The following is a 72,089-nucleotide window of genomic DNA, read 5'->3' on the forward strand; positions in this document are numbered from 1 at the left end:
ATCAGGTCCTCCTTCAATCTTCTTTTTTCAAGACTAATCATGCCCAGTTTTTTGGTCCTTTCTTCAGAGGAAGGTTTTCTAAACCTTTTATCATCTTTGTTGCTCTCCTTTGGAGTCGCTCCAATTGGTCCACATATTTCTTTACATTTGGCACCCAGAACTAGACACAGTACTCCTCTTGAGGCCTCACCAGTGCCAAGATGATCCTCTTAATACACCCCAGAATTACATAAGCCTTTTTCACAACAGTATCACATTGGGGGTCATATTCAGATTGAGTTCCACTATAACCCCCATATGCTTTTCAGCAGCTTTATTGCCTACTCCGCCTGTTTCACATTTTGTACTTCTGTGTCTGATTTGCCCTTCCTACGTGTAGACCTTTGCACTGGTATTTATTGGATTTCATCTTCTTGATTTCAGACAAATTGGAGAATTTGTCAAGATTTTGCATTCTAAGCCTGTCCTCCGAAGTGCCAGCAACCCTTCCCAGCTTGGTGAAGTCTGCCAAGTTTATAAGCACTCTCCACTCCATGATCCAAGTCATTAATGAAAATATTGACTAGTACTGGACCCAGGACAGACCCCTGTGGGACCCCAGTCGATACATCCTCCCATTTCACAGTGAACCATTGATAACTACTTCTTGAGTACAGTCTTCCACCCCACCTTATAGTAATTTCATCTAGACCACATTTCCTTAGTTTGTCTATGACAATGTCATATGGGACAGCATCAAAAGCCTTCCTAAAAATCAAGATATATCACATCTGCAGCTTTTACCCACCTACTAAGCCAGTTATCCTAGCAAGGAGGAAATTACCAGTAGGTTGTTTGGCATGATTTGTTCTTGGCAAATACATGTTGGCTATTCTTATTACTCTCTTATCCTGTAGGTGCTTTGTAAGGATGAGGGACTCACTGGTGCGGCACCTCTTGCTGGTCATTCAGGGAACTAGTGTTTCCAGCTCCAGAGCGCCCTCTACAGGTCGGTGTCCCGCTTGCCACTGGGCAAGAGTCCCTCCTGGACCCCTGTGCCCCTTTCAGGCTGCAGTGTTGCACCCTAGTAGTACCCCCACAAATCTGGGTCTCCCCTCCCTGGGGAACCCCCACCCTCTATCCCCACCTCCCCTCAGACTATGGCTACTGCCAGTCTCAACTTTGCTGTAGTGAATGGGGGCTGACTCAGTGTAAATGCCACTCATCACTGGCAAGGGGGGTTTGGATCTGCTGCCTCTGTCTACCCTTGGGTTGCCCCTCTTCAACCCCAGTATCCTTTCCTTGGCCTTTACCAAGGCCTGTAGCCTGTAGGGTTTCCAGGCCTGAGCTCCCCAGCTCCTCTAGCCTTCCCCCAGCCCTGCATCAGTCTCTGTATCCTACTTAGCACCTAGCAGCCAGGCCCATCTCTCACCACATCTAGAAAGAAACTGACCCTTTGCTCCTGGCCCACTGCCCTCTTATAAGGGCCAGCTGGGCCCTGATTGGGGCATGGTCACATCTGTGGCTGGTTCCCCAATCAGCCGAGGCTTGCAGCTCTTCCTAGCCGCAGTCCTCACACAGCCTCAGCACTGTCCCAGGGCAGGAGTGGGTGACCACCCTGCTACATGCTTACAAATTGAATGTTTCATAATTTGTTCCAGTATATTTCTGGGTATTAAATTTAGGCTGACAGTCTATAATTCCCCAGGTTCTCTTTGTTACCCTCTTCAAAGACAGGTACTATGTTTGCCCTTCTCTGGTTCTCTGGGACCTCACCTATCCTGCATGAGTTCTCAACAGTCATTGCTAACAGTTCTGAGATTGCTTCAGCTAGTTCCTTAAGGTACCCCAGAATGAATTTCATCAGGTCCTGCCAACCCAAATACATCTAACTTATCTAAATATTACTTAAATGGTTCTTTCCCTATCTTGGCTTGTGTTCCTTTCCCCTTGTTGTTAATACTAATTGTGGTAAGTAACACAATTACTTGTGTTAATTGTGTTAAGTAGTTAATTGTGCTAAGTGATAAGCCTTTTTAGTGAAGACTGAGGCAAACTAGGTATTGAACATCTCAGCCTTCTTGATCTCATCCATGCTTAGCTCTTCTTCCCTGCTAAGTAGTGGACCTACATTTTCCTTCATCTTCCTCTTAATGTGTTTATGTAACCTCTTCTTATTGCCTTTTATGACCCTTGCTAGGTGTAACTCATTTTGTGCCTTAGTTGTCTGATTTTTGTCCCTACGTGCTTATGTTGTTCTTTTTAACTCATTGTTAGCAATTTGGCCACATTTCAACTTTTTTAAGGATTCCTTTTTGATTTTCAGGTCACTAAAGAGCTCCTGCTGGAGCTATATTGGGAGAGTTTGCTGTTGAGACTTCCATTTTGTCTCTTTGAGAAACTGCTAGCTCTCCTGAACTCCTTTTTTCCTTAGATGTTCCTCTCATGGCACCCTACCTACCAGTTCTCTGAATTTATCAAAGTCTGGTTTTTTTTAAGTCTTTCATCCTTATTCTGCTGCTCTCACTCCTTTCTTTCCTTAGAATCAGGGAATCTATCATGTCATGGTCATTTTCACTCAAATTGCCTTCCACCTTCAGATTCACAACCTATTTCTCCCCATTAGAATCAAGTCTAGAATGCCTGTTCTCCTACTCCCCCAAGGAGAAGGTTCTGAAGGAGCTGTAAAAGAGGCTGCAACTTTGTGCACTCAAGACAGATATGCACCAGGGTCTCCCTGATGCTTCAGAAGGGGCAGGTGTCGGGGACAAGTGTCAGCTGTGCCCAGTACACACCCATGCTCATGGCTCCATGAAGGAGCCACCAGTTAATATCCCCGGTGGACCGTGGAACCACTGTAGAATACAGGTTGGCCCACCGGAGCTCCTCACCCTCCACAGGTGGTAGGAGGTCCCACTGCTTCGTGTCAGGGCGGGACATGAGGGTGAGGAAATGGAATGTGTGGAGCACGAGCATGTACAGTTCCTTCGGCGCAGTTCAGAAGTGAACCAGCTGCAAGTCACACAGCCGGCTCAGAGTATGCAGAGGAGGCTAACGGGGCAGGGTTCCCACTGTGTAGGGAATTAACAGGTCAGCCTGCACTCTGATCATTCTGATACATATTAGTTCCTTCACCCTGCTCCCACAGAAAACTGATAGGAATAATTAAAGTCAGTTAGCTAATCTGGCTTGTGGACGAAGTGACCTAATGAGTCAGTCAGCCCATCAGTTTAAGTCAGATAAGTAGGGCCCTACCAAATTCACAGCCGTGAAAAATGCATCACGGACTGTGAAATCTGGTCTCCCTCGTGAAATCTGGTCTTTTTTGTACTTTTACCCTATACTATGCAGATTTCACCAATGTTCCTCAAACTGAGGGTCTCAACCCAAAAGGAGATCATGGGGGGGGGGACACAAGGTTATTGTAGGGGGGTCATGGTATTGCCATCTTTACTTCTGCACTGCCTTCAGAGCTGGGTGGCCAGAGAGTGGTGGCTGGTGGCCAGAGAGCGGTGGCTGCTGTCTGTGTGCCTGGCTTTAAAGGCAGCGCCCTGCCAGCAGCAGCAATACCATCCCATGCCACCCTTACTTCTGTGCTGCTACCTTCAGAGATGGGTGGCCAGAGGATGGCAGCTGCTGGGCTGGAGAGGACTCAGCTCTGCAGGCAGCAGTGCAGAAGTGAGGCTGGCAGTACTATACCATGCCATCCTCACTTCTGCGCTGCTGCTGGCAGTGGTACTGCCTTCAGAGCTGGGCTCTTGGCCAGCAGCCACCGCTCTCCAGCCACTCCTCTGAAGGCAGTGCCGCCACCAGCAGCAGTACGGCAACCCCCCCCTGCAATAACCTTGTGACCCCCCCAACTCCTTTTTGGGTCAGGACCCTTACAATTACAACACTGTGAAATTTCAGATTAAATAGCTGAAATCATGAAATTTATGATTTTTTAAATCCTATGACCATGAAATTGACCAAAATGGACAGCGAATTTGGTAGGGCCCTACTGATAAAGAGGAACAGGAAGGATGTGCTAGGGGGAGGGCAACAGGGCTAGCTGAGCCCAATCTCATAGATATCTCAGGCAAAAGAGATCTTGGCCCCTCTCAGGTCCTGAGGAGACAGCCTAAGCCATAAGGAATATTGTGTAAACGGTACAGTTGTGTGGGCCTGCGAGGGTGTTGGTGGTGGGAACTCAAATAAATGGCCCATTGGATACACAGCCAGGGGAGTCTGAGATAGTGCCTGTGGTGCAAAGAGGCAGGAATGGAGCCCACCCTGTTACAGGCCTAGATACTCGATCCTCACCTCTGGCTGAACCGAGCAGGGGGCAGAACCCAAGCATGGCAGTGGGTGCAAAGGCAGCTGAATATCTGTTTTGTACTTTTTCAGACCCATCAGTCTGTAATGTTCTAATTCTAGCTGCATTGGGCTTTGGCATCTGCACTGGGTTTTGGCACCCAAGCTGAAAATAAATTGAGCAGAAGGTGCAGCATCCCACGAGCCCACAATATTCCCAGGAGAAATTTGGGGAGTGTCCCACAGCAGGGAAAGTGCAGCGAAAGATTATAGAGCATGTAAAGTCTGTTTTCCAACATAGCTAAGGCTGAAGTCTTGTTTTCTGTATAAATGTTGGGTACTTGTTAGCTGCACCACACCTTTGCCTAAGGTACCACTGGAGCAATTATATTTTTTGCATCTTCTTGTAACTCTCAAGGCTGACTCAGCGCTCCCTGCACATGCAATGCACTTTCATTCCTTAGGTTCACTTAGTGAAACCAGGCTCCAAAGAAAGAATGCAGCCCTCCCCATATAGCAAGCCAGTCCAAGGTCTAGTCATCAGCAATGTACTGCATGATAAGTGTGCAGCAATAAACAGCACAATAAGAGATAAGCTAAAGCAGGAATCACATTTTTATTTGCAGGTGCTTCTGTACATCTGCTGTAAAAGATAGAATTCTGCTATGAATTTCAGTAGTTTAAATCCAAAGTAACAACTGATTTCAGCTGATCTCCATTTACACTGGTGTGAGTGAAATCAGAATTTGGCCCTTATTCCCAAATTTACATCAGCATAATTGACAGCAGAATTTGTATTTTCCCCAGTAACCTGTAACGATCAAACAAAGTAAAAATTAAATTTGGCATCCAGGTGGGTTTTGATAACATTCCTAGGCACTGGATCTGATTCTTTACCATCTTGCAGTCAGTCACACCTATACCATGTGAGTTTAAATTGCAACCATTTTGACTGGATAGTGTCTTACACCCAATGAGGTAAAGGTATAAATGAGCATACAAAGAGCAAGGCAGTGGAGAATCAGGCTCAGTGATTCTAGTCTTTCTTACTTATGAAAATTTGCACCTGTGTAGTCTTTTATGCCAGAATCATGGGGATTGATTTTTTTTTCCATGTAAAAAGAATGACAACTTTGATTGAGAGCTAGGAGATTGCAGGAATGGACAAAATGATTTCTATGCATAGAAGTAGTTCCACTGAAGTCAATGGAACTATGCCAATTTATACCAGCTGAGGATCTGACCCATTATCTGAATTTTCTATATACATGGATTTGCAATAAGTATTTATCCTATGTAACTAAAACAATCCACACACTATCAAGGGGAAAAATGAAAACCTGAAGGTTTTGTATTACACAGTGGGGCATGTTTCATGTAAAATGGTTAACAATAACAACTAGCCAAACTGGTGTATTACATTGTAGCCATTTCTGATTTGTCCAACATTCTCAATGTGAGCAAAAGTTTTAACTCAGCATTTATCTGGAATATAGAATCAGCTTTTGTTCAGCACTGCTAGGAAGCCATAGCCTGTAATCAATAAAGAAAATAGCACTCACGCTTTTATAACATGCTAAATTTATCGTGATAAATAATATTATCTGCTCTTATCACATTCATCTAAAAACAAAATAGGTGCTAAGTCAGCAAGTAGTAAGCAAAACAGGAAAGTAGTTAATTAAAACCCAGATTGTGTAATAATAGCTTCATATTATAACACACTTTTCTGCTTGAAGGATCCCATCCTGCTCTGCTTTCTCAAGGTTTTGCACAGTAATCAGTTCTGCACTTGTTGGCCAGAGGAATGTAAACCTAATGTTCTAGGTTATTGCAGGAGGAGAGGAGACAGCAAGGAATCCAATTTACAGATTCAATATTAATCATAAAACTAAGAAACATAATGCTCACACTGGAGGAAATTGTGCCATGGCCTCAGTACAATGCAGAGATGGGGAGAGGAGTTACAGGGCACTGAAAATGTAGCATGTTTTACAAACCAGTGTCCAGAGGCAGATTTAAGCTGAGTGAGGGGTGATGTCTCCCAGGGGGAGGGAGGAGGCACTCCTAAATACTGAGGAGGGAGACAAGGGCCAGTGGTGTGGCCGAAGAGAGGATGAAGATCTTCTCTGCCTCATACCTCTGAGTTTAAAACACTGTGGCTCTTCTTTCTCCTGGAATCAGCTTTGTGGCATGGGGGCACCCTCAGAGGCAGCCTGGAGTGGATACTGCTGAGTTTCTCGCCAAGTGGTGGAATCATCACCTCTGTGCAAGGTGGTGGGGGACAGACAGCAGCAGGAGCTCTCTCCACCCTGCATGCAGCGGTGCAAGGTGACATCTCTCCCATCAGTGGGCAGCACTTCACAACTGATAGTTTAAAAAAAAAAAAAAGAGTTACAAGGCTGAGGAAAAGCTCTGAAAAAACCACAGACTCTGCAACTGTCCACGAGCCCCTGACGTACCTACATCCCTGCCCATCACACAGGGCTCTCTGGAAGGCCATTCAATAGAGCTATGAGGTCTCAGGTTCAGTGTGTGGCTTCCTCCCCATCACCTCCCCCTCGTTGTGTGCATGAATGATTGTCATGAGTGGAGGGTGCAATCCCATTGGAGGGTAAAGGGGGTGTGTGGAAGATCCTTCCACAGATCCTTCTGTGAGCATGAAGCTGCTGCTACCCCACACTCTGAAGAACTGGAGCATGAGTAGGAAACATACTAGTATTGCAACTGCTCTGTGGTGTGTTGGAAGCCCATGTCCTGCGGGGCCTTATGCAGCTGCAGACTTGGAAGCCACTCTTTGGACTGGTCATTGCTAGACTGGAGCTTGCAACACAAGCAGCTGGACACTTCCTCTGCCTAGGGGATGAGTAAGGGACACCTCCACAGCACAACCAACCTGACAGAGAATCTTGCACTCTTTATAAAGTCTCAGTAGCTCAGATGAGGCAGTAGGAAGCCAGGGTTTCATTCCACTTCTCTTTCTCTGCTGCAGACACAAAACATTCATCTGCTGTATGGTGTACTACGGTCTCACAAAGGAAACAGCTTCTTTAAAAAACTCCCTATGCCTATGGCAATTCTGTGAAATACCAAACAGACTAGAAAATAATATTAACCCTACTCCACTGCAAACATTGCACAGATTTAGCCAACATTTCCTGCCATTTCCTTTTCTCCTTGTAATATAGGCCATAACACTGGGGGCAGTGGGTAATCCATTTGGTCACGACCTACCAGGACTGGATTTGAACCATAATCTAGTGTCAAAAGTTCTTCTATTATGAAGCCCCTGAACACTGGAGTTTGAATCCTGTCAGCAAACACAGCGTCTTGGGGCGCATGCACCTGCTACAGGCCTTGGGATCCTTAAACCAGGGTGCTGTACTCGCAGGGCTCCTGACTAGGAGCAAACATGCAACCTACAAGAAGCCAGATATAAGGATTCCTGCCTCATAGGCAGGGGCAGCAGAAAGGAGAAAACCAGGCATGGGGAAGCACAACTAGTGTGGGTCTCTCTACAGTAGCTGGGAAAGGGCCCCTGGGGTGTGTGAACATGAGCATTTGGGCTTTGTTTGGACTGCCCCCCCGGTGAATCTGCCCACCGGCTTACAAGTCCCCATACTCACTCATCTTCCAGAGGGAAAAGTTTGGAGCCACAGGACCCAGCTTTTAAAAGTTGTGTCTAAAGAGAACATCTAAACCCCACATCTGGATGCTCCAATCAGCACGGAGGCCTGTAAAATGCCTGATCCAGGTGCCTCTGTGCTGATCTGAATATCCTAATGTGGGGCTGGGACATCCATGTTTAAACACTAACCTCGGAATATGTGCCCTGCACGTGGGGCAGTAGCACAGCTGTCTGACTGAAAAAGAAGACACGGAAGTTTGCAGGGGGGAGGTTTCACTAGGGTGTACTTGATAAAAGCAGAAGTGGCTTATTACAAGGAGAAGTAAAATGTCACACGGATTAAACAAATTCACATTGGCTTCCTGTTTAAAACTCCTCTATGCCAGCATCTGTAACGATACCGAATAGACCTGCCTACCTTCGCAGTGGGCCTGATCCTGTGAGATGCGGAGCACTGACTGGATAGAGCTGGGTACCCTCAACTCCCATTGAAGTCAATATTATTATTAATATTATTTGTGTTACTGTAGCACCTAGGAGTCCCAGTCAGGGAACAAAACCCCACTGTGCTGGGCACGGTACAAACAAAACAAAAGACAGTCCCTGCCCCAGAGAGTTTACAATCTAAGTATAAGACAAGAGACAACAGATGGGGGGATACAAGGACTAGGGACTGAGGATGCCCTACCCCCGTCCCTACAGGAGACACACAGCACCTAGGTAGATGCTCTCAGCACCTGATTCAGTAATCCATTCCTAGTTAGCAATAGAAGTAAGTGCTTATAGCTTTTCTGAGTTAGGGCATCGGCATCTTGCAGGACCAGCCTCTTTATGACAAACGTTACAGCAGAATGAGGAATTTTTGAAGGATGAGTAAGGAATTAGTAAAAGAGTAGATTTTAGCCTGAAACACAGGCCCATATCAGCCCCTGTATGAGGCAAAGTATTGAATAGAACTGGATGGAACAGAGAATTTTCATTTCATGGGACGTTTCGGGCTCACAATGTTTCATTTTGTTCCAGTGCCGAACGAGACATTAACATTCCACAATTTCCTGTCTTGGCATCTGCCAGCCAGGCAGCTGGGGAGATGGGCAGCTGGGGAGATGATCAGCCTGCGCACCAGTCAGGCAGCAGGGGAGCTGGTATGCTGTGCCTGGGGAGATAAGCAGCCAGGCAGCCAGCCCATCCACCCAGTGAGCAGCTGGGGAGTTGGGGATCCAGTCAGCTGGCAAACCAGCTGCAAAGCCTGCCTGCCTGGTTTCTGTCAAAAGAGTGGATGTGTAAGGAGACTGTTGGCCCCTTACTAAAACTCAGTGGGGGTTTTTTTGGTTGGCTAGCTCCCAGTACCAAGAGGAATGGGAAGGGTCGATGAGAAATCAGGACCCTGAGACTGACAGTCCCGAGGAACAATGGGGAAAGGCCAATGCTCTAGGTCAGCCTGATTGACAGGGCAGGCAGGCTAATGAGGGAGTAAGGACTCAGCGGGGTGGGGGATTGAGCACGTGGCCACCACCAGAGCTAGTGTCCAATCCGCAAGATCTCTGCATCACAGCCCGGGCCTGGGCAGGAGGCCTGGGATGTGTGATGAACAGACTGTGAACTGCCCTTACATTGCAGAGGCGCTGGTTGTGATGTCCCTGTGCCACGGAGCGCGGTTATGTGTTTTCCTTTAGCCTTTCCCATTTTTTCCTTATTTTTTTAATTGATTGCTGTTTAATAAATTGTATTTGCTTTGAACTGTATGTAATGATCAGTGAGTCAGGAAAGCATCCAGTGCAGAGAGAGCACCCTAGAGTAGGGACACCTAGACCCTGCCTTAAGTGACCACAGCAAGGTTGGGGTCGAGCCCCCCAGGAATCCTGTGCCCAGCCTTGTTGGGGTTACAAGGAAGGGGAGTCCTCGAGGGCAGGGAGGCCTCTGGGTAAAGGAAGTGGGAGTGAGGACTCAGATCTTTTCGCTAGCCCATTTCACCAGGGTAGTGCAGAAGCCAGGAAAGTTCCCCACAATAGCGAGACCATTCCCGCACTTACAGATGCAATGGCCATGTTCCTGCTGAGTGTTTTGAATCCATCGAATCAGCATTTTCTGATGGAAAATGATTCTACTGGAGATTTTTCAACCAGCTCTAGTATGGACGGCATCAAAGGAGGAGGAGCAAGTGAGACACAGGCCACCCCACTGTAAACAGCTACAGTGGAAATGCTTCCCATAAAAGGCTTGTGAACCACAACTGGAGCTTTGCTCCCGCAGCAGCAAGCCAGCACAGGTCAGAAGTGAGTGGGACGAAGACCTTTGGGAACCACTCCTAGCTCACAGAAACTTGACATTTAGCCAGCCTGGGTGGCTGCAGTAGAAGCTGCAATCAGTGAAAGACAGCTAAACTAAACGGACTGGCTTTCCTCTCAAGATGATCCCATATAAGGCACACCAGCAGACTTATTTGTATATGAAACTTTAGGGCAAAAATGTGTCCTTTGTTATGTGGGGAAAGAGTCGTGGTGCAAACCAGCACAGGGTCCCTGAGCTACCATGCTGGTACAGGACAGAGCAGCTCAGGGGCGGGGTCTATGTAGCACATTTTTTTACTGCTCTACTAAAAGGAGCAGCACATAGGGAAAGGTAGGGGAGGAAGCTGCATATTTTTGCACTGAGCATTCTGCTCTTTTAGCTCATCTATCAGAGCTGGAAGTGGGAATGGCAGCTTGTGTAGATATACCCAGGCTAGCTGTACTCCAGCTAGCTTGCTAAAAATAGAGATGAGGATGCCGTGGTGTGGTCTTCAGCACAGACTGTACATACCCTGCTGGGTACGTACTCACTTGTGCAGCGAGTGCTGAAGCCCACACCACCAAATCCTCACTTCCAGTCTTAGCAAGCTGGTTAGAGTACAGCTAGCACTGGTATGTCTTCACAAGCTGCAAATCCCACTCCTGGCTGCAGTGTAGACCTTCCCATACCCACAAGTCAAAATTGCTAAAGGTGGCTGCCAAGGCCCATCCACAAAAATATCTCAGGACACAACATTTCATATTGGAAGTGAATTTTACCAGTTGATGCGCAAGCAAACAAAACAATTCCCCTCTCCCCCAAGAACCCCTCAAAAAACAACCCTCCAAAATCCTTGTGAAAGTAGAATGAATTATATTGTAAAAATAAGAATGGATTAAAGAAATGTTGTATGTACCTTTAAGCAGAAATAAATGTTGAAATACAGGTGTCAGGAAAAGGAACATTAAGGCATAACCAATGAGCTCACTTAAGCTAATGGTGAAACATTAACCGGAGATTGGGAGAAGTTAGTAAGGAAATTAACTATGCATGTCTAGCCCAGGTAAACTTGTCAGATTCTGCTTCCTTTGTTATCTTGTTAAGTTCCCGCCCTTTTATCTGTATAACTAAGATAGTTTGTGTCTTGCATGGTGCTCACATTATCTGGGTGTTATTAGCAGAGCGCTGTGCTAATAAAACAGAGTGCTCTGACAAACTGTGAGTCCTGAGTCTAACTTTGACATCCTGAATCCTCCAAAGTTTGTGTTTCATGAAATTTTGAAGTTGTAAAAGCACGTGGACAATAACCTTAACTTCCCCACTTTTCAGTGTGGAGTTAGTTGTTTTAATCAAGAGCAGAATTTGTCCCTATATATGTATGTTATTTCATAGTCTCATATATATATATATTTATTTATTGTGAGTTATACCATCCTAACTCTAAACTTAGTGGAAATTTTGTACTGAGCTTGTGCAAAAATCAATTGCTCAGTGGCTTCTAATTTTATATTACTTTATTATTTATTTCTTATGGTACGTGGTGCGAACAAGACCATTGATAATTCCTGACTTGGAAAGTTCAGACAATTTTGAATTGTTTGCTTGAAAATCTAAACACCTTTTTACAGCAGAAAATGTTTGTTTTTCCCTCTCTCCCATGCTGCAACTCAAAAATATAGAATGAATGAATTTTGCTCAAAAATCACATTTTACTTTTGAGCTGAGGCCAAACATGAAAGAATAATACTGTAATTTTTCAGAAAGCTCCAAGCACCAGAAAACAGGACATAAGACAAGTATCAATGTAGCCTCCACAGCTTCTGCTTATCAGCAAAGGCCTCAGTAAAAGCTGTGTGAAACCAATGACTTTGAATCAAACTCTGGAGACTTTATGGTGATTTGCTGTTCTACCTGAAAAGAAATCTGAGCAACCTTGAATCTCTTTATGGGCTACAAAAGTCCTTGTTCTGGGATACCTCTTCCAACTTTTTCCTATACTATGAAACTGATTTGTTCACCCTGCTTCTAATTTCTCAGCAGCGGCCACTAGCACCCCAGCCAGAAAGAAAGATCCCTTCATCTCACGCAGTAAGACTCCGTTTGTGTTAATCGGCAGATTCCAGGCTTGCTGTGCATTCTTGCTGTGCCTAGGATCCAGACTTTGACAGCCTCAGACCGTGCTGTGCACAAAAACGCAAGGTGCACAGAGGCATTTTCCGATAGCATTTTTTAAACCACATCTGACAGGACAAGTTACCTTATCCAAGCCCACCAAAGGCTTTTCTTGGCTAAAGCACAGCCACTCCCCCAGTTTCATGCCATGTGGCAACATGTTGTGCAATAGTGGTGCCATAAACACAGCGCAGAAGCAAAGCAAATGCAAAGATGTAATATCTGAGCAGGGGTGGCTCCAGGCCCCAGCACACCAAGCGCGTGCTTGGGGCGGCATGCCACGGGGGACGCTCTGCCAGTCGCCAGGAGGGCGGCAGGTGGCTCCGGTGGACCTCTCGCAGGCGTGCCTGCGGAGGGTCCGCTGGTCCCGCAGCTCCGGTGGAGCATCTGCAGGCACGTCTGCGGGAGGTCCACCAGAGCTGTGGGACCGGCGACCGGCAGAGCATCCCCCGCGGCGTGCTGCTGTGCTTGGGGCGGCGAAATGGTTAGAGCCGCCCCTGCATCTGAGGAAAACTAAGAGAACAGCCAAAACAAAAGGCCCTGTTGTTCTCTGGGCTTCGTGAGAATTAGAAGAACCCAGTGCAGGCTCAGAACATTTCAGCCAGCGGAGCCCGTCTGGATGCTGAGCTGCTGTGCCAGAGAGAATTCTAATTTGTGTGTAACAGAATGTGCCTACATCGGGCCAAATCCCCAGCTGGCATAAATCGCAGCAGCCCCCCTGAACTCAGTGCAGTTATGCCAATTTTAATAGACATTAAAGTCAGAAGGGACCATTATGATTTACATTGTAAATGATGACTTACACCAACTGAGGACCCGGTCCTTCAGTACATTTTAGGGCACCTAATATTTTACTTTCATCATTTCTATCAAGGTGTTACTTTGCACTGGGCATAAAAAACTTTATCCCCCCTATAACGATGTCAGGTTCGGGGTGTGACAAGATTTGGATGGAACCTTAAACGCCAATCAAAGTGAGCTCATCAACACACACACACACACAGACAGCTTTGAAGTATTCCCCTTTCCCTCAGCCACCCAAACTATGCTCCCTCTTTCTTCCTTACCCTTGTGTCTCCCTGCCTCTCCCTACCCCAGTCCCTGTCCTACATTCATTGGTGGTTCTGTGTTTGGCAGAGACCTTGGAAAGAAGTCACCACTCTCTGCTGCTGTTCTGGGTAGATGTGCTGGTCCCGGGGTCACCATGAGAGCTGAGGGAAGGGACAGGCACAGGCAATGAGCTGGCAATTTTTGAAGGCACCTTCCTGTGCTTTGCTGCATCTGTGGCATCAGTCCAGCTGTGGGAACTCCCAGTCAGTGCAGAGGAGGGGCTGTTCCTGGACCTTCTCCTGAGTCCTGGTTCTTGCAGGGCCCATGAACTCGTGGGCCCCTCCAGCCTGGCACATGCTGCGAAGGCAGGAGTTATGCCAGGGTTTGCAGTGATCTCCAGATATTTTACAGACAGTAATTAATGAGGCCTCCCAATACCCTTGTGGGACAGGTGCATATTCAGGCCAGGAGTAACCACTGTGCACTCAGTGCAGTTGAACAGGACCCTGATGTCAGGGGGGGCCCTGACCACTGGGGGAAACACCAAACACACAAACACAAACAACCAACACAGGACCAAGAAGGAGGCAGGGTGAGGGGTCACCTGAATGATGTGGCAAGAGCCAACAGGCTGAAGCTGGGAACCGGGCCAGCCTTGTGAGACAAGCCACTGCAGGCAGGCTCACTTTCCAACAGCCTCCCACTCTGGGGGCAGGACCTGCCCTCCCAGCCCCTATGGCCAGGGATAGTGGAGGGCCCTCAATTATCATAGTGCACAGGGCCCCAAAATTCTTTAATCCAGCCTTGTGCATATTATCAACCCCGTTTTACCAATAAGAAAAGAGAGGCAAAATGGAAGTTAAATGACTTGCCCAAGCTCAATGGCAGAATCAGTGGCAGAGCCTTACATGGCAATCAGACTTCCCCTGCTTTAAGATCTAGATCAAGCTTCTTCTCATATGATCATGCTTTCCAATCTCTTGCTCCTTGGACTGGCTGGTTTTTTTCCTCCCAGACCTGCAGCCAAACTGAATATTCCGTTCTCCAGACAGATCTACTCGTAAGGACATTATTGGAGTTTCAAAGGCCCTCCCCTTCCTGAAGAAAATAAAGAATCAAAGATATGAGTAAAATTCAACTCCCACGATGCGTCCAACTCCGCTGAAGTCAGTGGAGAAGCACCCACTTACACAGAGGCTGAATCTGACCTTCTGCATTTGTTGGGAATGCAACAAGTTAATTTGGAGCCAGGCAAAGCGGGGCGATAGCCTTTTCTCTGTCTGGCAGTGGCAGCAGCGAAATGAGTCTGGATCTGAATGGAGCAGCCAACCTGGACTTCATGCTCCCAACAAACCATTCACACTGGAAACAGTGAGGAGAGGAGGAGGCAGCGGGAGGACAGTGCATGGGGGGTGCAGTGAAGAAAGAAAATAACTCCCCCTGTTACCTGGAGAAAGACACGCAAGGGTTGGTGCTCCACTTCTCTGGCTCATCCTTCCCCGGCCTCGTCTTAGTACATCAAACTCAGGATGACACAGCAAGAGTAAATGAAAGCAGAGGTGGCCTTAGGCAGTGCATAGGTACATGTGGGAAATCTGCGAGCAGCAGGGATTTCCTCCATTGAGAAGAAGCCAGGTGTAAATCAGTGTGACTCCATCAACTATGATTTACACCACCGGAGAAACTGGCAGCCTGTTTGCCCTGCAGAAATGTCACAGTTTTGTCTTTTAGATTCAATGAATGGAGCAGACAATATTGGGGGGGCTGGGCTTATTTTTTAATAGCCCTGGCTATCCAAAAATCTGGCACGTCTAACAGTAAGCCGTTCCCAGGCTCTGAGGTGCCACAGCTCCCCCCGCCCTTTCCCCTCTCTCCTGCTGTAAAAAGGTAATGCTATTGCAATTTCCAAGTCAGGCAGCGAGGCAAAATACAGTGCCCTGCGTTTCAACAAGCCTGCCTCCAAGTCTTGCTCAAAATGCTACACTCTGGGAGCAGGATTCTTCCTCCCATTCCCCCCCACCCTCCAGCCTGTCAGTCCCGTGCAAGACAACTGCCGACCTGCATCAATAACAGGAATGCAAAAGTGCTTCTCTAGCTATGATGGATTAAATTCACTAGGCTGATGAAAGAGCCCAGAGGCACGCGCATGCACTCACGCACACGCACACAGAGCATTCTGCCAAATTATGCAAAGCATTTATCTCAATTTTTTTTATTTTGCTAATCAGCTCTCAGTCTGATTAACAACAGTGTGACGCTCACTGGGGAATTTTTTTAACTGACTTTTGCTGCTCTGAACGAATATTTTGGTTCTCTTCCAGCCAGGCAGCAGCCCCATCCAAAAGGGTGGTTGGGATGGGGATGAGAGGAGAAAGAAACTTGAGGGGGATTCTGGTAGCAAAGAAACCTGCTGCTCATCTGTGCCTCTCAGTTTTACATCTGCAGTAAATCCCACTCCATTTCTTTGCTGGGTTGGCTTGCACACAGGGATCAGAGGCCAAAAATAATTTGTAAGAAATATCTTAATTGCTGGCATTTCTTTTGTTCTTTCTCTAATTGTAGCTCCGAGTCCAAGGATGTGGTGCATTAGAAGCAGGAGCCTAACATTATTCATAACAGATTTCCTAAAAGTGGTCAATTCCTGATCCCTTTTAGATTTCTTTCATTGGTGTTATTGTTATTACTAATAATTTTAAACAGTATCCAAAATATGCATAGGTGCTTCACAGAAGAAAGAAGACAAGATGGATAGATGGATTAGCAGGGTTCTGGCTATTTCTGGTGATTGAAGACTCCTGGCAGTTTTCATAAGGCTCTGGGGTGCCCCAGCCAAATTCCATTTTAAGTAAATGCATTTGGTTTTCCTAGATCCTTCCAGCCGTGGAACATGGTATTCTTTCACTTCCTGTCCAAAAACATGTAGCATTGCTGTGTGCTTTTAAACATTTGGCGCATGTCAGCCCAGTGATGGACTAAATGATTCATATACATTATGCAGGTGCACTCAGGACTCCATAGTTAAGGTTGCCTTGGCTCTCAATTTTTAAAGCAGGGTTTAATTTCCTGGAAATTCATATATGCAAATGAGGGCCTGCCAAAGCTGAACTATTCCAAAACCTTTCACCAAATTCCTCAACCGTTTTTGTTTTTCAAACAATTGAAAATCCCTCTGAGTTGCAATGACCAGGCTCATGCTTCCTGGCAGCCCTGGAAGTGGGAAGGTTCCTACACGTAACACCTTTGTCGATCTTCAGAACAATGTCAACACAGGGGTTGTTTTTACAGGGTCTGAAACAAAAATCCCCCTAAAGGTGGTAATTCACCATGACTGGTTTGAGCTTTGCCAGGGAAGCCAACAGAGAATGTGTCTCCACTAGGCGCTTCCCAGCAGAGAAGAAAAGTGCTGGAGCTGGTGAGGGGTGAAGCCCAGAAAGGGGAGGCTGCAGGTGGCTCAGGTGAGAAGGCTCAGGAGCAGCTCAGCACTTCCCTGCCTTCTCCATCCCCAACCATCCTACTATGGCTCACAAGCCCAGAGCCTGCACTGTGAAACAAAGGGGCTGCCCTGCAGCAGGCACTCCTGCAGCGCCTAGCAGATCCTGGCACCTGGTGCACCAGCCACCAGGCCAATGTCCCAGGCTGCAGCCCAGTATTGCTAGTCCCCTGTGATAAAAAATCATGAGCCAGAGCCGCCAAAATAATGGAATTCACTTAAAAATCCTGAGATTTTGTAAAAACTAATATATTTGGGGGACTTTATCTTCTGGTTTTTGAGCCTTCAGGGTGCACTCAGGACACGTTTTCAAGCTTTTTTCCAGCAACCATTTTTAATTAATGTTGAGACTAGCACGTAATCCCATGAATCCAGGAGCTGGGCTTTAAGAAAAATAACCAGTACCGTGAGCCTTGTGATGAAATCGCAAGGGCTGGTGACACTGGCAGGCCCCATGTGTGGGCTGATTCTTGGGTTGGTTGGTATGTGACAAGATGAGGACCTATTAGGCTGAGAAGGCTTGTGAACCAAGAAAAGCCTGAATGTCAGTGTTGCTTTAACTGGAAGTTTCCCTGATGTGCCATGATTTTGTTGGTAGGAAATGTATTTGCATAACCTTAAATCTAAGTTGACAAAGTCAGCTCTCTCTATGTCTACACACACACACGCACACATACACAGTGCCAAATTCTACACTAATGTACATCCCACAAAATTACACATAGGGAGTAAACTAGTGCAGCATTTGATCAGTCTACTTTGTAAATCAGAAGCACTTTTGGAGCCATTTGATGTATATAAATGTCAACTCAGGTTTGTACATTTTTTGCATAGCACTTTTCTTTTTGCTGGTGTACTCATTCATTTTGCATGGCAAACAGCTATGGGCTGTATTACCCATTACAGCAGCATTTCATCGTTTTAAATTATTCCATTTTCTATTATATGAGCATGAACAAAACAGTTATTTTTGTTTGGTTGCATGTTTTCACTCAAAAATACCAAATCAATCAAATAAAAACGGTCAAACTGTCAAAACTCTCAGATTTAATTTTAGGGGAAGAAGCAAGGGGAGTCAAGTTCTGTCAAGGATAATTTTCTTATCCTAAGAAACAAATGGCCTGAGGGGTCATAGTGCACAGCAAGCCATGGTGGGACTTTACAGCACGCTAACTGGTTGTTTTGACCCTACTGCAGCACATTAAAAGTTCCTTGATGTGCTTTGATCTACTGCTGTTTGAAGTGGGAGTCAGTCACAGCACACTGCAGAACTTTCGTGCACAGTAGTAGGCCCCACACGGTATGCAGCACGCTAGTGCACTGTGGATTCACACTCTGGCTTGCTGTGCACTGACTCGCCATGTCCACAAGCCCTAATTCTCCACTTGCTTAGACCGATTTTTATACCAGTCCAACTATCTTGATTTAACTGGAGTTACTCTAGATTCACACCAGAATACAGGAGATCAGAATGAAGCCAAAAGGGTGCAACCTTTAAAGTACTGATGTATCCTGACTGACAGGGTTGTGAATTATAAATCAAAAGGGCATTTGAATTTGCAAAACCTCACTGTCAGCTTTTACTTTTGTAAAACACAAAACCAGGAGTTATTCTAATGTCGGCTTTGAAATTGTGACCAACAGGAATAAGGGGCCAGAGCTGGTGTAAATCAGCTCCATGCATGAGTTTATACCAGCAGAGGATCTGTTCCCAAATTGGAGTGATTTACATTTTCTAAATTTACATTTTCCAATTTCTCCTGCTCATGCGGGACTCTCTTATTGAAATAATAATTTCCTTTTCCCTTTTAAATGAATCTTGCCCTGCATTAAAGACTACCAAGGGAATCAAAACACATAGAAACAAACATGCAAATCTCAGTATTAACATTGCAAAATTCATACAAGAGCTACACAGTAAACCAGCATCAATATGGCAAGAATACATATAGGACCATTCACAAAACCCAGCACCAGTTGCAAAAATGTGCGTAAAAACATGCAAAACACCATGGTGAACATTGCAAAGTTACACTCGAGAGCCTGTAATAAAAGTCATATGCAGTAAGTGCCATTAAGAAGTCAAACAAAAATAGTGGTATTGAGGCATATACATGCATTAGCTGGCATGTGATCTTATCACTACGATCCTTCTACTCTCCCATTCCCAGTCTTTCAGTTGTTTATTACTCCCATTTTTGTCACATCCAAATTTAGGCCCCAGTCCTACAAAGGGATCCATCTGCACTTCAGTTGGACTCTCTGTGGGTGCAAAGATCCACCCATGCAGGCCTCGTTGGAAGACTGGGGCCTTAGTCCCTTTCAATTGCCTGACCTCCCTGTACCAAAGAGGATGACAAAAGGGAGATAAATGACTACCCAGCACCCCCCTGAACACATCAACAGAATCATGTGTTAAGACCACCTCTCTGTAGCTGTTGGTTCAACTTGGATAAATGGTTCTAGTGTTGATTCATTTTGAATAGCGATAACACCTCCAGTTGGGCAACTCTTATTCATATCTGAATAGCCCCATTAACAGGCCTGCTCGCTCAAGTCAGCGGGCATCAGTATGAGGAACTGTGGAAGAATCAGGCTGGATACAATCGGGCAGTTTTTCAGCTGGTGAAAATCAGCTGATTTCAGTGGAGCTTTGTCAGTTTCCATCAGCCAAGGATCTGGCCCCAATCCCTTGTCATTTTGTTGGGCATATGCCAATAAGCATCAACCTGTGGAACTCCTTGCCAGAGGATGTTGTGAAGGCCAAGACTATAACAGAGTTCAAAAATGAATTAGATAAACTCATGGAGGATAGGTCCCTCAATGGCTATTAGCCAGGGTGGACAGAGATGGTGTCCCTAGCCTCTGTTTGCCAGAAGCTGGGAATGGGCAACAGGGGATGGATCACTTGATGATTACCTGTTCTGTTCATTCCCTCTGGGGCACATGGCATTGGCCACTGTCAGAGAACAGGATACTGGGCTAGATGGATCTTTGGTCTGACCCAGTATGGCCGTTCTGAAGAGATTTGCCCTATTATTCCAGTATAAACTTTTGTGCTCCCAGAGAGGTGCATTCTTACGACAGGTTGGCTCCCTTAAAGCTGGGGGTGTGCTGTACATGTGTTCTTTTCCTCATGTTTAATTCCGCTTGCCGGCCAGTGCATTCTGAATGCTTTTTTACAGCACGCTGTATGCAATTAGGAACAGTCCCACAGGGCAGAGGGGCAGGCTGCATTCTGAGCTATTCCTCTGTTGTTGAAAACAAACAACAGCCTTTGAGACTGTTTCCATGCCGTAATAATTTTAGCATTTCACTCTCGCACAGCAGGCACTCCGGGGGGAGGGAATGCATTGAGAGGTGCAGCCGTGGCAACCTCAGGAGTTTTTTCTATGCACAAGACAATTAATTAATTTCCTTTTTTTAAAATAATGTAAAACGTAGTTCAAGGTATTACACTTCCATAATGCAGTCTTTATTATAAATGAGCCTCTCCTTTTCAGACAGGGCTGTAATTAGATTGCCTGTGGTGATGATGGATGGCCAGAATGGATTCATTTCTGGGGAAGTGTGCAAGAACAATCCATGTACAGACAGAGTTGCAGGCAGTAGCCACCTGAGAGATCTAACTACCACTGTTCTCACTATAACAAGAGGGAGAGAAACTCTGTCTAGCTTTGGGAAGGAGGAAAACAACAGCAGAAAGCAACTCGGCTGTAGCCGACTGTTGTATCAAACAGCCAGGAAAACAGAAGGGACATATTTGGCCTGATTCGTTTTTCACCAACTGGTATAATGCCATTTACAATGCTAACATACAACCGTCAGAGCTCTAAGAAAGGCCCAGACAGAGTTAAAACACTAAGAGTGAAATTCAGCCCTGTGCTGAGAGCCAGCACAAGACCAATAAACCACTTATGACCTATTTCCAGGGCCTAAATCAAGTGGCCCTTTGTGCTGATCACGCTCACTTGCACCAGTGTAAATCGAGAGTAACAACAATGAAGTCAGTGGAGTTTCACTAGTGTAAAACCAGGGTAAGATCAGAGATATGCCATAAAGACATTGAATTTGATAGCTAACTGATCCTTTTTTATCATGTCTAATGGCCCTGCCTACTCTCATAGGAAAGGGTCTCCTTGTCAGGTCCTCCTCAGGGGACAGCGACTGTCTTTTCTGCCCCACCCAGGGATACTGTGACTCACTTGTCTTTCCTATTCCCTTTCACCTTGCTTATCCACCTCAAACATGGCTCTGAACTGAGCTCTAGTCTGAGTCTCTATCACAGTTCTGTAGAGCAGACAGACATAGACAAATCAAATAGAATTGAGTTTAGAACACACTGTAAGTGCCTATTGTGACCTTGCACTCCATGATGTTTTATGCTTATGGGTGTGAATATAAGGTAACTGGAATAGGCTTTATTCAAAAGGTATCATTACAAAGCTTATAATCTACTGAGTGTGGTCATCCTATTTGTATGAATGTATCATTCTTGTATCTGAAACTAGGAATATGAAGCATAACTCTGAGGTCCTATTGTAATTAGGCAAAGTGTGGGTCATTAATGGTGGCTTAGAATCTTGATGGCTCCCATTGACTAGGACAATTGGTTGTGAATGGATTTATTTACCTGCAAGCCTTCCTGCGTAAGTGAAGTGGGTAATGAAGAATGAGGTCTTACAGTGACATGTGACCATGTCACATGATACGGAATCCATCTTAAACCTGGTGCTTTTCCATTTAGAAGGGGGGTGGGGACCCAGAGAGACAAAGGATTCCCGCCTTGTGCCAAAGCTATAAAAGGGGGTGGAGCTGGAAAAAGGGGTCATAAGAATACTCCTGCTTTACACCTAAGATGCCTGCTGAAACTATCAAGGACTGTACCAGGGGAAAGGATTGGGCCCAGATTAGGAAGGAGTCTAGTCTGTGAAAGACGCTTATTGGAACATCTCTGAGGTTGAGATTTTACCTGTAAACAGTTTCTTAATGTATTAGGCTTAAACTTGTGTGGCTTTGCTTTATTTTGCTTGGTAACTTACTTTGTTCTGTCTGTTATTACTTGAAACCACTTAAATCCTACTTTTCATACTTAATAAAATCACTTTTGTTTATTAATTAACCCAGAGTAAGTGATTAATACCTGGGGGAGCAAACAGCTGTGCATATCTCTCTATCAGTGTTATGGAGAGTGGACAATTTATGAGTTTACCCTGTAAAAGATTTATACAGAGTAAAACGGATTTATTTGGGGTTTGGATCCCATTGGGAATTGGATGTCTGGATGCTGGGGATAGGTGACCTCCTGAGAAGTTTTTGGTTAAAGTCTGCAGCTTTGGGGGTGTGGACCAGATTTGGGTCTTTGTTGCAGCAGGCAAGCATGTCCGGCTCAACAAGGCAGGGTTCTGGAGTCCCAGGCTGGCAGGAAAAATGGGTTCAGAGGTAACTCAGCATGTCAGGTGACAATCCCAAGGGAGTCTCTGTGACCCAACCCGTCACACCTATAAATAAATATAATTACCTTTTTCAGATCTGTTGTAGGTAGCCCAGCTTAGTGCTGTGACGTTGGCAGAGCCAATAAAATACCCATAAGTCCTTCGTTGAGTCACAAAAACTAAGGCGCTGCTGTGCCCAAGATCACTCAAAATGGTATGGGCTGTTGGGGAAGGAAGACGAGTGGACCACACATAATGGAAAGCAAGGGCCATGTTGACTTTGCCTGACCAATAACCATTTACACCTGCTGAGAATCTGGCCCAACATGTTTACATTGTGGAAACAAAGTGATAGATTTCTCCTCCTCCCACCATTTATTTCCTTTTGATATCTGGCCACTGGGGTAACCCTCTTCCATTCATACACTAATTGAAAGGAGACAAATTCTGGGCTGCCACTGCTTTACGTTGGCAGGCTTCCCAGAGGCTGAAAGTCTAGGCACATATAACCCCGGGGTAGCTGTGCGTTCCATGTCCTTTTCTGTACCTGATCCACACAGGATGTGTCTGTCACAGGCCCAGTTGCAAAGCTGCCTCTTTAGCTCAAGCTGGGCTTTCAGCTATGGAGGTCCCCCATTCAATTCCTGGTGTCGGCTAAGACTGCGGCCATCTCACAGCCAGACATGTGCACCAATGTAGGCCGCAGGGAAATTTTTCAAGTGTGACTGAGGAGCCCAAGCCCCATTATTCAAAAGAAACTTAGGCATTTCAGAGCCAAACTCCTCTTGACTTTCAGTGACACTTAGGCTCCTCGTTCATTTGGGTACTTTTGAAACTGTTACTCCATGTCGGCAGTACGGCGTTTTACAAAATACTCCCACTGGTGCAATTCTTGGTCTTAGCACCGGTGGGAGCTGGGTGCGTAGACAAGGTTATGTTGGCTTCTGGTGTTTTTACCACAGTGTTAATTAAACCTGCTCTCCGTTAGCCTAGGGCTCCTACTGGTGCTATCACTGGTTCAGCAGGACTTGTAGCAACACCAGTGGGAATTTGAGAGTAAACAAAGCTACAGAGCAGCCAAAGAAGCTCACGTGGGTGCATACAAATGCACACAGAGCCAGGGACAGCCTACAGAAAGGCTGGCTTAGCTCAGCTCTATGTATGAGGCAGGGGAAGGGAAAGCTGTGTAGGGCAGGGAGGAGGAGGAGGAGGAGGAGGGAAGGGGAGGGGCTGAGAGCAGACTGGAGCTCAGTGCCGCTAGGCTGATTAGCATTTTCTATTGCAGCTTTTTCTGCTCCCAGCACAGCAGGCACTGGAAGCAGAAGAAAGGAAGATTAAAAGCGTGGCTTCACAACCTGGCTTCATGCTGCTTCCCGCCGCATGAGGAAGCTCAGTGTCTGAATCAGCACAGTGAGCATAACAGTTAGCTGGGAATTTAAGCACCCCTGTGTTTTTATTCCCCCCTCCCTTGCTTTTGTTTTTGCAGAGAAGGCAAAGGGGGAGGGAGAGTGGAATTCTTTGGAATTATTGGCCAGCATCCTCCCCAGAGAAAGTAACCCTCTCAGCCATGTTTAATGCACACTACTCCCACACATGTTTATTCCACAAAAACAACAACAATCCAGTCGCTCATCAATGCAGGGACATTTAATGTCATTGCATCTGAGCCCTAAATAAGCAAATCTCCAGCAGAAAGGGAATATAATGGCTGTGGAAGCACAGGCCATCAGAGGTACGCTCCCACAATGGCTGACAAGTGGCTGGGTTTGAGCAGTCTGCAAAGGGGAATGGAGCCAGTTAAGAGCTATCCACGAAGCAGCAGTCATTCGACTGATAATGAGCTGGAGCCTGCTCATCTCTGCTGGAGCAAATGGGAGCTTTAAAAACTGCACATAATTTTATTTTCCTGATGTACAGTAAATAATATGTCAAAGGCAGGACCTGCTTGATCCAAGCATTAGAATATCAGGGTTGGAAGGGACCTCAGGAGGTCATCTAGTCCAACCCCCTGCTTGAAGCAGAACCAATCCCCAGACAGATCTTTACCCCAGTTCCCTAAATGGTCCCCTCAATGATTGAACTCACAACCTTGGGTTTAGCAGGCCAATGCTCAAACCATTGAGCTATCCCTCTCCCCCCATTCAATGCCTCCTAATCACCCAGACATGCTCCTGTGAGGTTTGTTTTTTAATTCATACACCTATTACTCTGGAGAGAGACACTCTCTTATGGTCTAACACCAGCCAGGACTAGATTTTAAACTCAGTGTTTATTTGGACGCAGCAGGTGATCTGAAGAGCAGCAGCACAAATTCCAATCTCATTTATTCTGGCTTCAGTCAACAGTCACCCCAGATTTACACTGGTGTAAAAGAAACCTTGGCCTATTGTATTTGTCAAGATTATTTGCTTTAGATGCTGCATTTTGTTTCTGCACTCCTGGTGATGAGCTTTTTTTGCTACAATCCCATCACATGACCAGTTATCGTTGGGTAACCCAGCGGCGAATGTGTTACCAGTCTGATCTGCAGAGGATAGGCGTTGTTACTAAACCCAGCCAGACAGCTTGGAGCGTTAGTTCACACTGCAGCAGCTTGTGCTTTTCGCTCTGGAGATCTTTGGTTCAGTCCCCATAGCGTCAGCCAGGTTGGTGGCCATGACATGTAGACAATTGAGAATGACTGGTAATGAAAATCCGTCATCTAGAAAGCGAACGCTGCACTACAAATCAACGAGTGTTCAGATGAAAGCGACATTTCTGTGAAGGAACAGTGACTTAAAATAAAAGTTATACAAATGACAGCACAGATCACACCAAAAAGTAGAGATGTTGTAGACTGATGTTGTCCATTACAGAAATAAAGGTAAGGAAAACCAAATGGACAAGATCAGTCTATAATCTGATAGGTCGAAGCAGTAATTCTGAGTAGGAGTATATTCACAGAAGACAGAATGACTCAAATGAAGGCTGCCTCAGCGCAGGTACAGACATCTGCTCTATAGGCTGTCTACCCAACCCTAGTAAAAGTAGGTATGCACAGAAGACCAAACAACAGCTTGCTAAGGAAATATTCCCTCTTGCTCCCCAGGAGGAGTGGAGTGATCCCTGATCCCTAAGGGGTAACACCAACCTTGGACATTGATACACGTCCTGATCCATTTAGATTAAACATTTTTATGGGGCTCCCTCTTGCTCTTTGGCCCACAAAGCAAATGAACAAACTTTCAGCAATCCAAAACTCTCAAGATTGATGAATGTAAATGTGACTGGCCTCCCTGATATCGAAGGTGTCTTTCGTCCCCATTAGAGGGTGAGAGGAATAGGGAAGAGATTTCCATCAATCTTCAGAAGGAAATCGTATGAGGCATGTTTTTATCCTCATGAAACAATAGGAATGGAAGGGCTGTGAGCCACAGCTGCCAGTTAAAGTTGATAACAGAATTTAATTAGTTTGTAACAAAATTTTAGTGCTGAGACAGCTTGTTTACATATATTTAATGCTGTTGCTTCCTAAACGTATCTATGAAAGAGTGCTGCATGACTGCATCAGCCGCATTACAGATTGGTTTATGCAGCTTCCAAGTGCTTCTCCATTATTTCAGTCAGTATATTGGCTTCCATTCTTTGACTGCACTAAAGGCCAAGGTTCCATTCCATAACTCTATCCCTACTTATGTCTCTGCCTTTCACCTGCTGATGGTAACGCTTGGACCACACCCTTGTCTCCTTTGCCCATTCTAGGGTCCATGCCTTCATGCTGGCCATTCCATATACCGGCAACAGTTTGCACTTGAATGTATGCTAAGCCCCTTCCTTTGCCTACTTCACTAACACTCTAAAAAACAACTTCTTGGGTAAAGCATTTCGATTCTAAGGCCCAGTGGTGTGGGGTACTCAGAGGTCCCTGGGAGCCAATGAAAATTGAGCGTGCTTGGTGCCTCATGGGAACAGGCCTGTAATACACTCCCATCATTCTGGATTTACTTTTTTTTGGTGCCGGGGGAGGGGAGGGGGAGAAGGGGCATACTATAGGGGACCTACCACACCTTTAGAATGCAAAGGGCATAGGAGTCAGTTTGGCATATTGCACGTGTTGTACAGTGCCATATTCTGTCACGCATGGAGCTAGCGTGATGACACAGCAGAGTCTGGCATCGTGCTTCCCACCTGGCACATGGAAGTGTTTACAAACCCAAGCATTCCAGCATAAGATGAGAAACTAAAGCAAGCAAGGGCCAAATTCGGTGGCAACATAAATGGGCATAGAAGTTACATATCATGTGTAGCGGTGTCAAAGAAATGCTGTAAATGGTAAAGTGGTTCAGTTGCATCCCTTGGCATTCACTGGGGGTGCCAAACAAGAGGAATTTACATGTCAAGAGAGCCGGCAAAGAGCAGCTCCATGATTCAAGGAAAAGAATATGAGCCAGTTATCACTAAAGTGCTCCCACAGGAGACCTGGGGCCACTAGCTGATGGCTTGAGCCATCTACACTAAAAGTTCACTGTAGGAGAAGAAGTTGCTGTAGCACTTTTGGAACCCATATAAAAATACAGCAGAATTCCACACCGATGGCTTTATACACTCTATTAGCAGTACACTATAGTGTTGTGTATAGTATATCCTATATACATTACACAATACGGCAACAGTGTATGTTTTCTTAATAGGGGAGGGCACTGTTTATGGAAAAGATGTTAAAGAAACAAACAAATATGCCATAAACAACCAGAGGACATGGCCTGTTTTCAATGTAGAAGCTCAACACACACACACACACACACACACACACACACACACACACACTGTATAATATTCTTTGGAGAATCCTACACTTAGGGATGCTGGAACAATTTGTATAGTGGGGGTGCTGAGAGTCATTGAACCAAACTGTAAACCTCATATATAATGGAAACCACTTCAAGTCACCCCCAGCACCCCTAGTTCTAGCACCTATGCCTACACTTCAAAAAGTTCATCTGTAATATCACTGGCCCAAACTTGAACAAATTATATAAAAAAATAATCAATTTGTTGTGAGTACATCTAGTTCTTCAGTCAATCACTGAGGTAATTGAATTAGGATTAGTAAAAGCCCTTGTTACAGAAATAGGCACTGGCATGGAATAGGGATTCAAGCCTTCTGACGACTGACATATACATGTTTATCATGTTTACAGCCAGTGTTCAACTTAGATTGAGTAAGAGGTATTACATAAGGTTTAGCTACTGCCTACATGGACCTTTAATGATAATCTACAGACTCATTCCAAAATAACTACCACATAAAGAGATCCTGAGGCTTACCTACTTCTCTGTGATGCCCTCAGGACTGAGTAACAATGGAGGAACAGGGCTAGACCATAATGTAAAAACACAGACTATAAATTTGGCTGGAAATTTTGGAGCATTAGCAGCTGATTTTGTTAGTCCAAAAAAATTAAGAAAATTGTTCCAAACACCACGAAAGAAATATGATCCCTTTATAAATATTGCATTGAGTCTAAAAGAAAGGCATTTAAGAATAACCCACCTTTTCAGAAGTAATAAAAGCACCTTTGCAAACTACCATGCAACTTTTTCATGTCATCAGCAGACACCTTGTGATTAGCAATGCCACAGAATCACCCCTCAGATCCTTTTCAAGTGACAGGGCTCTGGAACAATTGGACTCTATCAAACAGTCAAGGTTTTGTGCATTGTATTGTCTTCTGGGAAAATAAATAATTATTTCCCGCAAGTATATGGTGATGAATTAATGATGCACTGGAGTAGTGCAGGAATTACATAATAACGCTCCCCAGCATTACCTGTTATGAGTAGGAAAAGACACTATATAAAAACAAAAAGCAGAACTGATGTGTCTGTCAAGTTCCAGCCTGTTGCTGGACTATAGGGAAAGACTTTAATAGCATGCTGGCCATAATTACCACTTTTAAGACTGACTTTTTGTGAATTACCGGATGCTCCTTCCTACCCCCTGGGACTCTCACATGTATGTGCTACCTTTTGAAAATGAGGCCTCTTCTTCTTAGGGGAAAGGAAAGGCGAATACTCTTCCTACAGTCCTACTTTGTCCGTAAGGGCCTCAACCAGGCATGACACATTCATGGCAACTAACAAGGTTTGTAAATATACCATGTCTCGGAAGTCACTGGTGGCAGATGGTTTTTTATCCATCACTGCACACAAGTCTTGCAAGCACAAACACCCTTTCAGCACAGTAGCAAAGAAAAACAAAATTCGGTACTGTCTCACCAGAACTGCAGAGAGCAAAGATGCTGCACTGATTTGAATGCTCAAAGAAGCTGGTTTCTTTTAGAATATAAAACATTGCCATGTAAGTGCTAAAACCAGGCTTTTGATCATCCAGAGCAGAGACTCTGTCAGTTGTTCTGAGACAAAATATTTATAATGTTTAAAATTGTTACAATCTGGTCTAAAAATGCCTTCTGGGTTTTAAAGGCTGCATGTTCAATAAGGCTATGGGCGAGTAATTTGGTCAATTATAATGAATACAAATGTATGCAATTGCATGCAACTAAAATCTCCAACATAAAACAATAATAGATAAAATAGTAATAATATTTAGCACTTACAGATGCAAATTCAGCCCTGGCATAACTCACATTGAGCTGGGTTCTGAGATCATTTACACTTGATCCTGCAGGCAGGGCCAGCTCCAGGCACCAGGGCAAGAAGCAGGTGCTTGGGAGGGCCAATGGAAAAGGGGGGCACGGCCCGGTCTTTGGCAGCAATTCAGCAGCGGGGTCCTTCAGTCCCTCTCAGAGGGAAAGCCAGCCGCTGAATTGCCGCCGAAGAATGAAGCAGCACAGTAGAGCTGCTGCCGATCACGGCTTTATCTTTTTTTTTCCCCTTCGCCGCTTGAGGTGGCAAAAAAAGCTGGAGCCGGCCCTGCCTGCAGGGTGCTGGGCACCTTCAACTCATCATTTAGTAAGATTAGGCCCTTACATTGGAATAGACCCAGAATAACTTTCAGGAGGTTACTCTGGATTAACAGTTGGGTAAACAGGAATCTAGCCTGGTGTGAGTTGAACTGCTTATACTGGGGCTGAACATGGCCCAATGTATATACCACCCAGAGAGCTGTACACTCATTAATAAATTTAACTGAATGACTCAGATGAAATCAGAATGACATGGATCTTCCTGAACTCTTGTTCTGATCACATCACCCCCTTCTTGGGCTCCCCATTGCGCACATGTTTCGTCTCTTCACCTTTAAGGCCTTTCATGATTTAACCCCTCCCCACCCTACATATTAAATCTAAGTCATCTTGTGCTTTGACCCTTGCCTTCACTCTGTCAGCAATGCCCATTGTGGTAAAGTACCACCTTCTTCTCAGCAGGCTCAGTCCTTTTTAGCCTTGGAGACACAGGCTTGGGCAAAGCAAAGCCTTCTAGGTAGTGTTGAGATGAGTTCCTGTCTGCATCCTGTAAAACTTGCCCATACCGGTATTGCCCTGGCCTCTTCTTTTGTCATTCAGTGTTGAACGCATTCTAAACCAAGATGCATTTCCTCACCTTTTGGGGGCGAAGCCAGACTTTAAGGCACCTGCTCCCCTACATGGTGTTAACTTCGCTTGTGCCAATCAGAAACGAACACAAACAGGTTTTGGGCCCCGTCCCCTATGACACTTCTATGATGTCATAGTGGGTACTTTATGGCCTGCCTGCCATGTGCAGGCAGGGAGAGGAGAAAGAAAAACGAATCCTGTGTATACCCGTGTATCCTGTGTATACCCGTGTATCCTGTGTATGCCCATAACCGAGCCTGATCACCTCGAAGCATCTCTCTCAGCTCACGTGTTTCAAACAGAGCTTCTACGTTTGCCGGTCGTTATGCGTTGGTTTGTATTTGTAAGTATCAGTTATTACTAAATGCTGCACCTTTGTTTATAAATATTGTTAGTAGATATTTTAGTCATTGTGTGTTTTAAGTTTCATTAACTCTATTAGCTAATCATACACTGCTCCCTTACCCCTTGTAATTATCCCCAATAAAACTTTTAAATTGATTAAGTTTAGTGTGTGTGTGTGTCTGCAGTTTGCATCGTGACCCACACTCTCCTTGCATCCCTTACCAATATAGTCTGTTGCCACGTGCAGCCTGGTAAATAACAGGCCTGCATTTTCTTTCGCCCCTGCGAGTCCGTGGCAATCTACAGGTAGCTGATCCCTCCCTCAGTCAGTCCCTTGTGCTGGTTTTCTCCCCTTCTGGGGACAGAGTGCAGCCTTCCTTGCTGGAAGGGTTCAGAGCCTTGCTGCACCTAACTTGCGAGCAGCTTCCCTGCTACTCTCGCTCTCCACACCGAGGTGGATTTAAAAAGGTCTCAAGCAGTTAGAACCAGCTGAACCTAATTAGTTCCCTGGTAACTCCTTTTCCAGCTGAACCTTATTTCCCCCTGGCTATCTTTCCTGGGTGCATTGGGAATGGCCTTTTAACCCCCTGGGACTAATTACTACCCCCACACCCTTTGTAGCCATTTGTCCTGGGTTTGCCACACCATCTTTATCATCTATGAGTCCATTTCTCCCACAAGCACTGTCACACTTTCTCCTAGGCTGCCCTAAGAGTGTGGAGAAAACTCCCCACTGAAATCTATAAAATCCTCCTTCAAGTCCTTTCTTGGTGCCACCAGAGTACTCCCAGCTGACAGCAGATATGCAGCTCGTGAGCCAAGACTACAACTTGCTGGGCACCCACATACTCATTTTACTGCTACCTCATCCTGTTACCCTAGCTCCCCCCGTCTGTCTACTTCATTCAACTGTTGCATCTTGTCATGGTTCTAGCCTGAGCGCTCTCTGGGTCAGGGACTGACTTTATTACTCATATATACAGTGCCTAGCACAATGGGGCTCTGACCCTTCCACAGATGCTCCATATCCCTATCAGCACTGGAAGGGACATTGCCCAGCGGCCACACTTCCAGAGTCACAAAGAGTTGTGATTATTTTGTTCGCCTCCTTGTGTTATTTTGACAGAGGGCATCAGGGAGTGGTTTCAGTCATCAGTCATTGCCCGACTCAAATGGCATTTGCCCATACAGATTCTCCTTCGAAGACTGCCATTTGCACAGGGGCTTATATTCCTGCCTACTCACGCCCCCATTTTTAGAGGTGCCAAGTGAGTCATGCAATGCAGAGTACATAGGTTTGTGCCCTCTTTACAGATTCTTTGTGACTATAAATCCTGAGTGAGTGGGTGGGTGGATGGGTGGTGGGACATAACCTGTACAGTTAAATGCTGAGCTCTGGATACAAGGAAAGCATTCAGTGCTTCCGATACCTTGCCCTTCCATTTCTTAGCTTTACATTTCCAGCAACCATTTTGAAATTTAAAATAACATTTCTTGTAGGGCCTATGAGAAATATCATGCACACTTTTTATCTTAGCCCTGCATAAAAATGACAACCAAAGAAGTGTTCTAAATGACCATTCAAATAGAAAAAAAAATCGGTGTTGGTGGAATGAGGAATGTTATGATTAGGCTTCTCAGGGTGTCATTTTAAAAAAAAATACCTAAAACAAATTAAAACTATATAAAAAGTGTCCTGTTATATTAAAATATTAACAAACATGGACATTTGGAGCCAGATCCTTAGCTGGCATAAATCAGCTTCACTCAACTGAAGTCAATGGAACTATGCCAATTTATACCAGCTGAGGATCAGGCCCTTTGACTGCATTTCAATTTGAGCTGATGAATTTCCATGCATAATATTCTTGAGCCCGTTGAACAAGCTGTGCTGGTTTCAGAACAGCAATGACCTGAAGCAGCACTCGAGTGGGGATGTGGTCAGGGGTCCCTTGTCAAAATTCTGCCACCAGACTGGGCAGCTGGGACTCATGAGAAAAAAATACTGCCTAGAATTTATACAGCACTTTCCATGTTTGAAGCATTGTGAATGGATTAACTAAGGCCATGTCTGCAGTACCACTTACGTCGGCAAAACTTATGTTGCTCAGGGGGGTGTTTTTTTCAGACCCCTGAGTGACGTAAGTTTTGCCAACATAAGTGGTAAAATGCACAGCGCTGTCGACAGGAGAGCTCCTCCCGTCAGCATAGAGCGGCTACACGAACGATCTGACAGCGGCGCAGCTGCATCAGTAGTACAGCTGTGCCTCTGTACGATTGCTAGCGTAGACATGGCCTAACTAACCAATGCAACAGCCCTGAGAGACAAGTTGTACTGTCTCGATCTCACAACTGGGGAAACTGCAATTTGCGTGGAGTCACACAATGAGTCATTGGCACAGGCAAAACTAGAACTCAGGCCTGTCTCATTCCCCACCCCTTGTATGTTCTTCCAGCCCTTATTGCCTCCCAAAAGAGAGTAGCAAGAACAAATGTTTTGCCTTGGAAATAGGCCAGATTGGCCCAAACACAAGATATTAAAAAAACAAACCCAAAACACCAAGGAAGGCTAAACTCAGCATCCCTACAAGGCCTTCACGTACACACGTATTTCAAATTACACAATTTGAATGCTGTGCAGTACTATCGATATACTCAGTATATTGTCCAAAGGACACAGTTTAATATGTTTGCCTCTCTCCTTGATTATCAGTATGAAAAAGCATTTCTGTATCAGTGGGAAAAATAAATAGTCCCCCAGCCCTTCTCTCTGCAGCACATGCTGGGACTCTGTGTTTATGCATCTATAGGGGAAAAATGTGGGGGGAGCCCACTTGTTAAAATTTTGGCAGCCCCTTGCAGTTGCATATTGCGGTGATTTGGGCTCTATTGTGATGTAGAAGCAGAAGGGAAAGGAGGCTACTCAAAAAAAAAAATCCATCATCAGATATTTCTATGCATAAAGACAGACGGTCAAAATGTAGGAAAGACAACAAGTACCCTGAAATAAAGAACCACGATGGAGATAAATAATCATGGGGCTCATTCAACAAGAGCCTGCTGTTCAGAAAGCCACTGAAACAGCTGCAGCTCACCCGTCGTTCTACTTCTGATCCGTGAGCATTAGCAGCCTTTTTGTGAGCCCCTTGTTCATTATATTAATCATTCCAAAACAGACTCCACAGACTTAACACCATGCATGAAATGTGGTGACTTCTCCCCATCCCAAATCTTTCTTTCACTCTCCTTTTTAATCTTTTCTTTTCCTTTCTGACTCAATTTTTCTTTCCTCCAGAGGCCTAGGCTGATGTGTACATCTGCCTTATCAGACCTACACAGCCATTTTTTTTTAATATAATCACCAGGCGGTGGGTATACAGTTTATGAAGTCAAATCTTCTGACTTTTAGGCAACCGTGGAAACCTTGAGCCATGAAGGTAGGTACTCAGCTGTTACCAACTGAGCTTTATTTTTGTGCTGTAAAATGTCTTCTGGATCCAGCAAGCTTTTGACATCGAAAGTACATTAAGAAAAACTCTCTTCTTCTTCAGTTCTTCTGTGGTAAACTCTAGCAGAAGATTCACCAACAGCACATCACTGTAATTCAAGAGGGCAGAGAAGGCAGCTGGGCTTGGCTAGCAGAGTGAAGGAGCATCTGCTTTCCCATCCAGGAACAGATGAGGCATTTGGGGTTTTCCAAAGGATGACACAGACAAGAAGAGCTGGGATCCAAAATGGTTTCTGCTTGGTGCAGCCCACTTCCTCAAGACCTTGGGTCCATGCTCAGATGAAGACAATTTGGGGCCCTAGATGCACCACAACCTGCCTGCCCTCCCCCCGACACATGCACCGCAGTTGTGCTCCATCTCTCATGCTATGGTCTCATCCCCACCCAGTGGTGGTAGGCGACTCCAGGAGCCACAGCAGTGTCCTCCCTTCACTTGGGAGCAGCAGGGGTGGCAGCCAGCATCTCCCATCCTGAACAGGCAGGGTGGTAGCAAAGAGACTTCAATGCTTAGCCCAGCAGCTGGGTGTATCTGGTTGGGAGGGTGTGCTGGGCCCATGGCACTCTCCCTTCCCATCCACACAGAGTTCACTGCGGGGGTGATGTTGGAGAAGCCCCTCCAGAGCAGTCGGTCTTGACCTTACCACCCCATTCTAATGTATGGGGCCGTTCCCTGTCTCCGATCTATTGTTTCAGGCCACCAGCAGACTCAAGCAGGTGTCATTGCATCAGTTGTACTCAGCTCATGTTTTCAAGCTTTTCTTTGCAGCCATCTGAGCTAGAATTGTCCATTAAAAAGAAAGTAAGCTGCAATTCTCATGTAATCACTTAACCCCAGGATCTAGGGCCCTAGGCATGGTCCCAGGGTGGTTCAGTCTTGCTTGGCTCTGATCCGAGCACCAGGTCACAAAATCTTACCTCCATAACTAGTCTCTCAATATCTTCCTGAATCCATTTCCCCTTCTGTGTCCTTCTGTACTCATGAGGGGTAGGTCCACCCCTGTGCAGAACACCTGCACCAGGCTGTCCACATAGCCTGTGTCCTTAAGGCCAAATCCAGATTCAGACCTTACTTCTGCCTGAGGATCTTCTATCATGATCCCCTGAACCTGTGGAGGATTCCTCTGAAGCTAATGGGACTTTACACAGGTGCAGGGGTCAGTGCTAGTAGATCCTGACACAGGTTCCAAACTTTAGGTTGTAAGCGTGGGGCAAGGAGTCTCTTTGACAATATGACTGTACAGTGCATAGCGCGATGGGGCCCGATATTGCTTGGGGCCACACAGTATAAATAACAGACAAAAATCACATGAATAAGGAACCAAGCACCGTGCACACCAAGGACAGGAAAAAGGAATTTTCTCCCCTCCTCTTGCCCTTCTTTAGGCAACAGCAGTGGCAGACCCGCGCTAGAGATAGCGCAGGCGCTGACTTTCCAATGTGCTGGGGAGTGCTCAACCCTTGACTCTGCCCCAGACCCCGCCCCCACTCCACCCCTTCCTTCAAGGCCCCATCTCGCCTCTTCCTGCCCCCACTCCACACCGCCTCACCTCTTCCCACCCTCTCTCCTCCCCCTCCCTCCCAAAGCCTCCTGCATGCCGTGAAACAGCTGATCGCGGTGAGCAGGAGGTGCAGGGAGGGACGGGGAGGTGCTGATCAGCAGGGCCTGCCAGCAGCAGCAAATACTACAGGGCAGGAGGGGAGCTGCTGAGCACCCACCATTTTTTCCCCATGGGTGCTCCAGAGTATCTCCGGAGTCGGTCCCTATGCCCGACAGGGTACTTCAGGGTGACGGCTCAGTTAGCTCTCTGTTGCTCCAATGCAACCCTGCTGTGGAACCAAAGGACCCTCTTCTTATCTCCCAATCCCACAACTGCGCTGTCTCTGCTAGTGTAGACAGAACATAATGGTTTTCAGGCAAGGGGCATCTAAGGGGTGTGCACTGCTTGTACAGCTTCCCCAATGCAGCCCGCTCATACCTCACCCCCTTGTGCAATACAGCCACACTGGTTCCCCTGCCACAGGGATCCCTATGGTGTGGAACAGGGGCATAGATTTGCCCTTTGATTCTGGGCTTAATTTGAGCATTCAGGTGGGTCACTGCTTTGGGGTTAGTTTCACCCAAGAGGTACATTTTTTGCCATGTTCTTGGTTAACATCACTCAGCCTCCTGGAGGGTATTTTTGGCAGCATTGGTTTTGAATGCACGATGCTTCAATGCTAATTGCTTTCCTGTGGGACTTCTCCAATTTTACAGTTCTGGTAAGAAGTCGATGCATTCAGCAATGCACATCTCACCACACAGCCTATCCACAGCACTCGCACAGGAGCCTGATGGGGAACGGCGGGAGGTGAGGTAGCTGGCAGCTCAGAGTATATCATGAGGGATTTTAAAGTTGATTGTTTTAGACCCTGTGAGATATACAACAGACAATCTTTTGGAAAATGGATGCCATATAATTAATTATCACCCCCCAAAAAAGATCTCCTTCCCTAACCTCCGATTGGCTAGTTCCAGGCTCTCAGTGGAATTCCATGGCAACAGAAGAGCAAATAAGCAGTATAAGCCAGTTAAATTCAATTCATTTTTTTATTTTTCAACTCTGGCATTTAATACAAAAATCCCTCCAAAATTTATTCTCAGCTGACTGGAAAAAACAAAAAACAAACGTACAACCCCTACCCTCACTAGCCTGATTGAGCAGCTTGGCCAAATATCAGAGATGGCTGGAGCGTCCCGGCGACATCATCACCGGTGCCAGAAACAAGCGCTCTGCTCCACCGCAGAAACCTGGACAGAGTCTGAATTCCAGCAGTACTGGTGGCTGCCGCTATAATGAGTTATCATTAAGGAGGAGCCGTAAATCCCATTGGGATCCTGCCATTTCCAGCTCAAGCGAGACAAACTGCATGTTGTCTGGGTTAACCCATAAAGGTGCAGTATGTTACATACGTTTTCTGTTCTCAAGAGACTGTCATTAGACTTCCCGTGTTCAGCGTTTGAAACCCTACCATAGGCATTTCTGTAGATGATTTTCCAGTTGCTTTACCCCTACCCAGGAGGGAAAGAAATCACCATTCATCAAATGCAAATATTTTCAAGAGGAGCAATGCTCTCAGGTCAGTGCTGTACAGCTAGGAAAGGCAAGCCATATCTCTACAAAAGGGCTAGTCTCTGAAGAGTGTGGGAATAAATGTTCATTTCACAGGAACATAGAAATCACTCCATGCTGGAGAGCAAACACGTTCAACCTCTCTTCACACAGCAAGCACAACACATCGGAGCAAAATTCTGCCACAATTTTAAACAAGGGGATCCTGAAAGATTTTGCCCTGTACCCATGTGACAAACTGTGTGTACACAATGAAAATCCGGCCGCTGCGGTCGCCGCTGAAGAAAATGCCGCCCCCCAAAGCCTAGCGCCCTAGTCGCCTAATAGGTTGCACCAGCCCTGGGTATATCCTATCCTGGGATTTCTTTGTTTTGTTAAACGTCTGCTGTTTGGTGCAATCTTACATTCTCTAAAGCAAGCAATGTGCTCTTTGGAAGTAGGGATGTAATACCATTTAAAAAATTAACTGTTTAAATGATTAAAAATATGTTGTTTAAACAGTTAACCAATTAAGCGGCTGGGGCTGATCCCACTGGTCAGCACTGCTGGGACTGGGGCCAATCCACAAGTGTGGCCGGGGCCGGGGTTGCTCCGGCTGGGGTCACTCTGGCTGTGCGGCACTGCTCCAGCTGGCCTGGGGCTGCAGGAGTCGGTGGGCTGGCCAGCCCAAGGTTAATGGTTAATGTGGTTAACTATTGCTTAACGATTAACCGGTTAACCTTTTACATCCCTATTTGGAAGCATGTTTAATTGTCCCTGGGAATCAGCTGTGACAGGGATTATTTAGCAGCAGCCAGAGAGGTTCTGAATTCAACCAGTGGCAAGGAGGTTACCCCAGCCCTCCTTTGAGCACCTCACTGGTACAATGGTGACCTCAGAGAGTTTGCAATGCTATGGCTCCAGCTATCAGCTGGTAATCACCCAGCATCTGGCTGGGACCCTGGTTCTCAGCTTCTTCTATTCTTTGACCCCTCATTACAACACAAAAGAAGAATTTCAAGGCATCTCCCCTCCCCTCTAACCCAAAAAAGGGAGGATGGTTGCAATTCTCTGTGAGTCATAACCTTACTCTATGTCTACCCGGCACTTTTGTTGGTAACACTTTTGTCAGTCAGGGAAGTGAAAAAAACCACCCTCTTGACCCACAAAAGTTTTACCGACAAAAAGTGCGGGTGCGGACAGTGCTATGCTGGCAGGAGATGCTCTCCCACTGACAAAGCTACTGCCACTCGTTGGGGGTGGTTTTATTTTGTTGGACAGAGAGCTTTGTGCCGCTGCAAGGTGAGCAGTGGAGACATAGACATAGCTTGGAGCGCTGCACTTCTCACCTCAGTTTTCAGAATTGTTTAGAAACAAACATTTAAAAACCATGAGGCAAGTATGCCCAGCAGAAGAGACGAGCTTCTCTCTGTGAAATGCTGCTGCGACAGGCCGTTTAAGAGGAGGAATGGTGCTGGAGTGCAGCAGCATTAGAAATCCAACAGACAACATATGAAACAGCAGTACCAGCCTGTGATGCCTAATGATCCCTGGGTCACTGCCACTGTCCAATCCATTTCCCCAATGAGACTACAGAACACTTCATTGGACTGTGTAAAAATTTCTATTTAATCCGGGTGAAAAAGACTGGCAGGGCTGTGCAGAATCATTTAACAACCCCGCCGCCCCCATTACAGAGCCAGCAAGCAGCCAGAGAAGAAAGCTACCAAACCACTTCCTTCCCCCAAGTCTTTTTGCTGTGCAGATCATGACGACCAGTAATCATGCCCTGAACTTCCTTGCCTCATGTGGACACAAAAAACTATTTTGATGCTCTCCCCACATTTTAAAGTGACTGGATGTGCTGCTGACTGGGGCCAGACTGAGAGCACTGGCAACCGCCGCCCTGTGTGCAACTGCGGCTGAGGCAGGTGAGTGCTGCCAATGTGCTTCAGCTGTGACGTGGAAGGAGAGCTGAGAAGGTAGCCTTGCCATGTCCAGTTAGTCCTGTGTCTTTCTGCTGAGCCTGGAAACAGGGCTGTCCTATGTCTTTGGACACACTAGGGGCTAAAATTAACCTGTGGACTTTGGAATGTTTGTTGTTTCACAGTCAAATGTGATGGGGAAATATTTCCACAGAGAAAGAATGTGTGTGAAAGGTCACTCACTCTCAGAACTCCATGAACTTTCAAAAATCAATCCCTTTTCCTACCTGTCTGAGGTGTAAGCTAGACCCTGCCAGATCCCCAGAGGATGATGTGTGTACTCAGCCAGAACTCATATGATAGCCAGGGCTGCTAGCATTGCCTGTGTTTAAAATTGCAAGACACTTCCCATTATACGACCGTGGTGCTGATTGTTTCTAACTTTGCCAGACTGAATCCATTTGCATTGAAGTTTTCCACAAGTCTGTCTCAGGCTGATTTTTTAAAAAAATGTCAATCAAAATAGGTCAGCTGTTTCTGAGACCAAGGACAGGGGGAAAATACGTTGTTTCACCCACGTTAAAAATTCTGGCAACCTTTTCTTTGAACAGCTCTACCGCTCTCATGTTTTGGAGCAGCAAGTTGCAATTTGGCAGGTGCGTCGCTTTTATATCAGGGATGTGCCTTTTTCTGTCCCTGTGAAAATCTGTCCAAGTTATAAGCTTTTGAAAAGTCACAATTTGCACATAGTTCAGCAGAGACCTTGATTTTAGTAGCTAAAATCTCCCAAGATTCCCTCCTGGCTGAGTACACTCGAGCCTCTGACAGTTCCTAGTGCAGACCAACATCACCACAGAGTGATTGAGCCTATTCCAGCCCAGAGCTACAGGGGTGAAGCAAGAGTTCCCTGCAATGGCCACTCCCAACTGATCCCAGCTCAAGTGGGACCAGGCATTGGGACTGAGAGCAGGGAGCCTGTCTCTCCTGTACTCTCATTGGTTACATCTACACTTCAATTAAAAGCTCTGGCTGGCCTGTGCCAGCCAACTTGGGCTTGTGGGGCTCAAGCTACGAGGCTGTTAAATTGCGGTGTTGATATTTGGGCTTAGGTGGTGCCTGAGCTCTAGGACCCTGCGAGGTTGGTAGGTCTCAGAGTTCGGGCTGCAGCGGGAGTCTAAATGTCTACACTGCAATTAACCAGCCCCTTAGACTGACCCCCAGGAGCCCGAGTCAGCGGCTTGGGCCAGCCCAGGTGGGTCTTTACAGTGTAAACATAGCCATTGACCACCACCCCCTGCTCTCACACAGGCAGTGGAGGAGGAAACCACCTCATCTGAATGCAGAGGGGACAAAATCCAGACCAGTGGGAGGGAAAGGAGTAGACTGGGGCAAGGAGTCTGGTGTGAGGAGACTGGAAAGGAGGGGTCAGAAACTAGGACTGGACAGGACAAGGGAAGGCTGGGGCTGATTGGACAGAGAGGCTGGGACTGGGAGCCAGTGAGAGAAACTGGATTGAATGAGGAGCTGGAGGAGGGTGGAAGACTGGGACTGGCTGGAGAAGCAGACTGGGATGAGGAACCAGTGGAGGGAAAAGGGGTAGCGGACTGGGGTGACAGATCTTACAAGGTGCTGCTGGGATACAAGGAAAGAGCTGGGACTGGCTGAGCAGAGACACTGGGACAGGGAGCCATGGAGGAGCTCGAGAGGAGACTCGGACCCCATAACCTGACCGGGGTGTTGTGAAGTTAAATTCATTACTGTTTGTGAAGTGCTCAGATACTATAGTGACGAGAACCACAGAAAGGCCCAGGAGAAAGTTAATAATTCTGTCTTCACAGCAGGAGTTGAATAGAGTCCAATAAATAGGGTTTGTGGCCACCCATTGAACAATGAGGATAAGAAAATGGCAAAATTGCTCCTTAAGTGAGCACTGTCCATTCTGTGGACTGAATGAAGCACGTGTCCTGTGGAATAAATAGTATGTGATCATGTAATTAGAGACGACGTCATAATGCATATGCACAATGCAGCTGAATTAATGTCATCCAGAAAGCCTGTGGCAAATCAAGGGACAGAACCCAGATCAACTGACTCCCGCTATGACTGTAATTTTTGCTAACATAGTGTTGCTTCCCACTCCCACAGTGTCTGAAACCTCAGAATGGTAGAATCCACTTCATCTGCACTCAGATCAACATCATACCCACTTAACTGGGGCAACTGCCAGGAAACAGATGCAGAGCAGTGCGTTTCAACACCTAAAGACATGGACTCCATGAACGCCTACTCTGTTTGGCAGACATTTCCACTGTTGTTTGCAAGACTAGTTACAGTAGTTAGTAAGTATTAACTGGGGGTTGCTATTACTAAGAGTAGTCACATGAATTATGCAAATTATCATGATCTGGTCATAAAAGAGAGAAAGGAAAAAAAGTCATAATTTAAAGTACCGGTACAAATATGCCAGAAGTCACAAGTTACATTAATTAATCAAAAGAGCCTGTATTTTCAGCAACGTATTTAAAATATTTTAATAATGACTGAAAGCTATTTAAACTCCTATCCCAGGTCCAGCTCAGCCCCATAGCAGCAACGGTGCAGGATGGCGAGAAAGATACTGTTACCACTTCCTCAGAGCTGCTTTCCTGACTCAGCTTCTGCAAAGATCTTAGCAGCAGCACTGTGCAGAAGCCTAAAATCAGCTATATAAGCTCCAGGACTTTTCCCGGAAGCCAGAGAATCCATGAAACTATATCTCCAACCCCCACGACAAACTAACCTTGACAACAGAGCTTGCTCAATTCTGTTTGTCTAGGTACACATATAGCCCTCATCACCAGAGTATCAGAGCCAGGGGCGGCTCCAGGCCCCAGCACGCCAAGCGCGTGCTTGGGGCGGCATGCCGCGGGGGGCACTGTGCCGGTCACCGGGAGGGCGGCAGGCGGCTTCGGTGAACCTTCCACAGGCGTGTCTGTGGAGGGTCCGCTGGTCCCGTGGCTCCAGTGGAGCATTCACAGGCACGCCTGCAGGAGGTCCACCGGAGCCGCGGGACCGGTGACCGACAGAGCGCCCCCGTGGCGAGCCGCCGTGCTTGGGGCGGCGAAATGGCTAGAGCCGCCCCTGATCAGAGCACCTCACAATCATGAATGGATTTTAGCCACACAACACCCCTTGCAAAGAAGGGAAACCACTGTACAAGGTAGATTTTGTGACTTGCCCAGGTCACACAAGAATTTTGAGGCAAAGCCAGGTATTGAATCCAGGACTCTTGAGTCCTAATATAATGCCCTATCCACTAGGCCATGCGTCCTTCATTAATGATTAATTAATCAGATGTGAACATTTGTTACAAATATTTTAAAGCCGTTTTTTCTGCTTGCGAATCATTCACAAAGAGACTTAGATTTACATGGGCCTATTCCCTATGTAGAATTATTCAGAGAATAGTTTTGGGGAACAAATCTCAAACTAGAGGTTCTTCATGAACTACAGACTTGCATTATTCAGTATCTGAGACAAGGTGGGTGAGGTAATTTCTTTTATTGGACCAACAGAAGTTAAAAAGTATTACCTCACCCACCTAGTCTCTCAAATATCCTGGGACCAACATGGCTACAACCATGCTTATTCAGTATTCATCTTCTGTGGCACGTGAGTGGTGCCTTAAGTCAAGGCATTACTTCTGCTCTCCAATTCAATGACTAACCTTTTAAACAGAACAATGGATAGTGAGCATAAATAGCCAACCCTCTTGCACAAAATAGCTTTGTTTCTTTGCACATGAGTATGCGTATTTGGATGAAGAACAAACTCAGCATTGCCAACTCTCAGACTTTCATTGTGAGCATCATGATATTTGGTGTTTTTCTTAAAGCCCCAGATCCCGGGGATGTGTTGTGACATGAGAACCTCCGCTTTCATTAAATTAAAAAAAAAAAAAAGTAAGTTTCTAGCCTTCATGGCTGCAGAGGAAACCTTGTAAATGTAAAATCTTAAGGGTTAAAAACCAGAAGGTGAATAAAAAACACTGAAAAATTATTATTTTTTAGGGCTTGACTCATGACTTTGGAACCCTTGGGCTTGGCAGTACTGGACATTCTCCAAACATTTGCATGAGCAGAAAATCCGTTCATCCAAACATCAAGGGATCCAAAACTGCAGCTCCGGCTTAGAAGAAATGTTTGCAAATACTGTTGCATAGCACTCAACAGGTGCTACTAATCATGAGAGTTCCTGCTGGCCCTCCCATGCAGCCCAGGTTTCAAGCTAGAAGGTCGCAAGATCCTTAGTAAACACTGAGCCAGTGTCGCTATTGCAGTCACCCACTCACAGGAAAAAAACTTTATACACATTAAGAGTCTGATTGTGAACAATTCATGACAAGGACTGTGCTTCCATATGTGTTTGTGCAGTGCTTGGGTATCCCAAAGGGCCCCTTGCCATGGAGTGAGACCGCTCGGTGCTACTATAAAGGTTATAGACTGTATTTTTTTGTTTTGTTTCATTTTTAACAAATCATGGTCTCCAGAACTCCCTGCCAAAATGCAGCCCCAGCAATCATGAACTGCCCACCACACACAGACTTTTGTTTGCTTTGCTTCCCTATTTTATTCTGGATGTTAAAGAAGTCATATTTATCTTGACGTTCCTTCAAAAAAAAAGTGGTACTGCTGTGTATACTTCTTGTTTTTAAAGCAATTCAAAAATAAATATGACTATCTCTCAGCACAGTTTATTTTTATGAGCCTCAGAGAATCGTAATAATTGCTTAATTTATATTTCCATCAGAGCCCATCCATAAAGAGGAATCAGCTGTATTATTCTTGTAAAACACCACATCAGTCAAAAATGAAGCAGAGGCAGAGTCAGAGGTCTAACTGTTAATCAGACCACATTTCACTTCCTATTGACATTTTTATTCCCCTTGCAGAAAATATTTGACATTAAATCTGGGATTATGAGCACTAGTCACCCAATGCAAATAGTTTAGAAGACGTTCTCCTGTTGGTGCAGTCAGCAGCTATGCAAACAGAATCAGATCTGAGCAAAAAGAGTGCTCTTTAGACAGTGCAGGGTAGATTGACAACTATTCATTTCAATGATAAATCAGAAGTCACTCTAAAGCAAAGGTCAGTTTTTCATCCACATCTCATCTGGTTTCAACAGCACAGCAAGCGGCAACACAGTTTGTCCTGTTCTGGCTTTCCAAAAAGCTGAGCTGCTTGAAGAGTTGCTACTTTTCAAAGTTTATCCAGCAGGACAATGAGATCATGATGTGATATTTGCAACACAATGTCATGATGTTGTACCATAACTGCGGACCGGTTAATGACTCACCAGAAAAGAATAAAGTTGTGGTCAGCAAGGATTCTCTCTCAGGGATACTTTTATTGGACCAACTGAAATTAAAGGATATTACTTCACCCACCATATCTCAAATATCCTGGGATCAGCACGGCTACAACTACACTTTTTCAGTATTCATTTTCTGTGGCACAGGGGTGGTTCCTTAAATCCAAGCATTGCTTCTGCTCTGCAATTCAATGACTACCTTTTCAAACAGAACAATGTATAGTGAGCATAAATAGCAAACCCTCTTGCACAAAATAGCTTTAAAAGGCCTTTAAAAAGGCTTGTTTACAACAAGATAGGCAAGAGGAAGACTGGTTTTATGGTTAAAACACAGAACTAGAACTCAGGAGGTTCAGTTCCTAGCTCTGCATAGGTTTCCTTTATTACCTTAGAGCAGGGCTGCCCAGAGGATTCAGGGGACCTGGGGCAAAGCAATTTCGGGGGCCCCTTCCATAAAAAAAGTTGCAATACTATAGAATACTATATTCTCTGGGGGCCCTTGCAGGGCCCGGGGCCTGGGGCAAATTGCCCCACTTGCCCCCTCCTCTGGGCGGCCCCGCCTTAGAGGGGTCACTTAGTTTCTCTGTACTTCAGTTCCCCATCTGTAAAATGGGCTAAGGGTAATAACATTTCCTCTCTCTCACAGGTGTCAGTAATTTTTCAGAGGGTGGCCCTACAAGGTCACCAATTCCATTCAAATTACACCGTGTTCTACTATCAATGTACTCAGTATAGTTTTCAAGAACATTTAATATCAGTGTGTTTGCCTTGGTGGTGTCATTTCCCTCCTTGGGTATGATTGGCAGAAAGCTTTTCCCCCCTTTTGTTTAAAAGAATAAAGAAATGAATAAATTCTTTGCTGACTGCTGGTCTTCTGCACAGCACACATATCCCTTGTTAATGGGGTTTATTAAAGGCTGTTGGGGACATTCTAGTTGGAGCGCTTTGTTAAAACACTGGGCAGTACATCAATGAAAAATATATGAAATCATCATAAGAGGTGTCAGCTACATTATCCCAAGTAGAAGCGACTGTCACTAAATACTGTTCTGAAAGAGCTAGAGATGTTTGGAAAAACTGCGGAAAATGTTAGTTTAAAAAATCATATTTCTTTTTACCATTTTTTCAAACTTCTAAGATTTTGTTGACATTTTCAGAATCAAAACAATCCAATCATCTCTCTAGCTGATTGGAAACCCAGCAGAGGGGTCATTGCAAACATATCTGATTTTTTTGGGGTGGAAGGGGGGAAAAATCAACATTTTGGTGAAATTTTTTTTTAAAAAAATCAAAATTTGGAAAATTTCAACCAGTTCTAAAAAAAAAAAAATTTAAAAAAAAATCAATAAATCCAGATGTCCCCACTAAAGGGCTGCAGAGATCAGGGAAGAGTGATTTCAGCTCATTTTGCAGCAGAACAAACGTGGGGCAAAAAGCACACTCTGGCAGCCAGCAGGGAACACAGATTAGTATCACAGAGCAATCGCCTTTCCCAGAAGACCAAACACAACACACCTGCCTTAACTCTTCTCTCCAGCAGCCAAGTCTGCAGATCTTTCCTCCCATTCTTGCTCTCACTCCAAGGTGTGTTTGCATAGCACTGACTGTCAGATCAATGGATTTTGTCTCTTGCACGTATTTACCTGGTGTGGGATGCTGGGAATAGTGTTGCCTTTAAAACCATAGTCTCAAAGCTTTGATCTTCTGAACAATGCTCTACTTTGCAGCTCTCAGTTTTACCAATGAAACTGAGAGCTCTTTTGACTCATTTCCTAGCTGGTTTCAGTTTTCTCACTGAATCATTCTCCTTTATTGTGTTAGGTATTTTAGCCATCTCAAGGGGGAAAGAGAGGCTGAGTTCCTGACTGAGTACATAATAGGAGGCATGGAACTATTTAGGCCAATAAGAATGCTCAACAGAGCTTTACAATCTTGTAAAACACAAAAAAGTTTCCCAAGTTTTTTGACTGCTCCTCATCCCCGGAACACCTTCAGCCTACCTATATGCTCACTTACAGTAGTTCCTTTGTGCATGTCCGCCAGCCACCAATTATTTGGCACCACTCCTGTAGGACAAACACAAAGCCACCTCCCGTCAGCCTCACTGCATACTCCTGTCTATAAAGGTATAGGTGGGGAAAGTGAAATTAATAGTCCCAGTAAAAATAAGAACTGCTGTTCTATTCAATGGGCCAGTGCTGAGTGACCAGTTGTTTTTCCTTTTGTGACATCTCACAGCTGGCTATCAACACTTTTGCTATTCCCCGCAGTTAGTCATTTTGCCAATAGTTGCAACAAACCACCAGTTGTGATGGTCCACAGGCATCACTTCTCCCCAGCTCACCCTGCCATGCCCAGTCTCAGTCAAGGAGGTTTGTTTTCATAATGGATATTAACAAACAGAACAGTCAACTCAATCTGGACCCCAGGCTTCAGGGCCATCCCTCCGGGGAATTTCTGGCATTCCAGCTGCTAGCAGCCTCCTAGCCTCAGCCAGCTCTGCTCCCTTCCTGGGAAACCAGCCACATAACTGCTTTCCTGAGCCTCTAGCCCCTTGCTCCAGGGATCCACCACAGGCACTCACACTGCATCATGATGGCTTTCCCTCCCAAAGGCTCAGCCTGCCTGCTGGCAGCCCTTTATAGGCCTAGCTGTAGCCCGGCCCTCTTGAATTAGCTGGGTTGGGCTCATTTGCTGCCTAGGGGAGCTGGGCTCAGTCTATCCACAGAGACCAGCTTCCCCATGACAGTGACTTACACCTCGAATTGCTTTACTCTGTTGTGCCACATTGGCATTCAGAAGACACCAGCTTGGAATCTCCTCCAGCATCTTGTTACAGAGGCCATCACAGGTAAATAATTCAGAATGCTCCCTGAACTTTCACTGGTGTTTGTTCAGCGTACAGTCTGTATGTACAATCTAACTGTGAATCTGCTTGGTCTTCATTCCCCTTACGTTGCATGGCTTCACATGACTATCAAAAGGAAAGCAAATGTATCGTAGGGTACTTTTCCTTACTGCTTACATTCAGAGGAGTGAGCTGGCATCTGACAACAACTCTAGCTATGAGAAGACCTCGGAGGAGGATCTCTCTCTCGAATAAGATTACGGTTCTGTATTTCTTCCCAAACTGATAAAACCAGAATTATCAAAAATGATCTATTTATAAAGGATGAATGTGACTGATTGATGTAAGACTCTATTCCGGTTCTTATACCACTCTCCTCACCAGAGTATCTGAGCCCTGGTCTGCACTACGAGTTTAGGTCAAATTTAGCAGTGTTAGATCAATTTAACCCTGCACCCGTCCACACGAAGCCATTTTTGTCAACTTAAATGGCTCTTAAAATCGATTTCTGTACTCCTCCCCGACGAGGGGCTTAATACTGAAATCAACCTTGCTGGGTCGAATTTGGGGTAGTCTGGATGCAATTCGACGATATTGGCCTCCGGGAGCTATTCCAAAGTGCTCCATTGTGATCACTCTGGACAGCACTCTCAACTCAGATGCACTGGCCAGGTAGACAGGAAAAGTCCCGTGAACTTTTGAATTTAATTTTCTGTTTGGCCAGCGTCGAGAGCTCAGAGGTGACCGTGCAGATCTCAGCACAGGTGACCATGGAGTCCCAGAATCACAAAAGAGCTCCAGCATGGACCGAACGGGAGGTACGGGATCTGATCACTTTATGGGAAGAGGAATCAGTGCTATCTGAACTCCGTTCCAAAAGACAAAATGCCAAAACATTTGAAAAAAATCTCCAAGGGCATGAAGGACAGAAGCTATAACAGGGACCCGCAGCAGTGCTGCGTGAAACTTAAGGAGGTCAGGCAAGCCTACCAAAGAACCAGAGAGGCAAACGGCCACTCTGGGTCAGAGCCCCAGACATGCTGCTTCTATGATGAGCTGCCTGCCATTCTAGGGGGTGCCCCTACAACTACCTCACCGCTGTGCTTCCCTCCTCCCCCACCCCTCCCGGGCTACCTTGGCAGTTATCCCCCCATTTGTGTGACAAATTAATAAAGAATGCATGAATTTGAAACAACAATGACTTTATTGCCTCTGCAAGCAGAGATCAAAGTGGGGAGGGGAGGGCGGTTGGCTTACAGGGAAGTAGAGTGAACCAAGGGGGCGGGTTTTCATCAAGGAGAAACAAACAGAACTTTCACACCGTAGCCTGGCCAGTCATGAAACTGGTTTTCAAAGCTTCTCTGATGCACAGTGCGCCCTGCTGTGCTCTTCTAACCGCCCTGGTGTCTGGCTGTGCGTAATCAGCGGCCAGGTGATTTGTCTCAACCTCCCACCCTGCCATAAACATCTCCCCCTTACTCTCAGATATTGTGGAGCACACAGCAAGCAGTAATAACGATGGGAATATTGGTTTCGCTGAGGTCTAACTGAGTCAGTAAGCTGCGCCAGCGCGCTTTTAAACATCCAAAGGCACATTCTACCACCATTATGCACTTGCTCAGCCTATAGTTGGACAGCTCCTTACTACTGTCCAGGCTTCATGAGCCACGGGAGCAAGGAGTAGGCTGGGGTAGGTGCGACCGCATGGTGCTGCCGACTGGGAGAGCAGCCTGAGGCAGAAGCCTCCAGCTGGTGTGATATTCCAGGCAGGACTGAATCTCCATTAGACGAAACTTAAAGAAGAGAATGACCTGGAGTCATTCCCATTTTTGTCCAGGCGCCCCCCACCGACCTCACCGAGGCCAGCCAGGAGCACCCATGTCTGCCCAGGCGCCCCCAACCAACCTAACCGAGGTCAGCCAGGAGCACCCACGCGACGACTACGACAGTTAGCAGTCGTATTGCACCGTCTGCCGTCCGCAAGGCAAGGGGATGCTGTTGTGTAGCACTGCAGTACCGCGTCTGCCAGCAGCACCCAGGAGACGTAGGGTGACGGTGAGCTGAGCAGGCTCCATGCTTTCCATGGTATGTCATCTGCACAGGTAACCCAGGAAAAAAGGCGAGAAATGATTTTTTGCCGTTGCTTTCACGGAGGGAGGGGGGGACCTGATGACATGTACCCAGACCCGCCCACGACAATGTTTTTGTCATCAGGCATTGGGAGCTCAACCCAGAATTCCAATGGGCGGCGGAGACTGCGGGAACTGTGGGATAGCTACCACAGTGCAATGCTCTGAAAGTCAACACTAGCCTCGGTACTGTGGACATACACCACCGACTTACTGCACTTAGTAGGGAAACACACACTATCGACTGTATCAAATCGATTTCTAAAAAAATCGACTTCTATTAAATTGACCTAATTTCATAATGTAGACATACCCTCAGTGCCCAGGAAGGGAAGCAATGCCCCTTAATACAAAAAAAAAAAGGCTTTTTACAGGATGGAGTGTGTTTAAGTTGTTTGGGGGGAAATTGTGAATGATGTTAAAATTCTGTATTACTATTCTCAGGGATAAGATCTTTCTTCACTAATCACATTTACTCACCCTTCCAATAGCAGCATAGAACAGGACTGTCTCTTTTTTATTCCCAATAATGACAGTTGGCACTTGTGTACCACTTTCCATCTGAAGAGCTTCACAAACACTAACCAATGAATCATCACAACTAGCATGGGGAGCCTGAGCCAGAACACTGGACTCAGACCCCTTCAAACCTTAAGAAAATTGAGACCCAAACTTTGTAATTCTGGCTATTTTCTGTAAGGTGGAGTCAAACCAGAACATTGGATTCAAGCCCCTCTTGAGGTTTGGGGAAGTTTTGCTTTGGATATGGATTTAAACTTCCTGGTTTGGCTTCAGTTCTATTTGCAACTCCTCTGTGAAGTTTTATCATCACTGTTTTACATATGGGGAAACTGAGGCAGGGTGATTACGTTTAATGCCTAAGGCCACAGAGAGAGAAAAACCCACCAGTTCTTGGCTCCCAATTGAGTTCTCAGGCCACTGGTCATTCACTGTAATGCTAGTGGCATAACTCCCATCTGAAATGCAAGAAATAATAATTAACTATGTCCCAACAATAGGTCCAACCCTACAGAATGCCCTCCAAGTCCACTGAAATGGGTGAGAGATGAGAATGCTCTTGCAGGGGATGTTCAGCCGTCCGTAGGATAAAGCTCTACATATCCCTTACTAAGCTCACTTTACCCTGAGGACATGCAGTTAAAAATGGGGAAGTCCCATTCTATGTGGCCAACAATTACAGAAGTACTTGGTGAGGGAGAAGTGGAAATTCACTTTAGTTTGGGGCTGGGGGGCTGGGATGCTGGCAAACCAGGTGCCAGCTCTTGCCCAGGCTGCAGGCATTAGCTAAGAACTAACAAACTCATAGCTGGAGACCAGACCAGTCCACCTGTATGTTAGCTTTGTGCAGAATAGAATAAGAATGTATTTAGTGTTTGGATTCTCTGAAATGCTTGTAAGTTGCTGCTTGCAGTAATTTCACTTGTAATGTCTGAATTCCACGCTATAAGAAAATACTGTATATAAGTTTTGCTTTATAACTTTGAAAATGTTTGCTTTGTATTTGTGAACCCAAGCATGGAAAACATCCCCTCCTCTCATCCAGATGGACTATTAAAATCAGATGGGCCATGAACCATCACAATACAACAAACTGGGTTAATGGCCCTATCTCACCTTGGAAATGCTACATGCAAGGAAGCTGTGGACTCGTCCTGTGGACTTGGAAGCTGAATGGAGGAAATAAAGCAAAGTCTTAGGAAAATTGTTGATCTCTCTATACTGTTTGAGCTCTGACAGGGCCAGAGACTCTAAACTGAGGCAGCGATCCCCAGGGATTACCCCTGGGTCTGCCCTGAAAGTTACTTTGAATTGACAGATCACTGTCACTCTATGGATTTGGATGGTAACTCATTTGTGCATATGTTTGCTTGCTTTAATCTGTAAATAACTCTTATGCCTTTTTCCTAATTAATAGACCTTTAGATAATTTATTACAGGATTGGCTACAGGCTTTGGTGTAAGATCTAGGGTATCAATTGATCTGGAGTAAGTGACTGGTCTCTTGGCATGGGAAGCAACCTGAATATGGTGTGATGTTTTTGGTGGTACGCAACCATTTATCATTAAGTCCAATTTGTCTGGGTGGTAAAATAGACTAGAGAGTCCAAAGGAACTGTCTGTGGCTCCATGGTAAGACTGGTACAGTGATCCAGGAGTTCACATTTGTTCCTGGCTTGGTGAAATCTAATTATAGAACACCCCACCAGTTTGAGATATCTACGTGGTTTTTGACAGCCTGCCCTGAGGTAGGTCATGAGCTACTCCAGACAGTGTGAAGGGACTACAGAACAAACGTAGGAAAGAAAACCCTTACCGTCTCTAGAAACATGGCTGGCTGGTCAAATTAGCCATCTGGGTATGCTTGGTTTAAATATACTGAACCCAGTAACCTGTGTTGCTGCTGATTTTGCAAAAAAAGAATGAGAAGGCTGGAATTCTTGATTGGCATGATGAGTATAAGGAAGGAGGGGGAACAAACTGGGACAAATCTAAAAATTTGGGTTAGTCCAAGATATATGACGACTAGATCACTCACAGGTTCAAAAGCCTGGAGTGTTTCCTGCTGTAGAAAGCAGCTGGGTGAATCAGCATTCTTCAAGAAAATCAGTTTCTCTGAGAAGGACGGGGAGAGGCTGGATTCTGCATTATGTTATGGCCCCTTTTGCTGCTCTGCTGCAGTGAAGGGGCTGCGAACCCAGTGAATCTGGTCACTGGGAACTACAGGCCCCTGCAATAAAGGCACATAGGAGACATGGACAAAGAGCTAGTCTCAGCAGTCAGAAAAGCCCCTTGGGGCCATAGGCAGCCAAGCATAAGGTAGAGTAGCCATGGGGCTGCTCTTATGTGAGGAGTCTGGCTGGCCTTCAGCTGAGCCCAGAATAGGAGAGAACACATATGGTTATAGCCATCTTTCACATCCCACATTGTGTCCCTCTCCAGGTAGAGCTCCGTTCGAGCAAAGAATCTGCCCTATGGAGTTCTAATCTCCGTAATGTCACAGATAGTAGGGAACTACCAAACGCCTCTGATATCCCCAGCCATCTGTACCATTCAAAACACCCCAACACTTAAAAGAACACTGCCAAATGCAAATGCGGGGGTTAAACCTTTCCTCCTGAATATGAGTGTAAGTGTAGCCTACCCAGACTATGCTACTGGGAGACACTGAACTACTGTGCTAGGAACAGATTGGTCCACCTTGGTGTGAGTGAATATTCTTCCTTATTTTCTTTTATTTTGAGCATTCATTCAATTTTTTTAAAAATGAATTTTAAAGACTATTAAGGGCTCCGAGACTGCCAGCCAGGATTATTTTTGAGACAGTGAAATAATTCCAACATGATGATAATTCCCAAAAGTAATTTGTATCCATGTTTTCTGCTTTTCAAACTTAGCAAGATTTGGGTTGTATACCGCTCTCCTGCTTAATATACATGGTAAAAAACAAGGACAGACACGGAGACAAGACGATAATTGAAAAAGTCAGTGAGAATAGTCCCTAGTGGTTCCCTTATGGAACAACTTCTGAATTTCAGGCTATCCAGTCTAGCTGCTTTCACTACTGCTCAGTGAGTTTTATATTATTGTATTGACTATTTGGTTTAGGGATAGCTCTGTTTTCTAGTGGGGTGAGCATGGGGCTAGCAAGCAAGAGACCTAAATTACTAGTGACTGTTGGCAAATCTCTGTGCTTCATGTATCTCCCACCTATATAGAGGGATAATGCACCATACCAGCCTTCATCAAACACCAGGCTCTACAGACAAAAAAAAAGCAATGTATTCATTATTATGCATTTTTAAAAAAAATTTACCTTACCAAAATGCCTGTACAGCACATAAAATTCAGGTTAAATAGCAAACATCCTGCCACCTGGCATCCCCGTGTCTAGGAGGGCCATGAAGGTTTCTGCCCCTTCTCCACAAGGCCGTGCCAAGGAGTGATCTCCTCACTCTTGACACGTGTCAATGAACCCCATTAGGACCTAGCAGTAGAACATGGTGGCAGCAGGCTGCCTGGGACACTGGAGCCAGACAGGATGGACATGAAGGCTCCTGCCCTCACCCAACTGGGACCCCATAGACTCTCTTCAGGACTTTAGAATTCTCCACTGAGTGTTTTTCTGCTGAACTGTTGTGGTTGGCTGAGTGATTCTCAGAGCTGGCTGGTCACAGAGAGGGATGGGCAAGAGGGGCCTGGAGGTAGAAGAAAGTCTCATTTAGGGCACCCTAGGGGACAGTCACTAGTTGGGAAAAGGGAATGGAGATTACTATGTTTTTCTAGTCTTACAAGGAGACTAGCCAAGTAGAGCAGAAGAGTGTTTGTATCACTGTGGAACCAAGAAGACGTGTGCCTATTACCACTTGGCCGCAACGATTAGCCCTTGTAGCTCCTTCCCCTTCCTTTGGGATGTCTTGGGCTATTTTAAACATTGTAAATCCTTTGGGGGCAGGATCCATATTTTATAAGTTAGTACAGAACCTAGAACAAGGTGGATCCCAGCTTGAATGGGGCCCTTTAGGTGTTACCTCACAGCAGATAATAAATAATACAATAGTTATAATGGATTGTTCCATCCATCCTTCTAACTGTAATACCATTACATTGTTCTTTTAGAATACAATCTACAATTAAAAACATATGGAGTAGATTCATACTTTTCATTGTAATTTCACTTTCAAGAAGCAATGGGTGTTAGAATCAACTAATGCCTTATAGTTCTTAACTCAGACAAATAGGAACCTCCTCTAGATTTGGAAATCAGAGTGAATCCCTGGGAGGAGAAATATCATCTTACAAATACAATTACCATTCAAAACAAGTTTAAAATTAAGACATTTCTTTATTACTCCCTGTAGGCATATGGACTCACCCCTGCGGCGCCTCCTGCTGGTTGTCATCGGAAATTAGCTCTTTTTCCAGCCAGGAGCACCCTCTGCAGGCCAGTGATCTGCCTGTCCTCTTGGCCCCCATGTCTTCCTGGACCCCGGTGCCCTTTTAACTGGGGTGCTGCCCCCTGGCAGTGCCCCTCTGATCTGGGTCTCCCCTCCCTGTGGAACCCCCAACCCACTATCCCACTTTGCCTCAGTTTTGGCTACTACCCGGTGTGACGTTATTGATATAAACTGGGACCATATAGAACATGGTTTGCAACCAAGGTCCTGTAGTGGCACCAAAACTTATATAAAGGGGGTCATATAAGGTGTCTAAGACCAGGTTATGGGTTGCTGGTTATGATTATGCTGTCTATATGTATGTATCATTTTGTAGTTGAAGTTATGAGTATTGGCTGTATACTGTCTGTATTTCAAATTTGTGCTGTGTTTCTGGGAAACATCCCAGACAAGTTGGTGTTAGCTCTGCCTAGCCTGCTTGATGGCCCATTAAGGACCATCAGCTACACACTTGACCCATTGAGAGGAGGCAGATATGCCTTGTAACTCAGCAGGGTGTGCAGGAACTTGCCCATGTGACTGCAGACTCCATTTTGCTGTAATTTTCCACAGTAAGAACAAAGAAGTATTCTTACACCTGGAAGAGCCTATATAAGGCTAATGCCTCATCTCCATCTGGTCTTCAATCCTGCTTCTTACCTCTGGAGGGACTTTGCTACAAACTGAAGCTCTGCACAAAGGACTGAATGACCCATCCCAGCGGGGGATGTTCTCCAGAGACTTGATTTAAACCTGCAGTTTACTCCATCACTGCTACAAGCCTGAACTAAGAACTTTGCCATTACTGTATGTAATTGATTCCATTTAACCAATTCTACCTCTCATCTCTACCTTCTTCCCTTTATGAATAAACCTTTAGATTTTAGATTCTAGAGGACTGGCAACAGCGTGGTTTATGGGTAAGATCTGATGTGTATATTGACCTGGGTCTGGGGCTTGGTCCTTTGGGATTGAGAGAACCATTTTCTTTTATTGGGGTGTTGGTTTTCATAACCATTCATCCCCAGGACAAGTGGCATTGGTGGTGATACCGGGAAACTGGAGTGTCTAAGGAAATTGCTTGTGACTCTTGTGGTTAGCCATTGGGGTGAAACCGAAGTCCTCTTTGTCTGGCTGGTTTGGTTTGCCTTAGAGGTGGAAAAACCCCAGCCTTGGGCTGTAAGTGCCCTGTTTAAGCAATTGGTCCTGAATTGGCACTCTCAGTTGGGTCCCGCCAGAACCGCATCGTCACACCCAGTCTCCATCTAGCCCCCATTCACTGGGGCAGACTGCAGTATCAGCCACTCATCATAGGCAAATGGGTTTGGACCTGCTGCCTTTGCCTACCCCTTGGGCTACCCCCTGCAACCCCCAGTACCTCTTGGCCTTGTGCTAGGCCACAGCCTGGGGCTTTCCAGGCAGGAGCTCCCCAGCGCCTCTGCCTTTCCCCAGTCCTGCTCCACTCAGGTACCCTGTGTCTAGCTCCCTGCAACCAGGCCCTTCTCCCTCTACAGGCAGAGGAAGACTGTTTGCTCCTGGCATCCCTGGCCTTTTTATACAGGCCAGCTGTGGCCTGATTAGGGTGTGGCCCAGCTGCAGCTGCTTCCCCAATCAGCCCAGCTTTTAGAGTTGCAGCTTTCAAGCTCTCCCAGGCGGCTTTTTAAACCCCTCAGGGCAGGAACGGCTAACCACCCCGCTACACTCCCCTTTGGTAATGCGCTCCTCAGGAACAAAGGCTATTTGACAATGAACCAGGCAGATCGATGCTAGCAGCGTAGTGTTTCTGAGGGCAAACAATACGACAGTACTTTCTGTGGGGCTGGAGGCTGCTTCAATGGTTTGGAGAGAGGGTTCTTTCTCCCTTTATTTCATCGGCGTTTGAAATGACTACAAATCCAAACCCATTTGTGACTCTCCTGGGAGCCAGGCCTGAAAATGGGAAATTAGTAAAGACCTTAAATAGCTGTGTAAATTGCTACATTTTCCTAGATTACATAGTCTGTAACCACAAAAGTGAAGACATGTGTGGCGGCCTCCTGGATCACACCAAATGGCTAAAAGAAACAGGCCTAAGAATGAAAACATGTGAACCCATTCTGCATACACCAACAAGAAGAGACTGCAGGAGTATTATGAAACCATCTGACCTTCACCTATCCACCCTTTCGTGGACAATAGCTTAGCTTGATCCTTCAGGGAATTCCTTTGGCCTTGACAAGCTTGAAAAATCCTTTTATTGTGCCACAAGAACTTACAGCTCGATTCTGCCCAGATGCCCAGTAGTCCCCTTTGCAGTGCCTCTGATGATCATGTCCAGCCGTGATTGTGTTCTCTAGGCTGTGAACATTTTCAAAAGATCTGCTGATTCTTTCAGAAATGATTTGGGGGAAGAAAATGTGTCACTTTCTGAGTGAGAAGATGGGCTTCCCTTTCTTGTCTTTTCCCCAGATTACTAGGAGAAGCAAAAAGAAGCCAAGGAGGAAAGACTGTTTTCACACCCCAGAGCATAATGGGGCTGCAATCTTGATTGGGTCATATGGGCGTTCCCAGAGTATAAATATTTACTACTAAAAAAAAATAAGGATGAGACTCATCCCAGAGAATGGGGAGGAGGGGGTGGTTTCAATGTAGGGGCTTCTGAAAGACTCTGCTGCTGCTGCTGCTTCTGCTACCAGGAGGTGCTGTAATGGGGCCAACAAACCCCATTCTGAGCTTAGAGAGAGGAGGGAGGAGAGTCTTCCCTCTTTACAAGCAAGCAGCTCGACCACACCCTCATGCAGCTGCCAGAGCTGCCAAACATGGAGGCAGGCACTCAGAGCTGCAGCCAATAGAGGAAACAAGGCCTTCTATAAAGGGGAGAGTACAGAGAAGGAAAGGGAGGCAAAAAGGCTTAGGACAGCAAAGGGGAGACAGCAACCGGAGAGTGAAGCAGACAGCAAGCCCTAAAATTAAGGGATTGCTAGCCTTAATTAGGCTCATGTATTGACCAAATTGAAGACAAGTTAAGGCGGGCCAGGAGAAGCTGGGGCCCCTTGAAGGACAACACCAATAGGCTTTGATAGGTGCTTCCAGGGTTTGAAGGAGGATTGAAATAGGTGCTGGGTGTGTCATAAACAGACAATGGCTTTTCAGTAACTAGAAACAAAATTCTCTTTTCGGATCCAGTTCTTCTGCCAGGGGAAAACAATAAGGAGCCAAATGTGGCTGGAAAGGTAAAAGTTGCCCTGGGGATGATGTGCAGATGTGTCACCTACTAGCTGATCAGATTTGTGCAAAAATATGATAAAAGCATGACACATGCCACAGACTTAAAGCATAACCTAATCAAGATTTTGTAAGATAAAACCAAGCCATTAACAGAGCCTATCAAGCGAAGGGAGATCTCCAATACCAAGTTGCAGCTTTCCTCCTTCCAAAATTGTGGGGAATGCGACATTTCAAAATTCTGAAGACTCTGAAAGACTTTGTTTCTTAATTCATTTGTAGGCTGTATGTTTCTGTAAGCTGCCCTTTCAATCTTTCTGAGACACGGCAATAGCATGGTATGCATAGATCAATCTGAAATATCATTATTAGCGAAGAGAAATGTAGCTTTCTGGTCATGAACAGAACAGAACCTTCCAAATGTATTGTGGTGTTTTTCTATATAATTAATATTTTAGTAAACACTCTCTGCTGATACACTGCAGAGCATGTTAATTCTTAATATTTTTGTATAATCTCAAGCCAAGACAATAGGAATACTAATGTACAAAAATAAAAACGCACTGGGATGGTCTAAGATGATAAGCAGCAGAAAAAATGCATACAGAATTTAAAACAGCTGCCACAGCCAACTTGGCATGGATTGGCAATAGCCCCAGATCTGAAGATCTTTATTAGGCCATTCCCTAAATCTCTGGCAGATTTCATGCTTTCATCATAAACCCCACAATTCTTTGGCAACAGTGGGAGCTCTAGAGGCACTGAGCCTGAGGCAGATGTGTTGCCTCTTGTCATGCAGGGGGAGTGTGCTGCCTGTGTTCTCACCTTGCAGGACCTGCTCTGCTAATTAGTGTATGGGGGTGGATCAAGGCCCCACCACTCCCTGCCTATTTAAGAGAATCTAAGGCTGCCCACAGATTGCAATGTCCCTGTATTCAGAGAGAGCAAGTACTGGGACTGTACTGTAATACACATTGGAAAACATAATCCTAACTATACATATACAGTGATGGAGTCTAAATTAGCTGTTACCACTCAAGAAAGAGATCTTGGAGTCATTGTGGATAGTTCTCTGAAATCATCCACTGAAAGTGCAGCGGCAGCCAAAAAAGTGAACAGAATGTTTGGAATCATCAAGAAAGGGGTAGATAAGAAGACAGAAAATATCATGTTGCCTCTCTATAAATCCATGGTACACCCACATCTTGAATACTGTGTGCAGATGTGGTCACCCCATCTCAAAAATGATATATTTGAATTGGAAAAGGTACAGAAAAGGACAACAAAAATGATTAGGGTATGGAACGGCTTCCGTATGAGGACAGATTAATAAGACTGGGACTTCACAGCTTGCAAAAGAGGCGACTAAGGGGGGAAATGATAGAGGTCTATAAAATCCTGAGTGGTGTGGAGAAAGTAAATAAGGAAGTATTATTTACTCCTTCTCATAACACAAGAACTCGGGGCCACCAAATGAAATTAATAGGCAGCAGGTTTAAAACAAACACAAGAAAGTATTTTTTCATGCAACACACTGTCAACTGGACACTGGACACTGGAACTCCTTGCCAGAGGGTGTTGTGAAGGCCAGTACTATAACGGGGTTCAAAAGGGAGCTAGATAGATTCATGGAAGATAGGTCCATCAATGGTTATTAGCCAGGATGGGCAGGAATGGTGTCCCTAGCCTCTGTTTGCCAGAAGCTGGGATTGAGTGACAGTGCATGGATCACTTGATAACCTGTCTGTTCATTCCCTCTGGGCACCTGCCAAAGGCGACTGTCAAAGGACAGGATACTGGACTTGATGGACCTTTGGTCGGACCCAGTATAGCCGTTTTTATGTTCTTATGTACCTAAGGGGGCAGGAGGGAAAAGGATTCTTGCATAGGGGCAGGCACCACCTGACTGAAATGTGGAAATATGAAGCTGAGTGAGTAATGAATTACAATGCTTATCTCAGATGGATAGGAATCTGCTATGGATTTGGAAATCTTAGTAGACATGTAGGAGGAGTGTATGGCTTCACAAATACAATTGTTATTCAATCCAAATGGAAAGTGTTCCTTTCTTCGTGCTCTTTCTTTTCCTTATTCCATCCCTCTGTTTCATTTTCCCTTTGATTTCCTATTTTCACGCACTCCTTTTAGCATATTCTTTTCATTTTACTGTGTTAAATAATAATATAATACATGGAGATATACCTATCTTATAGAACTGGAAGGGACCCTGAAAGATCATTGAGTCCAGCCCGCTGCCTTTACTAGCAGGACCAAGTATGGATTTTGCCCCAGATCCCTAAGTGGCCCCCTCAAGGATTGACCTCACAACCCTGGGTTTAGCAGGCCAATGCTCAAACCACTGAGCTATCCTTCCCCCTTCACTGGTTTAGTTATTTCTGTGTCTCCCCCTTCTTTGTCTGTTCCTTCTTTTGTTATGTTCACAGCATATACACAGAAAGTAGATAAAAACATACATACTCTTGCTGGAAGGTTGTAACATAGCACAACTTTTTTTCTTAGAATACAAAACAATAGCACACAAGAACTCAAATACACAGAGAGAGAAAACAGGCTGCTCCTGAAGATAGGGAGGCACCACTGAAGCCCATGTTGCTTTAAGCTGATTTTTCCAAGACTGACTCTGATTGCATGCTTTGCTACAGAGCCCCCTAGCCTGCAAGCAGGATCAGGAAACCCCAGCACTCTTAAAATAATAATGTGCAAATCCAAAACAGCTATCAATACACCATGCCTTCCCCAAGACTTTCCACCTTTTCATTTCTCCTCCAGTTCTACATTTCTCCTTTCTTCCATTCTCACCCTAAAATTCCCCATTGCTTACCCTCTCTTCCACTGCTATTCTCCATTCCTCTTTGTCAGACCGTTCCCTTCTATCAACACCCCTTTAAAAAAAATCTTCAGGTGCAATGGGTAGCCCTGCTGACCACTCTCATGGCCACAGAGTGGATCCCCAGGGTTTACTTGCTGAATATGTCTGATGAAACCATGCCTCTGCCTGCTTCCTTCTTGATCAGCTTCTCTAATGACATTATTGGTAGTAGTAACACAGTAGGTGCTTAGGGAATCAAGGATCAGGGCCCCATTGTGCAGTGCTCTGCAGAAACAAGCATAAAGAGACAGTCACTGCCCCAGATTGGTTTTTAGAATCATTTCCCCAAAACGATGCAGGTCACTATGAAAGAACTGGAGGCTCACATGGTGGTAATACCACCTATTGGCTTACACTGCTGCTCTCGCTGTTGTTAGGACTGGTGGATCTAGAGTGGTATTACAGTAAATCAGCAGAGAATTCCTTACATCTCTCAGCTTAAATGCAGCTCAGAGAGTCCCATGGAAAAGAAAAGAACCAGCAGAGAGTTTCTACCATGGAGAAATAATGTGCAGGTAGATCTGTCCTGGGACCTGGAGAAGATTCATTCTTGGAGTAGAAAATGCCATTGTGCCCAGATACCTCAGCCTCCTTCTTCCTGGCTGAACGGGAAATCCAGAGGAGAGCAGCTGAACATTCAGCCAAACATCTGCAGACAGAGAGCCTTTGAAACCTAAGGAGGAATAATCTGCCAGGACAGACTTGAAAGGATAGTACCTGAATGGCTGTATCATGCTTAGAGAGGTAATAACCTGGGGAAGGGTTAGCATGATAACACTATGTGGTAGGCTCTAAAGGGGAGATGCCTTAGCCACTATTCAAGGGTGCTGCAGTCCCAAAACCTGTTCAAGTCCTTAAAGAGTTAGCCCTATTTCAAAGGGGTCCTGATTCACTCGGGAAGTAGTACCAAGCACAGCAGAGAGTAAACGAGTGTTAGTGAATTGGGTGACTGGCCTTGAAGCAGGAATGAGCTACACACAGGAAATTTGGTCATGGAATGTGCTTTCCAGTAACTACTTCTGGGCTTGTGGTCTGTCACCTACAGGTAGAGGCCATAAAGAAGAGATGGCTCTGACACCCTGCCACTCCAATATTCACCACTGTCATGTAATTAGGTTATGTCTTATACAAAGTATGCCTTGTGAGGTGTCATTCTAAAAGTCTTGATCTGCTAGACAGTAATATCTCGTTGGATTGTATGTGCTGTCATTGTATGCGAAGTTATGAAGTTTGGCTATTTATGTGTTGCTGAAACATGTCCTGAGGTTGGAAACACCCACAAGCAGCCTTTCAGGATACGATAGTAAAAAGACCAAACCATGTTAATGGGGAAATACACACAAGCACAAGGATTACTCCAGGAACTGTGTACAAGAGAAACCGCTCAGAGACAGCACCATGCAATGGGAACTGTTTGACCTAGGTCACAGCAAAAGAACTTTCCAGCAAGTAGGGAGAAGATATAAAAGGGAAAAATGATATCATGGGGGCACTTCACTTTCCCAACAACAACACACCTGAGGAACAAAGACTGAACTGTGGGAAGTGGGAGGTCATGGTCCCAGGCTAGAAGGAGTTTTAGCTTGTGTATGAAAACCTGGGAAAGCCAAGGCAACTTAAGGCCTTAAGAATCTACCAGCCTGTTTATCACTCAGGGTGAGAATTTGCTAATTTATATTTTACCTATCTAGTATGTTAAGCTCAGTTTGGGGTTTTTGTTTATTTACTGAAGCAACCTGCTTTGATCTCTTTGCTATTCCTTATAATCACTTAAAATCTATCTTTTGTAGTTAATACATTTGTTTTGTTTTTTCTCTAAAACCAGTGTGGAACTCAGACTTGGGGCAGAAAGCTGTTGCATCTCTCTCTCCACACTGAGCGAGAGGGTGAATTTTATGAGCTTACACTGTATCGTTCTCTGTGCAATTTTGGGTTTACACTCCAGAGGGGGAGTGCACTTGCATGCTGGGCAATTCCTTAGCTGAGATCTCCCATGCAGAGCTGATCTCAGCAACTGTGTGAATAAAGCTGCAGCTGGGTGTGTCTTTGCTTGTGTGTGTGCTCGAAGGGAGCTTGAGAGCCTATCACAGCAGCACAGAGTAAGGGGAACCCAGGCTAGTGGGACAGGCGAGCTCAGTGATATCCCAGTTACAAGTGGCACCCCGGGGGGAACCCATCACAATGGGATCATCAACAAGACTAACTGTAGAGGAGTCGGTGGGCCAACGAGAATATTAAATAAGACCAGGAAGCAGAGTCAAGCCAGACTTGCAAGATCTAAGTAGCAAAGACTATCACCCACGAAGCAAGAGGCAAACTGGAAGGGGCTCCCTTGATGAGGTGGCCAAAGGGCAGAATTATCTTTGTATCCTCCTACAGAACTGTCCTTTGGGACTTCTGAACTACGCTAAGCATATTTACCCTTTCTATCAGCCTTAATCCAAACGTCTTGACAAGCAGCAGGAGAACGTAGGGAAAGTTACTGGAAAATAGGTGCTAGAGAGCCCACAAGACGTAGCCTTTGGTTCATCTACAGCTCTTGCCTTTGAACTCATGGTACACTGGCCATACGACCAAGTGGCAGTTACAATACTGAACCCCCTGCAGAGCTTGAGCTGAGTGTTCAGACCAACAGGGCCTACGTCCTGCAAAGTCCTGGATTTGCTGCATTACAGTACATGCAGAATACCATACACACCACGACCACACACAGGGAGAGGATGAAGTGCTAAAAATGAGTGACACGGGCATTGCAATGCTTTAGGGCTATACTGGATCAAAGAAAGCAGAGTATTGATAACACAGACAGCAGCTGCAAAGCACCAGCTGCCTCTCCCACTCAAAGACTGACTAGGCCTGTGCATGCCACATGTGGCTGGAGCAAAAGGAGATTATATTTTTATATTCCCCCACTCTGCCTGTCTGTGCATGTCGCCTGGCACATCTCAGTTTAGCATTTCAGATGAGCACAGTCGCATTGCTGGGGAAATTTGTGATAGGATACCCACCCTCCCCCACTAGGTACTGAGCATGCTTCCAGAATGTGCCACTTTGGGCCTTCATTGTGCCTAATAAGCACCTCCTAGCATTGGCAGTGCTGAGAGACCTCTCTGCCCCATTGGGAGGACCAGCAGACATTGTACCTCATGCCTGGTCTACACTACGCGTTTAAACCGAATTTAGCAGCGTTAAACCGATTTAACCCTGCACCCATCCACACAACGAGGCCTTTTATATCGATATAAAGGGCTCTTTAAACCGATCTCTGTACTCCTCCCCGACGAGAGGAGTAGCGCTGAAATCGGTATTGCCATGTCGGATTAGGGTTAGTGTGGCTGCAAATCGACAGTATTGGCCTCCAGGCGGTATCTCACAGTGCACCACTGTGACCGCTCTGGAAAGTGATCTGAACTCGGATGCACTGGCCAGGTAGACAGGAAAAGCCCTGCGAAGTTTTGAATTTCATTTCCTGTTTGCCCAGCGTGGAGCTCTGATCAGCACGGGTGGCGATGCAGTCCCAAATCCAAAAAGAGCTCCAACATGGAGATATTGGATCTGATCGCTGTATGGGGAGACAAATCTGTTCTATCAGAGCTCCATTACAGAAGACGAAATGACAAAGCATTTGAAAAAATCTCCAATATATGATAAACAGAGGCCACAGCAGGGACTCAGCACAGTGCTGCGTGAGAAGCGTAATGGAAAGCCAAAGAATCAAATGGACGCTCATGGAGGGAGGGAGGGGGTACTGAGGACTCCAGCTATCCCACAGTCCCCGCAGTCTCCAGAAAGCATTTGCATTCTTGGCTGGGCTCCAAATGCCTGAAGGGTCAAAAACATTTTCCCGGGTGTTTCAGGGTGTCTGTAATCAGTTTACACCCTCCCCCCCCCCTCCCCCGAAGGAAAAGGGAAAAAAATCGTTTCTCACCTTTTTTCAATGTCACCCTAGACATAGGGTGCTGCATGCTGCTGGTAGACGGGGTGCTGCAGCACTAAACCGCAGCATCCTCTCCCCTCCCCTCCCCAGTGGCAGACGGTACAGTACAGAAGGACTGATAGCCGTCCTCGTCATCATCCTGTGAGTGCTCCTGGCTGGCCTCAGTGAGGTCTGCCGGGGGCGTCTGGGTAAAAATAGGAATGACTCCTGGTCATTCCCAGCAGATGGTACAGAACGGCTGGTAACCGTCCTCATCATAGCAACTGGGGGCTGAGCTCCATCAGCCCCCCCCTTTCATGTCTAAAGAAAAGATTCTGTACTGCCTGGACTATCATAGCAGCTGGAGGCTGCCTCCCCCTCATTTTATCTCACTAAAAACTCAGTGTTTCTTATTCCTGCATTCTTTATTACTTCATCACACAAATGGGGGGACACTGCTACGGTTGCCCAGGATGGTTGGGGGAGGAGGGAAGCAACAGGTGGGGTTGTTGCAGGGGCACCCCCTAGAATGGCATGCAGCTCATCATTTCTGCGGGATCTCTGGGGCTCTGACATGGAGTGGCTGTGCTCTCTGGTTCTCTAGTACACTTGCCCCATATTCTAGGCAGGACTGACTCTATTTTTAGACAAAACATAGGAAGGGAATGACCCAGGGAGTCATTCCCATTTTTGCCTATGCGCTCCCGGCCGACCTCAGCGAGGCCAGCCAGGAGCACCCATGATAGCAGCAGACGGTACAGAACAACTGATAACCAATTTACAATGGCATGGCAGACGGTGCAATATGACTGGTAATTGTCTCTGCTACCTTGCAAAGGAAAATGAATGCTGCTGTGTAGCAGTGCAGTACCGCGTCTGTCAGCAGCATCCAGTACACATACGGTGACAGTGACAAAAGGCAAAACGGGCTCCATGATTGCCATGCTATGGCGTCTGCCAGGGCAATCCAGGGAAAAAGGGCGTGAAATGATTGTCTGCCGTTGCTTTCACGGAGGAAGGATTGAGTGACGACATTTACCCAGAATCACCCACGACACTGTTTTTCCATTGGGATCTCAACCCAGAATTCCAATGGGCAGGGGAGACTGCGGGAACTATGGGATAGCTACAGGATAATTACCCACAGTGGAACGCTCCGGAAATCGACGCTTGCCTCAGTACATGGATGCACACCGCCGAATTAATGTGCTTAGTGTGGCCGCGTGCACTCGACTTTATACAATCTGTTTTACAAAACCAGTTTATGTAAAATCGGAATAATCCCGTAGTGTAGACATACCCTCAGGGAAGCCCAACACCTTCCAGAATTCACCACAGTACAGAGACAGCATGGCTATTGCTCTGCCCCTTAAAGGGCCCCTCCATCCTTTTGGAGAGGCTAGCACCCATGGAAGCACTAGCAGGGAGCTTGTTTTCAGATAAGGGCAAGGATTTTAATCATGGTCAGCACGAAGCAGGGAGATTCCTTGTGCTCTTTTCCCTCTGGCAGTTGGCAGGTACAGTCTGACCCCAGAGAGCATGAATCCCAGAGATACCCACAAGCTCAGGTCTCCTGAATGCTACAGCACTGTAATTTCAGCTAAGCCTATGGGCAGATCCTCTCAGCCTCTGGAGTCAGTCTTAGCTGTCAGTCTAATGAGCTTCTTTTGATGCAAACAGAGGTAACTTGGCCCCATCATGACTGACAGTGCCTGAGGATAGTACTATGTGAAAGCTTTGCTTAACAAGGTCGCTGTTGGCTTCACTTTTACCTATGCTATTCTTTATTTCCGCGCCCCTGCCCCCCCGTTTCCTTACTAGTAAACCCATGATTGTATTGTGTGAAAAAGTAATACGTAAACTATGGCACCAAGGAAAGCAAGCTACATTCATGTAGGAGCATGGAAATCTGTTTGCAGTGGTGTGTTCTCATAAACACAAAGCAGCATTTTTATATATTCAAAGCATACGCACTGTCTAGGCCTCATGCTGCTCTCCACTTCTTGTTAGCTCTTCAGCAGCACACCAGGTCCCAGCTGGCAGTTGCTAATTGCAATCAGCAGGTGAGAAATGCAGCATCTCGGAAATGGAATGATCTCTAGCTCTGGAAAACAGTCTGGGAAATGTGGAGAGCCTGGGAAGAGAAAGGGAGATGCTTAAACCTGAACTCCTGTGGAAAGCATTAATTGAGAACGACAACAATGCACATGACGAATCACACACTCTCTTGCTGGAAATTATAATGAAGCAATTTAGTGTTAAAAGCAAGGGAAGTGTTTCACCCCTGTGCGATTTCTAGATGCAATCTAACGTCTTTAGCAGTCTCTGTAACATGATGTTATTTCGAGGTTTGAAGAGTTCCTTTTGGAGACCGGATGGCTTGAGGGAATGTTAGGGGATGAAGAGGCTTCTGCCTTTGGGGCACCAGTTCAAATCCAGCCCAGATTCGTAGTAGGAGACAGCTATCTGGTGACCTACTATATCTGAAATAATCTTGTGGTGTCAGTCTAGTTCCTAGCGGACAGGTTTCCACAGCCCAGCTGGCACTGATTGAGAATCTGATCAGAAAGGACAAGAATTAAAATCAGCATAGAGAATGAACTACCTTCTCACCACTAGAGGTAATCCCTAGAGGTCAAGTTTGAGACACATAATCTGACAAGCTTGCAAAGCTGCTCTTTTGATATATTTGAGAGGATTTCAGTTTCCAGGGCTGTCAATATAGCATCTTCACAGACGCATAGCTGCCATGGGGATGGGGTGGTATATGAACATAAAGAACTATAGAGAATAAACAGATAATGCTAGATGATTCCCAGCCCTATTTCTTAAAAGGGCATGTCTGTGTGTGAACATCAGGGTTCTTCTGTGTTTACATCTTGGAGGTGGAGAAATGGTTGCCATTTTCTAGTTTGCTTAAGCATCAGAAATAAGATTTCAAATTTTCAGCAAAAGCCGCAAAAGTAATAAAATCAATCATAATGCAACATACAGACAAGGCTAACAGTGAATCTATGGGGCTGGGGGGCTGGCATGCAACTAGAAGTCAAAATTACTCGCTATGAGAAAGTGTGTGTGTCCTGTACAGTTCCATGCCGGTGATACTGCATGCAGCTGCTGAGGGGAAAAAACATCATGCAGTTACTATCAATAAATATATAGAGCCAGACAGCCACTGGTGCCAAATGGCATAGGAACTTTGAAGACCGTTGACTTATGCCTGCTGCTAAACAGGGCCGGCTCCAGGGTTTTTGCTGCCCCAATCAGCATTGGTGAAAAAATCTGAGGCAAGTCACAATGCGGAAAACTCTTCTGACATGGATAAATCACACCAAGGTTCATAACTGGGTTCAAAAAAATACACCAAAAAGCCACAATATAGTCGGCAATCTGTGCCATGACTGCTCGATGCAGGCTATGCCTTCGGGTACACCGTCTACCCTGCAATCAGGAGGCATGATTGCTGCACAGGTAGGCACACCCAACAAGCTTGGATCTAGCTAGCTCATTAAAAATAGCAGTGTAGCCACAGTGGCACAGGCTAGCTGCCTAAGTACGATCCCGCCCCGGGTATGTACTTGAAGGGCTAGTTCAGGCCACCACGCTACACTGCTCTTTTTAGCATGGCAGCTCCGCTCCTGACTGCAGTGTAGACATACCCTTAGGCAGTGATGAGCTGCCAAATTTTTAACAACTGGTTCCCTCCTCCCTCCAAAATTTTAACAACGGGTTCCCTCCTTCCCCCCCCCTCGGGGGGGGGTCGTGCCCCATCCAACCCCTCATGTTCCTTGACACACACACTCCGAGACCCCTGACCCATTCCCCCCTTCCCTGTCCCCTGACTGCCCCTTGCCGCCCCACCCAACCCCTCCTCTCATTCTCAATGGCCCCCCAGAACCCTACCCCATACAACTACCCCTTCTCTCTGTCCCTGAGTGCCCCCACCACCTCATCCAACCCTGCTCTTTCCTGACTGCTCCCCGGGACCCTTGCCCCCATTCAATCCCCCTGTTCCCTGCCCTCTAACCCCCCCACCCCCAAACTCCCCTACCCTCTCTCCAACACCCCCTCCCTGCCCCCTTACCACGCTGCCAGGACGTGGCTGGGCCGGGACAGGAGTCGCGCGGCCGAAGCCGGAGGATGCAGAGGGAGCCCGGCGGCCGGAGCCAGGTGGCTGGCCGGGTGGAGCCAGGGAGGGCTGCGGCCAGAGTTGGAGCCGGGCAGCCGGGGCCGCCGCCACGCCCAGACCCGCGCTGCCGGAGCCCGGCCTCCGGGCAAAACAGCAGGGGCGGCTGGAGCCACGGGGCCAGGCCGGGCTGGAGGTGGGGGGCCGTGTCCAGAGCCAAGCATCCCGGTAGGTGGGGGCACGGCAGGGCCAGGGGGGGGTGCGGCCGGGGAGGGGTTCGGGGGGGGGGTCGGGGACGCGGGGCCGTGCCGCAGGCGGTGAGGGTCGGGCGGGGACCCGGGGCCGGGGGGGGGCCGGGCAGGGTCGCGGCCGGGAACGCGGGGCCGGGAACACGGGGGGGGGACCCGGGGACGGGGGGGGGGAACACGGCCAGGGAGGGTCGGGCGGGGACCCGGGGAGGGGTTCGGGGGGACGCAGGGCCAGGGACGGTCGCGGCCGGGGCCGGGGGGTGGGGGACGGGGACGCGGGGCCGTGCTGCAGCCGGTGAGGGTCGGGCGGGGACCCGGGGACGGGGGGGGGCCGGGCAGGGTCGCGGCCGGGAACGCGGGGGGGGGGCGGGGGACCCGGGGACGGGGCGGCCGGGTGGCCGGGCAGGGTCGCGGCCGGGAACGCGGGGCCGGGAACGCGGGGGGGGGGGGGGACGCGGCCAGGGAGGGTCGGGCGGGGACCCGGGGAGGGGTTCGGGGGGAGTCGGGGACGCGGGGCGCGGGCGGGTCCCGGCCGGGGACAGGGGGGGGACGCGGGGCCGTGCCGCAGCCGGTGAGGGTCGGGCGGGGACCTGAGGCCGGGCAGGGTCGCGGCCGGGAACGCGGCCAGGGAGGGTCGGGCGGGGACCCGGGGACGGGGGGGGGCCGGGTGGCCGGGCAGGGTCGCGGCCGGGGAGGCGGGGACGGGCCGCGGCCAGGGACCAGCCGGGGCACACGCCCCCCCGCCCCCAGTTTTCTACCTCAGCGTTGTCTTCCTGGGCCGGGGAAGCCTGCTTGCTTCTCAGCCCTCCCAGGCTTCCCGCGCGAACAGCTGATTCGCGGGAAGCCGTGGGGGAGGAGAAGCAAGGATGAGCTTCATGGCAGGAGGTGGAGGCAGAATTCGCAACGGTTCACGCGAACCGTTTGCTAAAATTAGACGCCGGACAGAGAACTTTAGCATCCGGTTCTCTGTCCGGCGTCTAATTTTAGCAAACGGTTCGCGCGAACCGTTGCGAACCGTCTGCAGCTCACCCCTGCCCTTAGGTAGATCCTGGGTAGTGACAATGTGAAACCCAAGCTTTTTTCTTAGTCCGCAAGCTTGAGAGCCGGGGAACTTAGACCCTGATCTTGCTAGCTGCTTCATGCTGATGGATACCAAGAGATGCGGTGATGGCCAAAAGTATAACTGGGTTCAGAAAAGAACTAGCTACATTCTTGGAGGATAGGTCTATCAATGGCTATTAGCCAGGATGGTCAGGGATGCAACCCCCATGCTCTGGGTGTCCTTAAGCCTCTGATTGCCAGACGTTGAGACTGGATGACAGGGGGGTGGAACACTCAATAATTTGTCCTATTCTGTTCATTCCCTCTGAGCCATCTGGCCTCAGCCACTGTCGGAAGACAGGGTACTGGGCTAAACAGATCATTGGTCTGACCCAGTATGGCCATTCTTCTGTTGTTCCCTGAGCCAGCACAGAGCCCCTATGAAGGCAGCCCATTCCTCCCTGGGTAGTTCATAGGATCAGAGCCTTAGACTGCACATGTTCTTTGGGGTAAGGACTGACTATCATTTTATGTTGGTACAACACCCAGCAGGGTCCGGATCCTGCCTGGGGCCTCCAGGTTCTACTGTAATAGAAATAATTAATAATAACTTCCATGCCTCTAATGTCCCGAGTGGAGAATCCCTTCTGTGGGTACCACATCTGAGTCCTTTCTCTCATCTATTGCAAGGGACACTACAGAACCCACACACATAGGGACGTTTATCCAGCCTTCAACACAAAAACAATATTTGGACCTTCAGGAAAGTTTGGCTAAGGTCACCCCATCCAAAGAGGTCTCAAGATGGACCTACATCCTCCAACCATATCTTTGCTCTGCTTCTTACCTGCAGAGGCAAATCCTCTTGGGGGAAAAGGGGAAGGGGTAGGTCTAGGGGATGACCATACCACCCCTTCTTCAGTTTATCCTCAGAGTATGACTGAATGGCCAGTTCCCTTCACTCACTTTCAGAATTAACTTCTGGGAGATGCCTTCAAATCCCTCCCACCATGATGGTTAGAACGATTTAGCTATCATTATGCAAAAGTGCCACACTATTCCTCCACCAGTACCTGGCAACAGTGCCACTACAGTGTGTGGGGTAACTACTGAGTAGAAGGCTGTTGGGTTTTAAATCAGGATAGGAGGGAAACTGAGAGAGAGAGGGATCTCACGCGCTTGAGATTTTCCCTTTGCTGCATTGAGCCTTTTACATTCGAAAGTGTCAGATCAACAAGAGCAATCAGGGGTGCTGAAGCATCAGTGCAAGCCATTCAGTCATCCCCCTTAGAGGAAACCGATTGGACTGCAGGGGAAAGAAACTGCCTGGCCAAGCCCAAGAGAACCATGTCCCTCAGCTGGGGAGTGAGACATCACCGGCCGCATGACAAAGAAAGTGGAGACTGTAGGGCTTAGCAAGCCAGTGGACCTCACGCCACACCTCAAGCAAAATGCACCCAAAGCAGCAAGAAGTTTGGGCCCGTTTTGGCAGGAGAGAGTTAGCCCACAGGTTCAGATAAATTTGACTGTTTTGTACAACCATAGACACCTGAGGTTTTGCTTATCACTTGTTCTTCCTCATTACTGTACAGCAGAGCTTAGATAAAGAGCAAAACCTATTTATCTAAACAACGGTCACATTTACTGGAAGAAGACACTGGATGAGTGACATTTTATAATACCCAATGTAATATTGTCAAAGCTGCACAGCTGGCAAGCCCTCTTCAGTAGAGGAGAGCATTATCCTATCAATAGGCAATTCTGATCTTTCCCCAAAACACCCAGGCACACACACATAAAGAGAGATTAGTGATTAGATAATACTTAGAAACCTGCGGCCTTGTTTTGTATTCAAATTACTCTGATAAGATTAGGAAGGAAAGGTAGGAAAGCCTACTATATAAAATGTTCTAGAGGTGCAAAGGCTGCACATTTTTGCTGCTATGCAAGAGACCCTAGTTTAAAGACAGTGTCATAATCCCCAGCCAAATGGGAAGTGAGCAGTCAGCCAACCTGTGCAGGAGGCAGACAGATAAGTGGATGAACTACCATTGTCTACACAGGCAGCTTGCCCTGTCAGTGCAGGAGAAAGCCAAATCTTACTACTCTGTGTTATACAAAAGACAAAGCTAAGCTCATGTTTAAGTAAACAGCTTAATCAGCTTCCCAAAAGTTGTCTTTATCACACATTTTCCATACTAGGCAGCATCTCACAATCATAAAACATATGATGAAGCAAATGAAATATTGTATTGTTTTAACAGAGCAGATATCACTCTAATAATTCTCTTATCTTAAAGAACATGAATTTTTTTTAAATAGCTCAAGCTCTGTTAAACATGGCAATTAAAATGATCAAAGGATCACAATAGCATGCAGTGCAGCCGAGCTGTTTACATGCTCTGAAGCTTTCAGATCTTGCAGTGGAGGATCTCATCAAGAGACAAAGAGAAATGAAATACTAGAGCTTTGCTAACTGTTCACACTGAGTTCCAAAATCATCCCATGCTCACCTGTTCAGGTTTAATCTCAAACTTGAATCTCAAAGCACATTCATCATAAGGTTTGCTGTCGTTCACAGATGTAAAAGAAATCCTGATCCCAGTGTTGAGAGATCCTGGGTCAATTTTTGACTCTGCGTCACAATCAGATTGATG

At 46.3% G+C, this 72,089-nt stretch overlaps 2 long non-coding RNA genes across 3 annotated transcripts; one reads left to right on the forward strand and one right to left on the reverse strand.

Moving 5' to 3' along the window:
* Nucleotides 1-6,058: 6,058 nt before the first annotated feature.
* On the reverse strand, nucleotides 6,059-29,923 carry LOC123362286. 2 transcript variants are annotated; one of them, XR_006576397.1, is made up of 4 exons: nucleotides 29,864-29,913; nucleotides 14,841-15,094; nucleotides 7,169-7,258; nucleotides 6,059-6,639 (listed from the first exon to the last, which is right to left on the reverse strand). It is a non-coding gene; the product is annotated as an uncharacterized LOC123362286 (long non-coding RNA). The 2 variants fall into 2 exon arrangements; XR_006576398.1 differs by lacking the exon at nucleotides 14,841-15,094 and having other exon boundaries at nucleotides 29,864-29,923.
* An 8,644-nt stretch (nucleotides 29,924-38,567) lies between these two features.
* On the forward strand, nucleotides 38,568-43,235 carry LOC123362284. The gene is made up of 3 exons (XR_006576396.1): nucleotides 38,568-38,729; nucleotides 40,869-41,062; nucleotides 42,773-43,235. It is a non-coding gene; the product is annotated as an uncharacterized LOC123362284 (long non-coding RNA).
* The last annotated feature ends 28,854 nt before the right edge of the window (nucleotides 43,236-72,089 follow it).

Source organism: Mauremys mutica, chromosome 1, assembly GCF_020497125.1.
Source record: "Mauremys mutica isolate MM-2020 ecotype Southern chromosome 1, ASM2049712v1, whole genome shotgun sequence".
NCBI lineage: Eukaryota > Metazoa > Chordata > Testudines > Geoemydidae > Mauremys > Mauremys mutica.